At 31.1% G+C, this 72089-nt stretch overlaps 5 protein-coding genes, 1 long non-coding RNA gene and 1 pseudogene across 8 annotated transcripts; 3 read left to right on the top strand and 4 right to left on the bottom strand.

Moving 5' to 3' along the window:
* Nucleotides 1-674: 674 nt before the first annotated feature.
* LOC102667576 (cilia- and flagella-associated protein 20) lies at nucleotides 675-2179 on the bottom strand. The gene is made up of 3 exons (XM_006594299.4): nucleotides 1797-2179; nucleotides 956-1192; nucleotides 675-819 (listed from the first exon to the last, which is right to left on the bottom strand). The coding sequence occupies exons 1-3, from the start codon at nucleotides 1824-1826 to the stop codon at nucleotides 811-813; spliced, it is 276 nt and encodes a 91-aa protein (XP_006594362.1). The 5' UTR covers nucleotides 1827-2179; the 3' UTR covers nucleotides 675-810.
* Nucleotides 2180-8730: 6551 nt separating this feature from the next.
* On the bottom strand, nucleotides 8731-11633 carry LOC100805997 (mitochondrial inner membrane protease subunit 1). Of its 2 annotated transcripts, none has more exons than XM_003542745.4 (5): nucleotides 11482-11633; nucleotides 9869-10071; nucleotides 9524-9796; nucleotides 9164-9274; nucleotides 8731-9068 (listed from the first exon to the last, which is right to left on the bottom strand). In XM_003542745.4, exons 2-5 carry the CDS (start codon nucleotides 9980-9982, stop codon nucleotides 9027-9029), a joined length of 540 nt encoding a protein of 179 aa, XP_003542793.1. In that variant the 5' UTR covers nucleotides 9983-10071; nucleotides 11482-11633; the 3' UTR covers nucleotides 8731-9026. The 2 variants fall into 2 exon arrangements, with proteins under 2 accessions (XP_003542793.1, XP_040864157.1); XM_041008223.1 differs by having other exon boundaries at nucleotides 9869-9997; nucleotides 11482-11577.
* Nucleotides 11634-27654: 16021 nt separating this feature from the next.
* On the top strand, nucleotides 27655-31664 carry RPG1-B (NBS-LRR type disease resistance protein RPG1-B). The gene has a single exon (NM_001353616.2). It carries the CDS (start codon nucleotides 27830-27832, stop codon nucleotides 31481-31483), a length of 3654 nt encoding a protein of 1217 aa, NP_001340545.1. The 5' UTR covers nucleotides 27655-27829; the 3' UTR covers nucleotides 31484-31664.
* A 9356-nt stretch (nucleotides 31665-41020) lies between these two features.
* On the top strand, nucleotides 41021-48505 carry LOC100818432 (putative disease resistance protein At3g14460). Of its 2 annotated transcripts, XM_041008224.1 has the most exons (3): nucleotides 41021-43915; nucleotides 44150-47845; nucleotides 48249-48505. In XM_041008224.1, exons 1-2 carry the CDS (start codon nucleotides 41245-41247, stop codon nucleotides 47842-47844), a joined length of 6366 nt encoding a protein of 2121 aa, XP_040864158.1. In that variant the 5' UTR covers nucleotides 41021-41244; the 3' UTR covers nucleotide 47845; nucleotides 48249-48505. The 2 variants fall into 2 exon arrangements, with proteins under 2 accessions (XP_040864158.1, XP_006594359.1); XM_006594296.4 differs by having other exon boundaries at nucleotides 41022-47845.
* Nucleotides 48506-52728: 4223 nt separating this feature from the next.
* Nucleotides 52729-54912, bottom strand: LOC100807060 (mitochondrial inner membrane protease subunit 1-like; annotated as a pseudogene).
* On the bottom strand, nucleotides 52729-56720 carry LOC121173315 (uncharacterized). The gene is made up of 2 exons (XR_005887915.1): nucleotides 56690-56720; nucleotides 52729-53014 (listed from the first exon to the last, which is right to left on the bottom strand). It is a non-coding gene; the product is annotated as an uncharacterized lncRNA (long non-coding RNA).
* An 8651-nt stretch (nucleotides 56721-65371) lies between these two features.
* Nucleotides 65372-69214, top strand: LOC100499655 (disease resistance protein). Its single transcript, NM_001250906.1, has one exon. It carries the CDS (start codon nucleotides 65372-65374, stop codon nucleotides 69212-69214), a length of 3843 nt encoding a protein of 1280 aa, NP_001237835.1.
* Nucleotides 69215-72089: the final 2875 nt, after the last annotated feature.

Genomic DNA, 72089 nt, shown 5'->3' on the forward strand with positions numbered 1-72089 from the left:
TTTTTTTAGCCTTCACCCTGGAACTTAGAAACATCATTGTCTCTTGGCATTTATTTTCTGCACTTCCACCATTACATCCTGCACCTCGCATCGCATCCAAGAAGCCCATTACAAAATGCAATAATGATGAAAGTGCACAATACAAAAGTCTTAATTGGCTCTCTTGTTATGTATTTCTTTTTGTTTTGGCCCTTTACATAAATGATTAATATATAAAAAGAAAAACAACTTTCATGTAGCTTAAGTTTTAACAAAAATCAGCAAATTAACTATTTTACTTTTTTTTCATTTTTTTGTAAATAGTCTTTAATTTTTATTTTCTTAACTTCTATACTCTTAAAATGTAATAATTAGCTTTAATTTTTAAAAACATAAAATTGTTTTTATCCCAACTTCTCTTTAAAGAAGGAAAACTCAAAATAAGAACTTTGCAAAAACATTACATTAAGTTAAACAAGAACGTATTTTATATCTTGTTATTGATTCCCGCTACCCACTTATATTCAATGTTTATTCTATTTGAATTTTTTTTTTATTCTTAAGATAACCAGATATTAGGCATATCTATTATTAATGCAATCCTTTCTTTGGTTAGAAACTAACATCCAAAGACATGAATCATCATCAAAGTCAACTTCCAATATTAGAGACAAGCATCAGAACACAACTTAATGTTACTTGAACGAGCAATATTAATCTAGCACAACATAGATACAAAGTTTAGAATAAAGTCAACTAGTAGAACTATATGTAGTACGGATATAAAATCACATCAATTTCTCCAGGCTACAACTCCAAACTCCCATTTTTTCATGATTTCTGCATGATGATAAGCACAAGGTGAGATTTTACCCAAAAAAAAACAAAACAGAGAGACTCATAACATACACTTTACAATAAAAGATAAACATAAAAAGAACTAGTCTTCCAAATGAGGGCATCTCTAAAGTCTAACCTGCATTGGAAGGTACAATTTGAACTCTGGAGGGAGTTCCTCTTCAGAGTAGAGGCGGTCAGAGAAGTAAATCCTTCTCAGGCAACAGTTTGCATGTACCTGAACTCGCAGTGTCTCCACGTAATTAGTACCATATGCTCTCTTGGTGAAATCAGCCAGGTTAAACTGGATTTGATTCCACCCCTCATCCATTCTCAGTGGCATAGTGCACATGTAGGGCTTTACCCGAGTGACAGCCTATTATGACATGAAAATAAGAGAACATGAAATCATTTGTAATCCATATTTGACAGTAATTCAAAAAGAAATGGGATCCATGTATTTCAGAAAACATATCAAGATTGTTTTAGCAAAAATGTTTGTTATAATTTTCCTAATCTTTTTATTTTTATAAACATCACAGTATACCTAAAGAATGACATTGGATGATAATAAGAACTATTTTAACACTAATATTCCCCAGTCTTACGGTGATTTAAAAATGAAAGATTGTACTTAATCTCAATGCAATTCTGCACATACAAACTAATCGAATGTAGATGCAGTAAAAAAATGTGAATTTCATCAGACTCGAGGAACATAACCAAGATTCTTCTTCTAAGACTTTCTAACTAAAAAATACAATGATCCAAAAATAGAATCATGCCAAAGCATTACTATTTAGAAAATCAAAGTTCTCTATAATATTAGGTACAAGCAAGCAGTCATGCACAAAATACATATGGAAGAAATTAAAATTCTGCAAGTTGTGGGTAAACCAGAGGTCTCTACAAAGGTCTCTGCCACCTCTCCTCTCTCAAGAAATTGGTTCTTGAAGAGTGCCCCAGGCTCCAATGCTTACCAGAGGAGGGTCTGCCCAAATCCATTTCATCTTTGGTAATTTACCATTGTCCGTTGCTCGAAGAACGTTGCTGGGAACCCGAAGGCGAAGACTGGCCAAAGATTGCTCACTTTTGTCCGTTGCTCAATCAACGTTGCCGGGAACCCGGAGGCGAAGACTGGCCAAAGATTGCTGACATTGAAAACGTGTTATTTTTATAAGGTAGTGAGGTTGATCATAAAGAATTATGGTGAAAGATGTAGATGCTTCTCTATTGCCTGCAATTTACTAATTAATTGTTTTCTAAACTTATTTTTGCTTTCTGCTTGCTGGACGCCGCCGCTCTGTTATTTATTATTCGACTAAATAATTGTTTAATATAGTTTCAAGTGATTGATTCTGCTTGGATAAAATATTTCACTCTTGAATTTTACTACTAATTTTTTCGATAAATTATTATGTTATCCGCATTATATTTTTGACATATTGTTAATTAACTTGAAGAGTTTTAAGTTCTAGGTTTAATATAATTAAAGGTGATTTCAATTCCTACCTATTGAGTAATATGGAATTCAATTTATTACATTAGGTGTCATTTATATAAAAAAATTTCTTTTAAAAAAAGATCAAAATGGAAGTTTAAAAATAAATTAGAGAACTAAAATAGTAATTAAACTTATAATTTATTACTCTTACCCTGTAATAAGACTCTTTCTTTAACAAAATTGATTAATTTAGTTAGTAATATTAAATTTATTAGTAATTTATATTATTTTTTTAAATTATCTTTAAAATTATTGAGACTCATTATCAATTTTTTTTTCCACTTAATTACTTTCTAGCTAATTAATGAATATGTGTTAATCTTCTTCTTTGATCCTTATAAGAGGGAATATATTTATCTTTTTAATTGATATTTATTATAAAATAATTAAGAGTATTTTGATAAAAAAAAATAATAATTAATGTGAAAGAGAATCTATAAATAGTATTATAAAAAAGAAAAATATCTTATTGACGGAGGTAGTAATTGAAGCGTACATACAAATTTATGTTAAAATTAAAATAATACTTCAATCAATTACTATATAATCATTTATAAATAAAAAATAATTATAATATATATATATATATATATATATTTTTTTTTTCAAATTTTATTTTTAATTAATTTTATATAATTAATTAACATCTTTATAAAAAAAACTTAAAAAACACTATAATTAATTAATTACATAAAAAATAGTATATAATAATTATAAATAAAAATAAAACAATAAATTTTCAAAAAAAATGAAAATAATCTATTTTTTATTAAAATATATTAACTATTTCAAAACAACAATCTAAATAACATATTATAATTAAAAAATACAATAAATATTTAAAAGCATACATCAAAATAATCTATTTTTATTTAAAAAAACAAACAATAGCTATTTAAAAATAAAATAAAATAAATATATTTGCAATTGAAAAATAAATATTTAAAAACATAATTCAAAATAAACTGTTTTTATTTAAAAAAGAAACAATAGCTATTTAAACAATAAAATTAATATATTTACAATTAAAAAATATTAACTATTTAAAAACATAATTCAAAATAAAATATTTTTTATTTAAAAAAACAATAGCTATTTAAAAAATAAAATTAATATATTTAAAATTAAAATATTAACTATTTAAAAACATAATTCAAAATATACTATTTTTATTTTTTTAAAAAAAGAAAAAATAGATATTGAAAAACAAAAATAAAATTAATATATGTACAATTAAAAAATTAAATATTTAAAAACATAATTCAAAAAAAACTATTTTTATTTTAAAAAAAAAAAAAATATATATATATATATATATATATATTTAAAAACAAAAATAAAATTAAGATATTTACAATATAAAACATTAACTATTTAAAAACATAATTCAAAATAAAATATTCTTATTTTAAAAAAGAAACAATAAATATTTAAAAACAAAAATAAAATTAATATACTTACAATTAAAAAAATTACCATTTAAAAACATAATTCAAAATTATCTATTTTTATTTAAAAAGTAAACAATAACTATTTACAAACAGAAAACAAAATAATATATTTATATTTAATAAAAACAATAACAATTTAGAAACAAAAATCAAAATATTTTTATAAATAAAGAACATTTACTATCAAAAAAATTAATTTATTAATAACTAAAAAAACATACAAATTACATAAATACGAATTTATGTAATCCATGTGTTTTTTTTAATTATTAACCCATCCGGATTAGTTAATCTGTATAACTCATATGGATTACTTAATTCGTATGTGTTATACGGATTCCAAAGAAGACAAAGCAACCATTAAAGAAGGGAAGAAGAAACCTTACCTCGACGATGGAAACCTCCTCAAAGCTAGCAATGGAAGCAGTCATCGGCAGCAGCACAACACAAAACAAAGAAGAGGATGCAAGAAGACGAAGGAAGAAGTGGCGTACGGACGAAGAATAGGAGGGAAGGTTTTTAAAATTTAAGTGAAAGACATTTTTGTTACTTCACTTAAATTATTGATGCACAAGCAATATTACAGGGTGTATCTAGCAATATCGTTCCTGTATATAAGCAATTGAAAGGGGAAGAGGAGGGTTTGCCCAGAAACCAAACATCTAAGACTTGCCAAAGATTGCTCACATTGAATTCCTTGTAGATTTCACCATGGTAATGGTGTTGATTTTTTTAACCATGGTAATCCAATTAGCATTATTTAGGGGGGAAATGGGTTTGTCTGACCAAACTAATATTCAATACGGCAAAGTAAATTTTGCATTAGTTGAATTTTCCGTTTGCCATTTTTTTGTAATAAAACTGGTATATGATAATTGGTTATAAAAATGAGTCAAATTATTTCTTAACTTTAACATTCAAATAGAAAATTTTATGCTACATGACCATGCTGCGGTGAAGAACTCACTAGACTCATTCTAAATGAAGTGTTTATAAGTTGTATCCGATCAATATATTTTCAATCGATGTCATCGTATTGGTAGACATGACATAAGGGATAAAATGTTTGAAGTTTAGATTGGGCACATCAGAGTCATTATGATGAATTTAAAAGGAGATTGGATGTTCGGAGTGTAAGAGTCATTATGATGCCGTCATGTTATTGTTGTAGTTTGAGGTGGTTGAGGGAGCAAACAAGGTGCAATAGAGGAATTGCAAGATCTATTTGATGGTGACGATGAAGGTTGATGGTGGTTTGAAAATTTGTAAACAGGGTGGTTTGAAGACTTGCGAGATCTGCCTAGGGTTTGAAGATTTAGTGTCCATGGCCATGGATTTGACTTTACCCATTAAAAATTGAATCTTGGCTAAATTTGAAGAATGAAGCTTACCCGTTTCCATGAAATTTGAAGAATGAAGCTTACCTTTGAGTTTGTTGATCTGATTTGTGTTTCAATCTTAATTTGAAATTGTGCATAAGATGAATTTTGGTTTAGGCTAATCATTTTTGTGCTTGAATTAAAAATTGAGATATAGCAATTTGTGAAGACTTTTAGCTGCTAGAATATGTTCAAGACTTTTCAAATAAGTTATTCATGTCATTTTTGGCAATTTTTAGCCACCAAGAAATAAAATAAAATAATAATAAACGAATATTAGGACACCATTTAATGTCTAAAATAAATAGAAATGATGAAAACTGTGAATGTAATAAAAGTTGAAAGATTAAGAACAATTTTCAAAAAGTTTCAGGATGAAAGACAAAAATTTGAAAAAGTTAAAGGATGAAAAACATAGTTTGCTCTAGAAAAAAATTTATAAGAACCAAAATCAAAACATGCTCATTTTATAGAAACTAAAAATATAGTTAAGCCTAAGAGTATATATAAAAGAGTAATAGGTGAATGTGCCTACCATCAAACCACCATTTCATATATCAACAATGTGATGGACCTTTATAGAAGACCCTTCTTCAAAAGGACAAATGTTTTCAATAGGATTACACAAATTCTTCCATCTAACGGAAATTCTATGTTCCATTTCTAATCTGAGTAGATTTTTGTGATCATCTACTACTTTTCATTGATTTCATGCATAAAAGATAAACTGCTCTGTCAAAAAAAAGAAGATAAACTGCCCTTATAAGCAAAATGCACCTGTGTAGGGAGTAAACTACAGATAGGTAGGGTTTTGCCCTTCAAAATTAAACACATAAAGCCAAGTTGCAAAAGATTGTAGCTTCCATGACAGAATGCTTTGCTTCATATCATTTATTCCAGAAAGGTCCAAATTTTTTAAGTGGCTTTATCTACATGCAAAAATCAAAAGGTCAGGGGAAGTTGACAGAAGAAAAAAGGAGGGAAAAGGAAGCAGAGGCTTGGGTGGAGGTGAGTCATCATATCATATATACACAAACTTACGCTCCAGAACATCTTGCCATCAATAAGGTCAAAAGGAACAGGACCAAATTTTCTAAATAATTGTTTTCTAAACTTATTTTTGCTTTCCGCTGAGTTATTTATTATTGGACAAAATAATTGTTTAATATAGTTTAAACGCCGCGCTGAGTTATTTATTATTGGACAAAATAATTGTTTAATATAGTTTAAAGTGATTTTAGTCCCTGGATATTGTGTAATACGGAATTCTAGCCACATTGGTGCATGCTGCTGTGAATTAAGAGCAGCTAATGATTTGTAGGCATCCTGTTCAGCGTTTCACCTGTTTTGTAGACTTATATTATCATTGGTTGATGCTGTTCATGCTTTCTAGTATTTGTTACTTTTTTCATTAGTTATATTGTTTGTTATCGTCGTGAGTTCAAAGGATCAATCACAAATGGGATGAAATTTTAATTGGATTTATGAAATCTAATTTATGTAGTTACTACTTTTTTTTCTCCTTTTTATGATGCAGTGATTTATTTTTTATTTGATACCAACATAAATAACACCTTAAGCTCCCCGGTAATATCTCAAATATTTTTATAAGCTTCAATGGATCGACTATTGAGCTAATTCTTGGTCGGAGTAACACTATCTAATATTTTGAATTAGGACTTTATCTCTATATTATTATGAAGTATTCGTATGTTTAAGGCCAATGTCACAAATAATTTGTTAGCATGAGAAAATGTTTTCTATATGAAGATGGGATAGTTATAAAATCAACGCATTACTCCTCTAGATAATAAAGTCGAAGTAATATTTCTCTTAATGTAATTAAACATTATTTAGGGAAAAAATGAATTTATCTGGTCACACTAAATGAAATGTTTAAGTAATAAAGGTTTGTAAAATCTCTTTTCATATATCATGCTGTTATATCCTTTTGTTTGACATTTATTTCAGGCTATGACTCAGTTAGTTGCTAAATCATGTGAAGATGCCCGGCAAAAGGTTTGTTGTGGCTTTGGCTTTCCTTAACTTTTTTGTAAGGTTTCAGTTAGCAATTTAAGGGAATAATAATAGTGTAGTTGTGGAAAGAATGAAATTCTCCCTCGCTCTGTGAATAATATCCGCTTTTTTAACTTGAATTATTTTTATAGTATCCTAAAAGAATTGAAATTTATAGAGATGTAGAGTTTGATGTGAAAGTCAAAAGTCTTTAAGTGATCATAAAAATAAAAAAAAATATAACATAAAGGAACAATAAAAATTATAGAAAAATATATTCTTTTACTTTATTGTGAGTGAACACTGTTATCATCAATTTGATATATTTTAACTTATTAATATATACCGAAGTCATTTTGGAATATAGGTAAAAATTAACGTGATCAATGCAACTGCATCAATATTAACAAAGATAAATAAAATCAATTATGATCACTGTAAGTGGTAGTGACTTGTGTCTCTTAATTAAATGATTAATGATTTGAATTCTATTTGGCATTTAAGTATAAAATAAATTGTGTTGCGAGAATAGTATAACTTTTATATCTATAAATATTGTTGTTATAATATTAAAATAATGACTTCATTAATTCATTAATTTAAAACCTCCATGATGTTGGTGACAATGAGGTTTTGAATAATGATTTTTTTTTTTTTGCAAAGAAATCATCATGTTGCTATCGTAATTCAATTGTGATGAATCCCATGAATCATATGACCATGATAAGGAACTTGTAAAAGGTGATTGAGGGATCAAATTGATTGGAAAGAGGAATTGTGAGATCTATTTTGTGGTATTGATGAAGGTTAACAATGGTTTAAGAATCTACTTAGGATTTAAAGATTTCCTGTCCATGGTGGGTTTGACTTTAACCACTAAAAATTGAATGTTCATTAAATTTAAAGAATGAAGCTTAACTCTAAGTTTGTTGACCTAATTTATGTTTCCATCTTAATTTGAAATTGTGCATGTGATGAATTTGGATTTATGCTAATAATTTTTGTGCTTGAATTTAAAATTGGAATATAGCAATCTTTGACGGTTTTTAATGCAAGAATATGTCTAAGACTTTTTAAATAAATTATTCATGTAATTTATGGCAATTTTTAGTGGCTAGAAAACATACTAAAATAAAATAATAATCAAAGAAAATGGTCACGTCACCAATTAGCATCTAAAAAATAGATAAAAATGAAGAAAATCATGGACGAAATAAAAGTTGAAAGACTAAGATCAATCTTAAAAGGGTCAGAAACGAAAACTAGAAATTTGAAGAAGATAAAGGACGAAAACATAGTTTGCTCTAAAAATTTTTTACATGAACCAAAATCAAAACATGATCATCTTAGAGGAACTAAAAGCATATTTATCCCTACCAGTATATATAAGAAAAGAGCAATGGGTGAAAGTGTCCAACCAACAAACCAGCATTTCATATATCAGCAATGCAATGGGCCTTTATAGTCGAAGACCCTTCTTCAAAAGGCCATAGGTTTTCAATAGGATTACATAAATTCTTCCATCAAAGCCAATTGAACAACCATACAAGACATATTAGGGATGTGCTCAAACAACAGAAAATTCTATGTTCCATTTCTAATATCTGAGTAGATTCTTATGATCATCTACTACTTGTCATTTACTTCATGCATAAAAGATAAACTGCTTCGTCAAAAAAAAAACAAAAACAAAAACTGCCCTTATAACAAAATGTGGCAATTTCAATCTTTGGTGAGCAAAGTGCACCAGTCTAGGGAATTAACTACAGATAGGTAGGGTTTTGCCTTTCAAAATTAAACATACAACAAAGCCATGCTGCAAAAGATTGTAGCTTCCATGACAGAATTCTTTGCTTCAGATCATTTATTCCAGAAAGGTCCAAATTTTTTAAGTGGCGTTATCTACATCAAAAAATTAAAAGATCAGGGGATGTTCACAGAAGAAAAAAGGAAGCAGAGGCTTGTGTGGTGAGTCATCATATCACACACAAACTTACCCTCCAGAACATCTTGCCATCAATAAGGTCATAAGGAACAGGACCAAATTTTCTTGAATCATTGCTGTTATACTTGTTATCTCCCTCAACCCAAACGGCACCCTTTGGCACCTATAGAGGGAAGGCATACTTAGACAATGAAATCTCCAAAACACATTCAGCGATGGAAAAAATTAATTATTGTCAGAATTTTCTAGACCAAAGGCCATCGAATATCATGCCAATTCTTAATGTGAAGAAGCAAGGATGCTAGATACCAGTCATCCCAAAAATAACAATTAAAATACTGGCAAAGCAAAACCCATAATCAAAATGATCACAAAAAATGGGAATTTAATTTTCATAAGAATTTGACCATACCACAATCGTCTTAGACTTATCACCGTTATCAGGAGAGGAAATGTGTGTAAAACTATCACCCTCATATTCATAGGTCTCAGGATTGGAAATGTATGTAACGCTATCACCCTCCAATCCAACCACACGTTTGGTCATAAAGTGCCTAGGGTGTTGAGGATTGCGCAAGACTACAATATCTCCACAAGTAACTTTACCAAACCGGGGTGAGATCTTTTCCATTAAGAACACAGCTGTTTTCAAATCGATAGTAGGAAGCATGCTAGGACCATAGGTCTGCAGCAGCACTAGAAGTGGTTACTTGATAAAATAGAATTTAAGACAGGTTGACATAGAAATCATGCTTACCACAGCAGGGGCGATCAAATAGGTTTGGGTAACGTGTATAAAACAGTAGATCTTAGAAAACCTCCATCCTGCTTTAATAATAGGCACAAATGCCTCCAGGTTTCTCAATATCATCACTTCCGTTTTCCTCAGCAGGTACAAATCCCAAATACTGTTATCCTAAGTGGAAAAGAAAACAAGTGCTCTGCTCACCATTAGCAAACCTAAAACATGTCAGATGTGAGTGTTAGTATGAAGAAGGACGAATAGCAAGGGTTTTGCAGCAGATGAAGTTTGGGTCAGAGATAATGGTGGTGTAGGTGGATCAAAAGGTGTCAGATAAATAAGATGATGGGAGAAAAGAAAATTGAGAAAAAGAATAAATAAGAAAAAGCATGTATGCTTATTGTTAGCTCATTATATAACACAGAAGTAGCACTATCACATTATTTTCTACTTGACAAACCAAATTCAACTTTTTCTCAATTTTTATGACAATGTATCAATCAAACAGCATCAAGAAAGAAGTTGTATATCTCTTGGTGACGCAAAAGTTTATTCGCGGGTCAAGTATATAATATCAATGTACCTTTCCATAAAATCAACTCTCACGACTAATTTAATAACAACTACTATAGGCAAAAGTGAGATAAAAAGAAAATACAAACTGAAGTAGATTACAACAAAAGGAAGAAAAACTGCCTTCTACAAAACAACCCTGCAGCAAGTAATAACCCAATTGCCATTATAAGCATTTGATGCTAACAAATTTAGATGCCAGAGTTAAACAAATAGTAGTAAATCAAACACTGCAAAATTCATTCATCAAGTGTCTGTTTGGAAATTAGAATTCTTTAATTTTAGTCAAACAATCGAGAATTTTCAAATTCTCTCCTTTTAGTCAGAAATTAGACTTCCTTAATTTTAGTTAACTGAAATTTATGTTTAAAATTTCTTGAATTTTAAAATCTTCCAAATAAAATATTCAAACACCAAATTTTATCTTAAAGAATTTTAAATTCCTATTTAAATTATTTTCCCTGTTATAAATAGTTCATCCAAACAGTGTGCAATGGCTTTTTTTAAAAATTCTGCCTCAACAATGAACACCTCGTCCTTTTTCAAACTAAAAAAGTTATGAAACCTAGTAGAGATTAGAAGAATCATAAACAAACAGTAGATATTATCATTCTAATTATAAAATCTAGGGTTTTAAATATCAATAGCGGTCTCATTTCGGTTTTATTGTGTTCACTGATATCGCGGCAATTAAAATGCAACAGTTCATGATTGAGGTCATGAGCAATTAAATTTTTTTAACCTTTTTCTAAAACCTAACAGAGAAACAATGTAGAAAACCAATGCTTCGGCGTGGATATTTGCTTGCCATTGTCCCATTCCATGTAACCAATTTCAGTAAAAAAAAAAAAAAAAACTGTTGAGAACACAAACAAGTAAGCAACCACACACCACCATTTCGAGGATTTGCAATACAAATTTCTTTCTCCGCGACAGAAACGCAAACGCGAAGAACCGAAACAAACACGTTCACGCTAATAAAAACAAATATAAAGGGGAACAAAGAGTCCTCCAAAATAGAAGGCAAAGAGAGAGAGAGAGAGAGAGAGAGTTACCGGTTATTGCTATTCTCTCTCTGATTTTGCCACCCAAACACCAAAGAGTTGCAGAAGAAGGCTTCTTTTTGCAATGAAATGTGCACAAAAAATGATAGTGACGAAGCTCAGAGGCCCAAGAAGCCACTAGCAACATGGACTCCTACACCAAGCCCAACAGACAAATCATAACACCAGCCAAGTTCAAGGATTATATATAAAATATTAATAAATGTAGATTATTATAGTTGTGCCTTATATATTGTCCTCCAACTTTTATACAAGGGAGAAGAATTAATGAAAGTCATTATGTTGATATTATAACAACAATATTTGTAGATATAAAAGTTATATTTTGAAATTATAATAAATAATTTGAATTAGGCTAGAAAGTTTCTTTTAAATTGAAATTATATGATTAGTTATTTTTAAACAAATTTTGACACCAACATATTTTTTGACACCAATTTTTAAATTACACAAAACACGCAGTAATAACTTTTAGTTAATTATTAAGTTTTGTTTAGTGTACACAGTACACTAAAGTTATATTAGACCTTAATTGGATAATTGCTGAAATATAATAATAATAAATTTTATGTAAAAATAATTTAAAATTCAAAATTTATTTTTTTAATTTATTATATTTCTATAATTTTATTCACTATATTTTAAAATATAATATATAAAATTAAATTCTATTTTCCCATAGAATATGTATAAGTATGTAAGCTTTATTTTTATTTTATACATTATACATTATATTTTTATAAATTTATGTATTTTTATTTTATATATTATACATTACTTAAATTCTATATATATGATTTAATAACATTGTTTTCTATTTTTTATAATATTTATGTATGTTATTTATGGACAATTTTTTATCTATATTATAATAAATAACATAAATATATTAATATAGATGAAAAAATATTATCACTAAATCATAAACATTATTTTAAAAAATATATAATATATAAAATAAAAATAAAACTTATATAAATATACATATCCTAATGTATGTGAAAATAGAATTTAATCTTATATATTATATTTAAAAGATAATACATAAGATTATAAAATATAATAAATTAAAAAAGAAAAAAATTGAACTATTTTCACATAAAACTTATATTAATACTATATTTTACACCAAATATTCAAACGAGCACTTGCATGTAGTGTTGAATGAGTGTGTATCTCACTCCAAAGACCCTAGTTCTAATCCTTCATTAAATATTTTTAAATTTTGAAATATAGGGATACTAAGATAGTGAATTAAAAAATAAGGAGACCAATTTGATGAACATTGGGAACCATATTGAATTTAATATAAAGTCCAATTTGGGTCTGGCTTTTGTGTTATAGTCAAATTGGGTCTTTATCAATGTATAAATTCCATGTAAATCATATTGAACCTTAATGAATCATTTGTCACAATTATGCTTTATATTTTAAAATACTTAATTTTATAAAATTTGATTATAACATATTTTCATAATATAAAGGGTATTTATTTATTATCATTTTTATATAATTATATAAAATAAAAAATGAGTTTGTACAAAACAGAAATTAAAACACTAATGATAAGCATGATTTATTTATCTTAATCAAATAATTTTAAAATAGGTTTTTAATTTTATTAAAATTATCATAATATAATTATAAATGTTATATATTTATAAACAAATATTGTAAATATTGATTTTTCAATTTATGAATATTAATAATATATTCAGTTCAATATTTAGTATTAGATTCTAAATTATTTTTATAAAAATTAGAATTCAGTCGCTAATTCGGTTGCCAATCTCAAAATAGTATTGACTTATAGCCACCGAATAACTTTTGGTCGCTATCTTCATAATATAGTTACCAAATCATATTCGATCGCTATCTTCATAATATAGTTACCGAAACGTATTCGGTCGCTATCTTCAAGTCCGCCTCGGTCGCGAACTCGGTTGCTATTACACTTTTGTATGCACAGATTTATAGTGACCGACAGTTTCAGCGACACTATCTTTCGGTCGCTAAATCTGTTACTGACAATAGTTAGCCACCACGCTTAAGTTCGATCGCAAATTCAGTTGTAATAAGATACATAATATAATCGATCACTATTTTAGTCCCTAATAGCCACTGAATGGTTTCGGTCGCTAAATCACATTTTTCTAGTAGTGAATTACAAACCAAGTGACTTGACACAGATCAATTCATGCTAGACAGTGAAAATCCCTAATTGGAGAGAAAAACCATAGACAAAAAAAATTCTTGTGATCCAAAACCATTCATCAAAGATCGATTAAGCTACAAGTATTTACAGATCACAGAGCTCAGCATTCACAGATAAAATCCAACAAAGAACCTCTCTTGGTGTGCATCATGTGCACGTGTCCACGATTGAGAACATACATCAAACACACTTTGCAATCTAAATAAAACAACTAATTTACACAGCAAACAAAGTGATTATTACCAATAAAATCAAGAATAAACATCCAAATTGTCCCCAAAGAACAACAGACATAAGCAGTGTGAGTTCTTCTTAGTTAGGGCTTGCACATATAGCTAATTAATATATTATTATGAAGAAATTAATATATGCAAATGAATATTGCAGAGATAAATCTCAAATTGAAAATTCGATTGCGAAGGGACTTACTAAATAATAGTTGGTGCCCAATCGAACACAGTCGCAGGGTTGTGGTTCAATGTTCAACATCAGGAATATGTGATAATATACGTTTGTTCTCTTGGTTGGCAAACTTGCGCAAAAGATGCACAAGTTACACATTCCCAAGGGTGCTTGTAGACGTGATCCTGTGTATATGTTTTTACCATTATGCTATTTCTTCACTCAATTAAGTCAACACACCACACAAAAGTTTTGATTTAGGGTTTAGCCGCTAATAAAGGAGGAATTTCACTCAAGCAATTGAATCTGACAGGGGAAATAAATAATTAATTCATCAAGCTTGTTCAAATCAGAAGTTAATATCAAAGAAATTAAATTAACAGTTAAAGAATCAAGTCCAGGAAAAATAAGGAACGAATTAGCTACAAAAAATTAAATTATCGAGAGGTAGATCCTAAAGAAACGTGACTATGCGTCGAAAGCAGCTACCGCATAAATCGAATTCACAAAATCAATCGACAATGCACTAATAATAGAGAATCGAGGGTTCAAAAATACAAAGATATAATAAAAGATTAAAAGGAGTGTGTGTTAGAATTTATGTCTCATGTGAGAGGCATGTGACTTATGTAGGGACTAATAAGTAAATAATTAACGATTAAGGACTAAATTGTAATTGGGCTTAATAGGAGAAGTTTCTAGGGTTGACTGCTACTTGATGGGAGTAGTGGTTATAAAAGGGGTTTAATACCCACTAACGTGAAATAGGGTCCCCTTCCTGACCAGAAAAGTGTTTTCTCTCACTCATAGTCATCACTAACGGAGAGAGGCAGAAAAGAAAGGCCAAAGGAAGTGAAATCTTATTTCTCTCATTTTCCAAGGAGATCAAAGTGCACCGGAGAGAAGTTCCTATGGAGAAAGGTACAAGTCTTCCTATGGAGAAAGGTACACATCATTATCTATTGTTGTTTATTGATTGTTTGTGAGAACCATAGGTTTCAAGATCCTGTTGTTTCCTATCATTGATAGTCTAGGAAACCCCTTAAGAATTTTTACATGTGGTATCAGAGCATGTGTTATGAAATTTATGATTCTCCAAGAATGATTTAATTTCTCTTAATTATGCATGAACCCTAATTATGAAATTTAGGGATAATTTAATTTCTCTCAATTATGTATGAACCCTAATTATGAAATTTAGGGATAATTTAATTTCTCCCAATTATGCATAAATCCTAATTATGAAATTTAGGAATTTTATTTTCCGCTGCATGTATTGTTTTATTGGTAATATTTTATTATTGTTGAATACCAATTTTTGGAGAAAGTATAAATATTATGTAAATTTGGAGAAAACCATTGTGGCTGCCACTATCTATTTATAATGGAAAAAGAAAGCGTGAGTTGCAATTCCAATTCATGGAAAAGCTATGGCTGCTACAGTAGGTTAGTAAGTGAAGGAATTTTGAAAAGTTGCGCGCTGCGTAGGTATGTTTGTTCTTATAAGAAATTTTGGAAATTGCTATTTGCAACCTTATGTTTGCTATTTTCAATCCCACTTATTTTTATTTTTTATTTTTTTTCTTTCGAAAAAGTTATTGTTGAACGTGATTAAAGGATTGAAAGTTTATGTTCTGCAATTAAATTAATGTGAATATTTTACAATTATTGGTAGCAGTAAATATATGTATATGCTACATAGCTTGAACGTGTTTGAATGTAAAAACACAAATAAATGCAAATATTATTTTATGGTCTGGAATGAAATTAATAGAATGACTATGAATTGTTAATAGCAATAAGTATGTGCAGGCCATATATATTTGGTTGGAATTAAATGTATGTTGAATTTGTTAGTCACCAAAGTGGCCAAATTTGTAAGGTTATTTAATTCCAAATTAATGATTATTTCAATTATACTTGGTTGGAATTAAATGTATGTTGAATTTGTTAGTCACCAAAGTGGCCAAATTTGTAAGGTTATTTAATTCCAAAATTAATGATTATTTTGATTACTCATAGAATAATGGATGCTAAATTATATGGTTATTGGTTTATGGGTAATTGAAATTCATTGTTATAAGGCATTTATGAATCGCCCAAAGGTTGATTAGTTGTTCTTATAATTAGTGAATATAATTGTAGGCGATTTGTGTGTATCATTAGTTTTATTTATATGCCCAAAGGAAATAGATACTACTAATTGGTGCATATTTAATTGCCAAATAATGTTAAAATTTTATTAGCATCATTATGTTTGTATGTTGTGTGTTGATGTATCACCCAAAGGAGAACATCAATATACATTGACTGTTATCTGAATGAATCATATGTATGACATGTATTTTATGTCTCAAAACACTTATGTGAATTTTATTATGTAATACATGTTTTGAATTCATTGGATTCATATGTATCATCTGAGCCAATTTTAATGGGCTTAACTTCTCTGACAGAAATGAGCAAGTTCAATTTCACCTTAGTGTTTTGGATCATGATCTTGCTATGTTGGAAGAGAAGTTTGTTACTATTATTGATGTTAGTAGCAGTGAAGAGAAAGTTCATTATAAAACTTGGGAAAGATCTAACAGACTCAGCCTAATGTTGATGAGAATGACTGTTGCAGAAAGTATTAAGACAACTCTCCCTAAAATCGAAAGTGCTAAAAAGTTTATGGGATTAGTAGGAGAGTATTCTCAAACAGCTGATAAGTCTGTTGTTGGGACATTAATGAGTACATTGACCACCATGAAGTTTAATGGTTCACGTACTATGTATGAACATGTCATTGAGATGACAAACATTGCAGCAAGACTTAAGACCTTGGGAATATAATGGTTGTAAATGAGAACTTTCTTGTTCAGTTTATTCTAAACTCATTACCGTCTGAGTTTGGCTCGTTCTAAATGAACTATAATACCATGAAAGATACATGGAATGTGCATGAATTGCACAGTATGTTAGATCAGAAAGAAACGAGGCTTAAGAATCAAGGAAGTCACTTAGTCCATTATGTTAGCCACCAAGGGAATCAAGGAGCTTGAAAAAAAATTTATGAAGAAGCATGATAAAGGCAAAGGGTCATTAAAGAATAATGACGACTCTTTGCAAATTCAGAGGAAAGGTATCAAAGGGCAATAATTGTCAATTTTGTGAAATTAAGACATTTCCAAAAGGATTGTCTAAAATGTAAGTCTTGGTTCGAAAAGAATGGTGAGCTTAATACTCATGTATGTTTTGAATCAAACTTAACTGTAGTTTCCCATGATACATGATGGATTAATTCTGGATGTATGACTCATGTTTCTAACATTATGCAGAGATTCCTTACAATCCAAACCATAAGCCCAAATGAGAAGTTCATTTTCATAGGGAATGAAGTGAAAGCTCTAGTGGAAATAGTTGAAACTTATTATTTAAAACGCAACACTGGACATCGTTTAGATTTACTGGAAACTCCTTATGTACCTAGTTTATCTAGGAATTTAGTTTCATTATCTAAACTTGAAGTTACTGCATACTCTTTTAATTTTGGTAATGGATGTTTCAATTTATTTAAGCATAATCATCTCATTGGTACTGGTATTCTTGTGATGGTTTATATAAATTGGAAATAGACAGTTTGTATGCTGAAACTGTTTTAACTCTGCATCATAATGTTGGCACTAAACATAGTTTAGTGAATGAACGATATGCTTTCTTGTGGCATAAACGTTTAGGTCACATTTCTAGAGAAATGATGGAAAGATTAATAAAGAATGAAATTCTTCCTTATCTAGATTTTACGGATCTAAATATTTGTGTGAGTTGTATTAAGGGAAAACAAGCAAAACATACAAAGAAAGGAGCTACAAGAAGCACTCAGCTTCTTGAAATTGTGCATACTGATATTTGTGAACCTTTTGATATTAGTTCTTTCGGAAAGAAAAGATACTTTATCACCATTATTGATAATTATTCACATTATGGTTATGTCTACTTACTGCCTGAGATTTCTCAGGCAATGAATGCCATAGAAATTTACTAGAATGAAGTAAAAAGGCAATTAGACAGAAATGTGAAAATTATTAGATATGATAGAGGTGATGAGTATTACGGAAGATATGATGAAACTGGGCAACACCCTGGTCCATTTGCTAAGCTTGTTCAGAAACGTGCATTTGTGTGTAATACACAATTCCCGGTACACCACAACAAAATGGTGTATCAGAAAGGCGGAATAGAACTTTAATGGATATAGTTAGGAGTATGTTAATCAATTAGACTTTATCCGTATCCTTGTGGATGTATACCTTGAAAACTGCCATGTAGTTGTTGAACAGGGTTCCTAGTAAGGTAGTTCCAAAGACACCTTTTGAGCTGTAGACAAATAGGATACCTAGTATAAGGCACCTGCATGTTTGGGGTTGCCAGGCAGAAATAAGGATTTATAATCCGCAAGAAAGAAAATTGGATGCAAGAACAATCAGTGGATATTTCATTGGTTATCCAGAAAAGTTAAAAGGGTGTATGTTTTATTGTTTTAATCATAGTATGAGAATTGTCAAAACTGAAAATGCAAGGTTCATTGGAAATGATGAAATCAGTGGGAGTACAGTTTCACGAGAAATGGAAATTAAAGAAGTTAGAGTGTAAGTCCTTTTAGCTTATGCCTCTAACAGTAAGGTGATTGCTCCTTCAGTTATTACTACAAAATTAATGAAGAGGAGCAACACAATAATGAACCCATGATGCATAATGAACCTATTATGGAAGAACCACAAGAAGTAACATTAAAGAGGTCTCAAAGAGAAAGGAGACCAGCTATTTCGAATGATTATGTGGTATTCCTACATGAAACAAAAACAAACTTAAGCATTAATGATAATGATCCAGTTTTGTTTTCACAAGCTATAAGTTGTGATAATTTTGAGAAGTGGTTAAATGTCATGAAAGAAGAGATAAATTCCATGGAACATAATAGAGTTTGGGACCTTGTAGGATTATCAAAGGGTTGTAAGAGAGTTGGTTGTAAGTGGGTCTTCAAGACTAAACGTGACTCTCATGGCAACCTTGAACGTTACAAGGCTAGACTTGTTGCCAAGGAATTTACTCAGAAAGATGACATTGATTATAAAGAGACATTTTACCGGTCTCACGAAATGATTCTTTCAGGATTATTATGGCATTAGTAGCCCATTATGACTTGGAGCTACATCAGATGGATGTGAAAACTGCCTTTCTTAATGGAGATTTAGAGGAGAATGTTTGTATGGACCAACCAATGGGGTTCTCAGTTGAAGGAAAGGAACACATAGTGTGCAAACTAAAGAAATCAATATACAGTCTTAAAGTAAGCTTCCCGCCAATGGTATTTGAGGTTTAATGATACCATTGTTTCCTTTAAATTTAAGGCAAATACTGTTTATCAGTGTATGTATCTGAAGGTCAGTGGGAGTAAGGTTATTTTTCTAATTCTGTATATTGGTGATATCTTGCTTGCAACTAACGATCTTGGTCTTCTTCATGAGACTAAGAAATTTCTCTCTAGAAACTTTGAAGTGAAAGATATGGGTGAGGTAAGCTATGTGATAGGGATAGAAATATTCCATAATAGATCACAAGGATTGTCAGACTTATCTCAGAAAGTATATATATCGATAAAGTACTAGAGAGATTCAAGATGGAAAGGTATTTAACATCACCTATTCTAATTTAGAAGGGAGACTAATTTAGTCTCGCAGAATGTCCTAGAAATGATATGGAACGAAAATAAATGAAAGCTATTTTGTATGCATCAGTTGTTGTTGCATCTGAAAGCTGAATTTGTAGTATATTTTGAGGCTACAGTTCAGATTAATTGGTTGCGGAACTTTATTTCAGGGCTTGGAATTATCGACAGTATTGCTAGGCCGCTGAAAATGTATTGTGATAACTCCGCAACAATATTTTTTTGTAAGAACGACAAGTACTCTAAGGGTGCTAAGCATATAAAATTGAGGTACTTTGTCGTGAAGGAAGGAGTTCAGAAACAAAGAGTGTCAATAGAACATATTAGCACAAACCTTATGATAGTTGACCCTTTGAATAAAGGATTATTGCCCAAGACATTATAGAACATGTTGAAAGTATGGGCATTATTGTTATTGATGATCATTAAGTGTAATTTACCTTATGTAATTTTGCTGACACTCTGAGCTCAATTATGATATGTTTCTGATTACCTGTTTTCTATGTTTGCATGCATGTTTGTGTTAGAGTAATGTTAACAGGTTTTGTCTTGAAAGAAGACATTATGTTGGACCAATTATGTACTCCTAACTTATGGTCATATTAAGGAGAAGACTAATTTGTAGTACATGGAAGGGACTATGTCGATTAGATGATGTACAACCGCCATGACTCAAATTGGTTCCTATTCTTAATCATGAAATTATGATGTACCCAATGTATAGAACAATTTAGTCAATTTTAATGCGCATTATGTTAGTTAATCTATTTATTTATTTAGTCCATAATGTTTATTAATGTCACATGAGCCAAGTGGGAGAATGTTAGAATTTATGTCTCATGTGAGAGGCATGTGACTTATGTAGGGACTAATAAGTAAATAATTAACGATTAAGGACTAAATTGTAATTGGGCTTAATAGGAGAAGTTTCTAGGGTTGACTGCTACTTGATGGGAGTAGTGGTTATAAAAGGGGTTTAATACCCACTAACGTGAAATAGGGTCCCCTTCCTGACCAGAAAAGTGTTTTCTCTCACTCATAGTAATCACTAACGGAGAGAGACAGAAAAGAAAGGCCAAAGGAAGTGAAATCTTATTTCTCTCATTTTCCAAGGAGATCAAAGTGCACCGGAGAGAAGTTCCTACACTCAGATTTCGCATTTTGGTCAAAGTCCCATTACGCCGTTCAGCAAGATCTAAAACTTTAACCTAATTGGGCTGGGCTAAGTAATGTTTTCAAGGTGTTGCTAAGTGCACCAAGCATATTGCTTGTGCACCCAGAATAGAAAATGAAATTCCCAAAATGCCATTCATATAACACAACGTTCTAACCATCTGAGCTAATAAGCCAATTATATTATAAAATAAATAATGTTGCTATATATAATAATAAAATTTCTAATTTATATTTAATGCACATGTAAATTTAAATAATAAGTTTTGTAACAATTAAGTTGATATAACTCATACGATTAACATTAAATACACATTAGAAATTTTACTGTTATATATAGCAACATTATTTATTTTATAACATAATTGACCTATTAGCTCAGTTGGTTAGAACATCGTGCTAATAATGCAAAAGTCACAAGTTTGACTATTGTTTAGGCCATTAATTTTAAATTAATTCATAAAACATATTTTTAAAATTTTTAAAAAAAAACTTACGGATCATGTTTTCAGTCTACAGGACTGGCTTTTACTTCCTTCATATTCCATTTTGCTTCTTCACCTTCTAGTTTTAAAATATCCCTAGATTAAAACCTTCCAAGTCTTGGGCTTTCCTTGTACACCCCATAATTGCTAGTACACCCCACAATTTAATTATTTGTGGAGACTAGAAATTCATATAAGACTACAGATTGTCAATCTGTATAGGCCATATGGATTACCAATCGTTATTGTTTATAAGGATTATTAATTTGTATAATTATTTTTTAATTATAATTAATTAATTAATAATTTAGTCGTTAAAAAATTTATTTAATAAATAAAAAATAAATATTATTGCATATTTTTAATATTTAATTAATTAATTAATTTTTTAAAGTTAGTTTGTAATAAATATTTAATTCAATAAATTTTTGTTATTTTTTATGCAAATTAATTATATTTGAAAGTTGAAATAGTTATTTGTAATATTTTTATCATAAATTTATCTTTACTAGAATATGGGAAGTGTAGTCTACAAATATTTTTAAAAAAATGTATATTGATTTATGAATATATAAAAGTTTTAAAAAAAATAAATAATATATTGGTGAATATATTTTTATGAAAGTGAAATATTATTTGAAGAATGACATTAATTTTTATGTCTATTTTAATGTGCACCATAGTGGATTGGAGTCTATAGAGAATATTTGTTCAAACAACGTATAAATAACATGAAACACCTTTATTCCACACAACATACTTTCACAAACCAAATTTAATCTCAATACTATGGTATTTTTGGGATAGACAAACGGTCAAACCATGACTAACTCGAAATTAGTTTTTATTTTTTCAAATGAATCAATCATTTACAATCAAATTGGTGTTTATTTTCAAAGTTCTATTGCAATACCAATGTGAGTTCCTAATGAATATTCTTTTGAGACATTCGATGTTGCTCTATTTTTTCTACAAAGTAGTTATTTAGAATAAAATTTATAATATTTTAACTACATCATTCAAAGAATTAGAATAAACTAAAATTTTTGTTGTTGTTGAATGTTACAAAATGTGTATAATAAAATAAAATAAAAAAGCTCATTTTATCTTATGTTGAACTTTACAAAATCAAAATTATCTAGGTTGATATAGATCCTTGTACTTGAAGTTGAGTTGATTAAATACTCATCTGAAAAATAATTATTAAAATATAATTATTTATAAATTAAAATTATTATAGTAAATAAAATATAAAAAATTGATTGTAAGCAAAAAGTATGTAAGAATTTGAGTTAAAATAATTTATTTATTAAATAAGTTGAATTGAAAACAATTGTCTAAAGGGATTTGTCATTCCCACTATTATGAGTTATTGTTAACAATGGTGTTAATTACTCGAGGTATTATAGTCTTATGAGTTTATCTCATAACTAGTTTTTAATTATGTGAATCACTTTGAGAAAGTTTATCTCATTTACAATTGGCCTCGATCTTTAGATATTTTATCTCTTTGGCGGTCAATTAGTATAATTAAATCACTAATTATAACTTAAGAATTATATCCAAATATCACTACTACAAAATACACACTTTCTACATATTGATTTTAAAGGCCTTTTTATATCAGTTATTGAACTGGTGTATAGATTCAATCATGCTACAATTTTCGGAAGGCATTTTCCCTAATCCTCCCCACTTACCTACAATTTTTTTTTGTTATTTTTAAATTATTTGTTTTCTTTTCATATCTATTGACGAAATTTTTCTTTCTTTTTGGCTCTTTTAGATAAGTTTATAGAATAAGTTCTTCCGTACCAGTTTTTTTCAATTTTTTAAAAAATATTTGTGATAAATACTCAATTTGTGACTTTCATATTATTAGCACAATGCTCTAACCAATTAAATAATGTTGTTATATCTAACACTAAAATTTCTAATGTATATTTAATGCACATATAAATTTGAATAATAAATTTTGTGACAATTAATTTTGATATAAATCATATATAGATTTAATATATATTAAAAATATATTGATTAAATAATTCGTATGATTTATATCAAAATTAATTATCACAAAATTTATTATTTAAATTTATATGTGCATTAAATATATATATTAAAAATTTTAGTGTTATATATAGTAACATTATTTATTTTATAACGTAATAGTGCTAATAATCAAAGGCTTAGGCCATTAATTTGTCACAAATATTTTTTTAAAAAAAAAAATTGTTACCGAAGAAACTTCTTCTAGAGGAAGAACTTAATTAGGTATGTCTTGAAAAATCCTCAAACCTAAGTTTGGCATACTAGACTCAAGTTTTAGACTCTCGGAGCTAAAATTTGAATATTGTTGTACAATTTTTCTTAAAAAAGCTAATATAGCCTTGGAATTATGAAATTGGTAATTATCTAATACCAAAACAAAGTAACTTATTAAAATATGAGAAACTTTTCAAATTGGGATTAGATATAATATTTGAACTAGAAATATAAGAAATATCATTTTCCAAATACAAGCAAATTCTCAAATTAAAGAAATAAATTATGTTTTTATTTAACCTGATCTACTAAAAAGCCCAAGTCCACATCCCTTGAGCATTATAAATATGAGTCTCTTCCCAGGAAGTGGTGTGCACCAAACAAAAAGAAGAAAATCTCAAAAGGAATTTAGTATCCAAGTTTAGAAAAAATAGCGAAGAAAAATTAGCCTATAACTTGGATCAATGGTGCGTATGTGTCTAAAGTGAGAAAGAGATAGTGCATAGAGTTCTAAAGTGATTTGTTTTTCCCACTATTACAAGTTTTTGTTAACAAAGTTGTTACTCTAGATATTATAGCCTTAAGAGTTTATCTCACAACTAGTATTGATTAATGTGGATCACTTTGAAAAAGTTTATGTCATTTACAGTTGACTGCTTTAGGTCTAAACGAATATCGAAGGAATTTGATTATCTCATTAATATAATTAAATCACCAATTATAACTTAAGAATTATATGTAAATACCACTGCTACAAAATACACTGTCTATATATTGGTTGTAGAGGCCTTTTTATATCAATTTATTGAATTGATGTAGAATCAACCATTGTAGAAATTGAGATTTTTCTTCAATTCTCTTAAACATCTTTTTCAATCCTCCGCACTTACCTACAAAATTTATATATGTTTTTCTTAAATCATTTGTTTTCTTTTCATATCTACTGATGATTTTTCTTTTTTTCTTTTTCCTTTTTGTCTATTTTAGATCATATGCTAGACTTAGTTGTTTTAATGTATCGCTTTTTTTTACTTGTTTTGTAAATATGCAGTTACTTGGAGTTTCTTTTTTTTTTTTTTGTACTGTTAATTATTGGAGTATGATAGTGATAATCAAGAATTAAAAAATTTATTCTACTATATTTATCTGAGTAATTTTTATGGGTTTTTAGTCATTATTATTAGTTATTATTGTATTTTTTATAAAACTACTATAAAATGAAGAGACGATATAAGAAATAAAAATATATTAATTTTTGCTTTCATAATTTTCAAATTAGCGATTTTAGTCTTTTTATTTTTTAATTCAAATATTTTATCACTCACTTTTAAAAATGATTTCAATAGTTCAAATGATTTTAACTCTTCAAAAAATGATAAAAAAATGTAAAACTTAATATTTATAAATTAATAAAAAAATTAAAATATTTTTTTCTAAAACATTTTAAAAAAATCTGTTAAGAAAAAAATAATTTATTAATTGAGTTTTTAAAAAAATTCAAAAAAAATATGTTTAGAAATTATTTTTGGAGGAACCAATTTCAAAGCATTAAATAATTTGCTGATAAAAAAAACCAACTTTTCACCATATACAATGAAGTGTATCATTTAGGTAAATGATAATTTGCTTGTATTATTTACGTAAATAATTGATTAATTTGTATTTTTAATGTAAAGACTCCCAAATCAATAGAAAATTCTGAACATGAAATATGTGTATGAAAGATTTTATGGTGGTTAAAAATATGTTTAAAATAATATAAGTGAAATCAAGGCTGATCTTATAAGTATGTATTTGAGGTTGAATTAAATCCAAATTCTAACAACATTTAAAGTTAACGAAGTGATATTTTAATTTTAATTTGAGAATAATGCCTTCAGTACTTAAAGAAGTGAACCTAACTTTTGTTCATTTGGTAATAACCAAGCTCTATTTCCTTTGATTTTTTTTTATTCATTTTTAAGTGTTCTGATTTTGATTTTCTGGTATGAATGAATTTTCCTGGAGCTATTAAGTGTTTTTTGTGGGAACGTAAAGCCTGAATTTCAAACACTAAACAAAAATTCTAGGTTGCATTAAGTTGAGAAATACTCTGGGAGTTCTTAAAGTTGAACGATAATTCTGAAAGATGAAGATTAAGAGAAATTTGGGACAACTTCTTGAGTTTCCCAAAAGCTTTTGATGAATCAGATGCATGTGAGTTTTCTAGAATGGTTGTTTGGTGGAATTTTCTTATTGAATTGAGTTTAACTGCAACCTTTGAAAATGAAACGTTTAAGTAATAAGGATTTGTAAAGTTTATGAGGCATGCACTTCTCTTTACTGGTAGGACATTGCAATCAGCTAACTTGAAGGATCAAGCTGCTAGATTTTAAAGTTGGTATGGGATATTTTGATTGAACCATGTTGATACTTGACAACTAGCTTGAACAATTTTCTTTGTTGAATTATTGTAGTGCGCAGAACTTTTAATAATGTATAACTATTATTATCACTAGGCATTATAGAGGATGAAGGGGGTGTCGGTACAATTAAAGTTCTATCAAACTTTGGTCTTACTGTTAATGAAATTCTTTTTTTAAGGGTATATTTGATAAAATTAGTTAAAATATTAACAAATAATTAAAAGTTAAAAATTAATTTATTAAATTAGAAATGTTTAATAATATTAGTTATTGAAATAATAAAAAAATATAAAATAACAGAAAAATAATAAAATCTAGATTCATTTAAAAAACATAACGACAAAAATAAGTAAATATATCAAAGATAAAAATAAAAAATTATAAAAAGTTAAAAGTAAGCAATTTAAAAAATACTAGTTAAGCAACATGTCTAAAAATATTAAAAATTATTAAAAAAAACTCATTTATCAATCCATTAAATAAATTTTTTAATTAATAAAAAAAATTAAAAATTAATTAAAATATCTTACTAAACATAACTTAACTTAAATTATTTTTGATCAATTAATACTATCTTTTATATATGCTTAAGCATTCCTATGAGTTCTCAAATTTTCAAATATCTCATCATTATCTCTTTATATATATATATATATATATATACTTGTTATATTATATCGTCAATTTTATTCATCTTTTATATTCATCTCTTTTTATTATTTCTCTCCAGCTGTTTATGCTTTGGGTGTCCAAACATAATTTTCCTTTTTAGTTAATATTTGTATTTAAAATTAATTTGTTACTAATTTAAAAATGTGATCCATAACTAACAACACTTGATTCAGTTATTAAAAATCAAACTTATATTTCAGAAAAATGTAAGTACTTTATAAATATTTTTATAAACATTCAATGAGCCATAAAATATGTTTTGATGTCAGTAAACTCTCAAGATCTACCTCGTTTAAATTTTAGTAATAAGAAAAAATATATGATGCATGAAATGAAAAAATGAGAGTTATATATTAGATGGGGTTTATTTATATAGTATTATATAAATTTCATTTAATATAAAAGGTTCTCTGCCGCCACATTTGAATGTGTACACATATTACCATTTTATTAAAACAACAGGGGGAGGGGTCCTCATCTCATGCCTGTGAAGTTTCTTTAAGAACAAGTGGAGAAAAGTCCAAACTTATTACGTAAAATTGAATTTTTTTTAAAATTATTTGCAATATTTTATGATATGAGAGGCATTGAATTCCAGAACCACATCACACGCTTCCAAGCACGCTTTCCAGTATTATACTAAATTATTTTTTAACAATTAATTTATTCATTCAATTCCTTAAGATAATTTCTTCCTTTATAATTATTTAAATATCTAATTTTTAATAAATAATATTTTTTTATACTATTTTTACTCATAAAATTAAAACAAACAAGTGTTGGTTAATATCCCAAGAGGTACCCTCAGCAGAATCATAGCCACGCATTAATTCATGAAATACAGCTGTTAAAGTTTGTCTTGTTGGGAACACTCAACAGTTATTGGTTGACTCAATCTTAATTAAAGCCATCCTTCATAAAATTGCCTATCACTGATTTGATCAGTTCATGAACCCTGCACTGCACTTCAAATTACTCATTTTCATTCATCCACTCAACTCCCTTTCCTACCATGGCACTAGAATTGGTTGGTGGTGCTCTTCTTTCTGCTTTCCTTCAGGTTGCGTTTGAGAAGCTTGCTTCTCCTCAAGTTCTGGACTTCTTTCGTGGAAGAAAGCTTGATCAAAAGCTGCTCAACAACTTGGAAATCAAGCTGAACTCCATACAGGCTCTGGCTAATGATGCAGAACTAAAGCAGTTCAGAGATCCACTTGTCAGAAACTGGCTTCTTAAGGTCAAAGATGCTGTGTTTGACGCAGAGGATATCTTGGATGAAATACAACATGAGATCTCCAAATGCCAGGTCGAAGCTGAAGCTGAAGCTGAGTCTCAAACCTGCACTTGCAAGGTACCAAATTTCTTCAAATCTTCTCCTGCTAGTTCCTTTAACAGGGAAATTAAATCCAGGATGGAAGAAATCCTTGATAGATTAGATCTTCTCTCAAGCCAAAAGGATGATCTAGGCTTGAAAAATTCTAGTGGTGTTGGCGTTGGATCAGAATTGGGTAGTGCAGTACCACAGATATCACAATCAACATCTTCAGTTGTTGAAAGTGATATTTATGGCAGAGATAAAGACAAAAAAATGATTTTTGATTGGCTGACATCTGACAATGGCAATCCTAACCAGCCATCGATACTTTCTATTGTGGGCATGGGTGGGATGGGTAAGACCACACTTGCTCAACATGTATTCAATGACCCTAGGATCGAGGAGGCTAGATTTGATGTCAAAGCTTGGGTCTGTGTTTCAGATGATTTTGATGCTTTCAGGGTAACAAGAACAATTCTTGAGGCCATCACTAAATCGACTGATGATAGTAGAGACCTAGAGATGGTTCACGGAAGATTGAAAGAAAAATTGACGGGGAAGAGATTTCTTCTTGTTTTGGATGACGTTTGGAACGAAAACCGACTTAAATGGGAAGCTGTGCTAAAACATCTTGGTTTTGGGGCTCAGGGGAGTAGAATTATTGCCACCACACGTAGTAAGGAAGTTGCTTCTACCATGAGGTCAAAAGAACACCTCCTGGAGCAATTACAAGAAGATCATTGCTGGAAGTTGTTTGCTAAACATGCATTCCAAGATGATAATATTCAACCAAATCCAGATTGCAAGGAGATTGGTATGAAGATAGTTGAAAAATGTAAAGGACTTCCTCTGGCCTTGAAAACAATGGGAAGTCTATTACACAACAAGTCATCTGTTACGGAATGGAAAAGCATATTGCAGAGCGAGATATGGGAATTTTCAACAGAGCGTAGTGATATTGTACCTGCTTTAGCACTAAGCTATCACCATCTTCCTTCTCATCTCAAGAGATGTTTTGCTTATTGTGCCTTATTCCCCAAAGATTATGAGTTTGATAAGGAGTGCTTAATACAATTGTGGATGGCTGAAAAATTTCTACAATGTTCTCAACAGGGTAAGAGTCCAGGAGAAGTTGGTGAACAATACTTCAATGATCTATTATCAAGGTGCTTCTTTCAACAATCAAGCAACACAGAGAGAACAGATTTTGTCATGCATGACCTTCTCAACGATTTGGCAAGATTTATTTGTGGGGACATTTGTTTCAGATTGGATGGGAATCAAACAAAAGGTACACCAAAAGCAACCCGTCATTTTTTAATTGACGTTAAATGTTTTGATGGGTTTGGAACTCTATGTGACACAAAAAAGTTACGTACTTATATGCCAACAAGTTACAAATATTGGGATTGCGAGATGTCAATACACGAATTGTTCTCCAAGTTTAATTACTTACGTGTCTTATCTCTGTTTGATTGTCATGACCTAAGAGAGGTGCCTGACTCTGTGGGTAATCTCAAATATCTCCGTTCGTTAGACTTATCCAATACTAAAATAGAAAAACTACCTGAATCAATATGTTCACTCTACAACTTGCAAATACTGAAGCTAAATGGTTGTAGACATTTGAAGGAGCTGCCCTCAAATTTGCATAAACTCACTGATTTGCATCGGCTTGAATTAATAGAAACTGGAGTGAGAAAGGTACCAGCACATTTGGGAAAACTGGAGTATCTTCAAGTATTAATGAGTTCGTTTAATGTTGGCAAAAGTAGGGAGTTCAGTATCCAGCAGTTAGGAGAACTCAATCTTCATGGAAGTCTATCAATAAGGCAACTGCAGAATGTTGAGAATCCATCAGATGCATTAGCGGTGGATTTAAAAAATAAAACACACCTTGTCGAGGTAGAGTTAGAATGGGATTCAGACTGGAACCCTGATGATTCAACAAAAGAAAGGGATGTAATCGAGAATCTACAGCCTTCCAAACACTTGGAGAAGTTGAGGATGAGGAACTATGGGGGTACTCAATTTCCAAGGTGGTTATTCAACAATTCATCATGTAGTGTGGTGTCCTTAACCTTGAAGAACTGTAAATATTGCCTATGTTTGCCTCCCCTTGGACTTTTGCCATCTCTGAAGGAACTTTCAATTAAAGGGCTTGATGGGATCGTGAGTATCAATGCTGATTTTTTCGGGAGTAGCTCTTGTTCATTTACATCCTTGAAATCTTTGGAGTTCTACCATATGAAGGAATGGGAAGAATGGGAATGTAAAGGTGTGACAGGTGCTTTTCCACGTCTTCAACGTCTTTCTATAGAGCGTTGTCCCAAGCTGAAAGGGCACTTGCCAGAGCAACTATGTCATTTAAATTCTCTAAAGATTTCTGGGTGTGAACAACTTGTACCTTCTGCTCTCAGTGCCCCTGATATTCATAAATTATACCTAGGAGACTGTGGAGAGCTGCAAATTGATCATGGGACAACTTTGAAAGAGCTTACCATTGAAGGTCACAACGTGGAGGCAGCCTTATTCGAAGAGATTGGGCGCAATTACTCTTGTTCAAATAACAATATTCCCATGCACAGTTGCTATGATTTCCTTGTAAGCTTGCGCATCAAAGGTGGCTGCGACTCTTTAACGACCTTTCCGCTAGATATGTTCACAATACTCAGGGAACTTTGTATCTGGAAGTGTCCTAATCTACGGAGGATTTCACAAGGGCAGGCTCATAATCATCTCCAGACTCTGGATATCAAAGAGTGCCCCCAATTAGAATCATTGCCTGAAGGAATGCATGTCCTCCTTCCATCTCTTGATTCTCTGTGCATAGATGATTGTCCAAAAGTTGAAATGTTTCCCGAAGGAGGTTTGCCATCAAATTTAAAAGAAATGGGTCTCTTTGGTGGTAGTTACAAACTTATCTCCTTATTGAAAAGTGCCTTGGGAGGCAATCACTCTCTAGAACGGTTAGTTATTGGAAAAGTGGATTTTGAGTGTCTTCCTGAGGAAGGTGTACTGCCACACTCTCTTGTTTCTCTACAGATCAATAGCTGTGGAGATCTTAAAAGACTGGACTACAAAGGTATCTGCCACCTCTCCTCTCTCAAGGAATTGAGTCTTGAAGACTGCCCCAGGCTCCAATGCTTACCAGAGGAGGGTCTGCCCAAATCCATTTCAACTTTGTGGATTTGGGGGGACTGTCAGTTGCTCAAACAACGTTGCCGGGAACCCGAAGGCGAAGACTGGCCAAAGATTGCTCACTTTTGCCCGTTGCTCAATCAACGTTGCCGGGAACCCGGAGGCGAAGACTGGCCAAAGATTGCTGACATTGAAAACGTGTATATAAGGTAGTGAGGTTGATTATAAAGAATAATGGTGAAAGATGTAGATGCTTCTCTATTGCCTGCAATTTACTAAATAATTGTTTTCTAAACTTATTTTTGCTTTCTGCTTGCTGGACGCCGCCGCTCAGTTATTTATTATTCGACAAAATAATTGTTTAATATAGTTTCAAGTGATTGATTCTGCTTGGATAAAATATTTCACTCTTGAATTTTACTACTAATTTTTTCGATAAATTATTATGTTATCCACATTATATTTTTGACATATTGTTAATTAACTTGAAGAGTTTTAAGTTCTAAAGAGATGATAGGTTTAATATAATTAAAGGTGATTTTAATTCCTACCTGTTGAGTAATATGGAATTCAATTTATTACATTAGGTGTCATTTATATAAAAAAAATTCTTTTAAAAAAACATCAAAATGGAAGTTTAAAAATAAACTAGAGAACTAAAATAGTAATTAAACCTATAATTTATTACTCTTACCCTGTAATAAGACTCTTTTAATTCATCCATATTCTTTAACAAAATTGATTAATTTAGTTAGTAATATTTAATTTATTAGTAATTTATATTATTTTTTTAAATTATCTTTAAAATTATTGAGACTCATCATCAATTTTTTTTTCACTTAATTACTTTCTAGCTAATTAATAAATATGTGTTAATCTTCTTCTTTGATCCTTATAAGAGGGAATGTATTTATCTTTTTAATTGATATTTATTATAAAATAATTAAGAGTATTTTGATAAAAGAAAATAATTAATGTGAAAGAGAATCTATAAATAATATTATAAAAAAGAAAAATATCTTATTGACGGAGGTAGTAATTGAAGCCTACATACAAATTTATGTTAAAATTAAAATAATACTTCAATCAATTACTATATAATCATTTATAAATAAAAAATAATTATAATATATATATATATATATATATATATATATTTTCAAATTTTATTTTTAATTAATTTTATATAATTAATTAACTTCTTTATAAAAAAAACTTAAAAAACACTATAATTAATTAATTACATAAAAAATAATATATAATAATTATAAATAAAAATAAAACAATAAATTTTCAAAAAAAATGAAAATAATCTATTTTTTTATTAAAATATATTAACTATTTCAAAACAACATTCTAAATAACATATTATAATTAAAAAATACAATAAATATTTAAAAGCATACATCAAAATAATCTATTTTTATTTAAAAAAAAACAATAGCTATTTAAAAATAAAATAAAATAAATATATTTGCAATTGAAAAATAACTATTTAAAAACATAATTCAAAATAAACTGTTTTTATTTAAAAAAGAAACAATAGCTATTTAAAAAATAAAATTAATATATTTACAATTAAAAAAGATTAACTATTTAAAAAAATAATTCAAAATAAAATATTTTTTATTTAAAAAAACAATAGCTATTTAAAAAATAAAATTAATATATTTACAATTAAAAAATTAACTATTTAAAAACATAATTCAAAATATACTATTTTTATTTTTTTAAAAAAAGAAAAAATAGATATTGAAAAACAAAAATAAAATTAATATATGTACAATTAAAAAATTAAATATTTAAAAACATAATTCAAAATAAACTATTTTTATTTTAAAATATATATATATATATATATATATATATATATATATATTTAAAAACAAAAATAAAATTAAGATATTTACAATATAAAAAATTAACTATTTAAAAACATAATTCAAAATAAAATATTCTTATTTTAAAAAAGAAACAATAAATATTTAAAAACAAAAATAAAATTAATATACTTACAATTAAAAAAATTACCATTTAAAAACATAATTCAAAATTATCTATTTTTATTTAAAAAGTAAACAATAACTATTTACAAACAGAAAACAAAATAATATATTTATATTTAATAAAAACAATAACAATTTAGAAACAAAAATCAAAATAACATTTTTATAAATAAAGAACATTTACTATCAAAAAAATTAATTTATTAATAATTAAAAAAACATACAAATTACATAAAATATGAATTTATGTAATCCATGTATTTTTTTTAATTATTAATCCATCTGGATTAGTTAATCTGTATAACTCATATGGATTACTTAATCCGTATGTGTTATACGGATTCCAAAGAAGACAAAGCAACCATTAAAGAAGGGAAGAAGAAACCTTACCTCGACGATGGAAACGTCCTCAAAGCTAGCAATGGAAGCAGTCAACGATGGCAGCACAACACAAAACAAAGAAGAGGATGCAAGAAGACGAAGAAAGAAGAAGTGGCGTACGGACAAAGAATAGGAGGGAAGCTTTTTAAAATTTAAGTGAAAGACATTTTTGTTACTTCACTTAAATTATTAATGCACAAGCAATATTACAGGGTGTATCTAGCAATATCGTTCCTGTATATAAGCAATTGAAAGGGGAAGATGAGGGGTTGCCCAGAAACCAAACATCTAAGACTTGCCAAAGATTGCTCACATTGAATTTCTTGGAGATTTCACCATGGTAATGGTGTTGATTTTTTTAACCATGGTAATCCAATTAGCATTATTTAGGGGGGAAATGGGTTTGTCTGACCAAACTAATATTCAATACGGCAAAGTAAATTTTTGTATTAGTTGAATTTTCCGTTTGCCATTTTTTTGTAATAGAACTGGTATATGATAATTGGTTATAAAAATGAGTCAAATTATTTCTTAACTTTAACGTTCAAATAGAAAATTTTATGCTATATGACCATGCTGCGGTGAAGAACTCACTAAACTCATTCTAAATGAAGTGTTTATAAGTTGTATCCGATCAATATATTTTCAATCGATGTCATCGTATTGGTAGACATGACATAAGGGATAAAATGTTTGAAGTTTAGATTGGGCACATTAGAGTCATTATGATGAATTTAAAAGGAGATTGGATGTTCGGAGTGTAAGAATTTAGGACTCTTGGATTTTATGGTTTGGATGATAAAAGTATTTTTAGTCTTTACTATTAACTTCTTAGCAAAAGGTCAAGGGTAACACTCACTAGTATCTATGGTATAATATTACTATATGATGCTTAATTTTTTTTTCTAAATTTCTAAAATAAATGCTATTTATCTACTTCAAAATTAACTTTTAAGATAAAAAATAAGAATTCTAGATTTTAGAAACAACAACAAAATCTTATATCATGAGATGAAGTCAGTTACATGAATCACATAACCTTATTTGACACAATTGAAAATTGAAATTTCAGAAATTAATACATTATTAAATCTTATGTCTCCCTTGATGAGTTACTCTAATGTTTTTTTCAATTTCTCTTTTTCTTAAGCTAAAAATCATAACATCTACTATTCTAACTGATACCTCTTGTCGTCTTTTTTGTAAATGCCCAAAGATTTTGAAAATGTTAGAAGAAAAATATTTGAGAGATATTTTTTTTACTCATTTTAAAGGAATGGTAAATAATTAATTTTAAATTTTAGAGGGATGATAAATAATGAAAAAGAGCAAACTATATTTTTTGTACTTTAACTTTTTAAAAAAATTTATTTTTTTCCCTGAACTTTTTGAAGACTAATCATAGTCCTCCAACTTGTATTCCGTTTATGATTTTTGTCTTTTTGGATGTTAACTAATTAATGAGTGACACTTGATTTATTATTATTATTGTTGTTGTTTTATTTTATTACATTTCCTGACAACTAAAAACCATCAGAAATTATTATTATTTTCTTTATTTTCCAAATTTGTCTCTTGTCTTTCTTCTCCCTCATGTATAATTCTTCCCCAGCGCACTCCCACTGTCACTACTACCCCTTCCACCTCCACCCACCATCATCGCTACTTCCCTGAAAATGCTCTGTCAATCCAACAAGTTTCTTGAGTAAGAATATTTATGGATCCAGGTCTATCCTTGACCCAACCCGATCCAATTCTGTTGGGTTGGTTTTTTTAAGTGTTTATGTTGAATATGACCCAACTCAATTAAGTCTTGATTATATACAAATTGGATAACAAGATCTATTTTTTAACTTAATTCAACTATACCTAACTCATATCATATAATTAAATTTATTATTATATATAAATTACTTATTAAATACAAAACACATTAATTTTTAGTTCACATAATTTATTAAATTAAATCACCCATGAATTTTTTCTTTAAGTAAATATTTTTATAATTGTCTTGATTTTGTTTATGTTTGTCATGCTAATACAATATTTTATTTATATCTAAAATAAAAATATCGTATTAGAGTTGAAATAGTTAACTCTATTAGTCAAATATTGTCTCTTTTGAATGCATTTAGTCATTATATACTTACAAAGTTTTAGAAAAAACAAATTATTATTCTAAAAAAATTTAGTTTTTGCTTTTGTATTTTTTTGTGGTTTTGTTCTTTTGGTCAATTGTCGAAGTGGGTGTTGGCAACAACGGGGTTTTAGATAATGAGTTTTATTTATTTATTTTGTGCGTGTGTGCAAAGGGATTTTAGATAATGAGTTTTATTTATTTATTTTGTGCGTGTGTGGAAAAGAGCCGTCATGTTATTGTTGTAGTTTGAGGTGGTTGAGGGAGCAAACAAGGTGCAATAGAGGAATTGCAAGATCTATTTGATGGTAACGATGAAGGTTGATGGTGGTTTGAAAATTTGTAAACAGGGTGGTTTGAAGACTTGCGAGATCTGCGTAGGGTTTGAAGATTTAGTGTCCATGGCCATGGATTTGACTTTACCCATTAAAAATTGAATCTTGGCTAAATTTGAAGAATGAAGCTTACCCGTTTCCATGAAATTTGAAGAATGAAGCTTACCTTTGAGTTTGTTGATCTGATTTGTGTTTCAATCTTAATTTGAAATTGTGCATAAGATGAATTTTGATTTAGGCTAATCATTTTTGTGCTTGAATTAAAAATTGAGATATAGCAATTTGTGAAGGCTTTTAGCTGCTAGAATATGTTCAAGACTTTTCAAATAAGTTATTCATGTAACTTTTGGCAATTTTTAGCCACCAAGAAATAAAATAAAATAATAATAAACGAATATTAGGACACCATTTAATGTCTAAAATAAATAGAAATGATGAAAACTGTGAATGTAATAAAAGTTGAAAGATTAAGAACAGTTTTCAAAAAGTTTCAGGATGAAAGACAAAATTTTGAAAAAGTCAAAGGATGAAGAACATAGTTTGCTCTAGAAAAAAATTTATAAGAACCAAAATCAAAACATGCTCATTTTATAGAAACTAAAAATATAGTTAAGCCTAAGAGTATATATAAAAGAGTAATAGGTGAATGTGCCAACCATCAAACCACCATTTCATATATCAACAATGTGATGGACCTTTATAGAAGACCCTTCTTCAAAAGGACAAATGTTTTCAATAGGATTACACAAATTCTTCCATCTAACGGAAATTCTATGTTGCATTTCTAATCTGAGTAGATTTTTGTGATCATCTACTACTTTTCATTGACTTCATGCATAAAAGATAAACTGCTCTGTCAAAAAAAAAAAAAAAAGAAGATAAACTGCCCTTATAAGAAAAATGCACTTGTGTAGGGAGTAAACTACAGATAGGTAAGGTTTTGCCGTTCAAAATTAAACACATAAAGCCAAGTTGCAAAAGATTGTAGCTTCCATGACAGAATGCTTTGCTTCATATCATTTATTCCAGAAAGGTCCAAATTTTTTAAGTGGCATTATCTACATGCAAAAATTAAAAGGTCAGGGGAAGTTGACAGAAGAAAAAAGAAGGGAAAAGGAAGCAGAGGCTTGGGTGGTGGTGAGTCATCATATCATATATACACAAACTTACTCTCCAGAACATCTTGCCATCAATAAGGTCAAAAGGAACAGGACCAAATTTTCTAAATAATTGTTTTCTAAATTTATTTTTGCTTTCCGCTGAATTATTTATTATTGGACAAAATAATTGTTTAATATAGTTTAAACGCCGCGCTGAGTTATTTATTATTGGACAAAATAATTGTTTAATATAGTTTAAAGTGATTTTAGTCCCTGGATATTGTGTAATACGGAATTCTAGCCACATTGGTGCATGCTGCTGTGAATTAAGAGCAGCTAATGATTTGCATGCCACAGGAATATACTAGCAAGTGCCAGTGCTGACAAGCGAGTGAAGATTTGGGATGTGGTTGTCGGGAAGTGTGATATTACAATGGAGCATCACTCGGACAAGGTTCAAGCAGTTGCTTGGAATCATCATGCACCACAGGTTCTTCTTAGTGGTTCATTTGATCATACTGTTGTCTTGAAGGATGGAAGGATGCCATCACATTCTGGCTATAAGTGGTCAGTCACAGCTGATGTAGAGAGCTTGGCATGGGATCTACATACTGAGCACTCGTTTGTGGTGAGTCTTGAAGAATCCTGCCTAGGTAGCTTTGCTATTCTTAGCCGGTCCCAAGCCCGGATAAAAGGAGAGGGTTGTGTTAGGCTTTCGACAGCCAACGTAAAACTTTGTCGAATCTCTATGACATGGATCAATTACGTAATAATGTGAATGCTAGGTCGTTGCCCGGAAGCAACGTGCTGTATGGCTCGAGTACAGTGTCAAAAGAGCAAGGGCCGCTGCATCGCCGCCCGGATGTAGTGAAAAGTAAGCAAGGGTTCCCACATTTTCGTGAACGGGTGTGGGTAAAGAAGCTAGTTCATGACAGGAGGATTCGCTTTGGTACATGGAATATAGGCACACTTACTGGAAAATCTATGGAAATAGTGGATGTTATGGTGAGGAGGAAGATCAATTTTATGTGCCTACAAGAAACTAAGTGGACAAGTGAAAAAGCGAAATAATTAGACAACTCGGGTTTTAAGCTGTGGTATACGGGAAAAATCAGATCAAGAAATGGGGTAGGGATTATTGTGGACAAGGAGTGGAAGAAGGATGTCGTGGATGTAAGAAGAGCAGGAGATCGTATCATAGCCTTAAAATTGGTAGTGGGACAGGACACCTTTAATATTATTAGTGGGTACGCACCTCAGGTTGGGTTAGCAGAACACTTTAAGGTAAAATTTTGGGAGGATCTAGAAGGGGTACTTCAGGATATACCCCAAGGAGATAAAGTTTTCCTAGGAGGGGATCTTAATGGACATGTAGGTAGCGTGGCTAGAGGTTTTGAGAGGGTGCATGGGGGTTTTGGCCTAGGGGAGATGAATGGGGAGGGTAAATCCATCTTGGAGTTTTCGGAGGCTTTGGATCTTTCTATAGCCAATACATGGTTTAAGAAAAGAGAGGAACATCTTATCACTTACAAAAGTGGAGGGACATGTTCTCAGATAGATTTCTTCCTTATCAGGAGCCTGATAGGAAGTATTGCTTGAACTGTAAAGTTATCCCGGGAGAGAGCTTGACTACCCAACATAGAATTTTGGTTATGGATGTAAGAATTAGAGATAGGGTAAAGAGAAGAAGTCCTATGGTAGCACCAAGGATCAAATGGTGGCACTTGAAGGGTGAGAAACAAGGAATCTTCCAACAAAAGATATGGGAGGGATGGTGTGGACAATCACAAGGAAGTGCAAATGATATGTGGAACAAGATGTCCCAAGAGATTATTAAAGTGGCTAAAGAGACGTTGGGTGAATCTAGAGGTTTTGGACCTAGGGGTAAAGAATCGTGGTGGTGGAATGAAAGTGTTCAGAGCAAAGTTAGAGTAAAAAATGAGTGTTTCAAGGAGTGGTCTAGGTGTAGAAATTCTGAAACTTGGGATAAGTATAAGATAGCTAGAAATGAAACCAAAAAGGCGGTGAGTGAGGCAAGAGCCCAAGCTTTTGACGGACTATACCAAGCTCTAGGAACCAGGGACGGAGAAAGATCTATATATAGGCTTGCTAAGGGTAGAGAGAGGAAGACTAGAGATTTGGATCAAGTAAAGTGAGTTTAACTGCAACCTTTGAAAATGAAACGTTTAAGTAATAAGGATTTGTAAAGTTTATGAGGCATGCACTTCTCTTTACTGGTAGGACATTGCAATCAGCTAACTTGAAGGATCAAGCTGCTAGATTTTAAAGTTGGTATGGGATATTTTGATTGAACCATGTTGATACTTGACAACTAGCTTGAACAATTTTCTTTGTTGAATTATTGTAGTGCGCAGAACTTTTAATAATGTATAACTATTATTATTACTAGGCATTATAGAGGATGAAGGGGGTGTCGGTACAATTAAAGTTCTATCAAACTTTGGTCTTACTGTTAATGAAATTCTTTTTTTAAGGGTATATTTGATAAAATTAGTTAAAATATTAACAAATAATTAAAAGCTAAAAACTAATTTATTAAATTAGAAATGTTTAATAATATTAATTATTAAAATAATAAAAAAATATAAAATAATAGAAAAATAATAAAATTCAGATTCATTTAAAAAACATAACGACAAAAATAAGTAAATATATCAAAAATAAAAATTAAAAATTATAAAAAGTTAAAAGTAAGCAATTTAAAAAATACTAGTTAAGCAACATGTCTAAAAATATTAAAAATTATTAAAAAAAACTCATTTATCAATCCATTAAATAAATTTTTTAATTAATAAAAAAATTAAAAATTAATTAAAATATCTTACCAAACATAACTTAACTTAAATTATTTTTGATCAATTAATACTATCTTTTATATATGCTTAAGCATTCCTATGAGTTCTCAAATTTTCAAATATCTCATCATTATATATATATATATATATATATATATATATATATATATATATATATATATATATACTTGTTATATTATATCATCAATTTTATTCATCTTTTATATTCATCTCTTTTTATTATTTCTCTTATACTTTGGGTGTCCAAACATAATTTTCCTTTTTAGTTAATATTTGTATTTAAAATTAATTTGTTACTAATTTAAAAATGTGATCCATAATTAACAACACTTGATTCAGTTATTAAAAATCAAACTTATATTTCAGAAAAATGTAAGTACTTTATAAATATTTTTATAAACATTCAATGAGCCATAAAATATGTTTTGATGTCAGTAAACTCTCAAGATCTACCTCGTTTAAATTTTAGTAATAAGAAAAAATATATGATGCATGAAATGAAAAAATGAGAGTTATATATTAGATGGGGTTTATTTATATAGTATTATATAAATTTCATTTAATATAAAAGGTTCTCTGCCGCCACATTTGAATGTGTACACATATTACCATTTTATTAAAACAACAGGGGGAGGGGTCCTCATCTCATGCCTGTGAAGTTTCTTTAAGAACAAGTGGAGAAAAGTCCAAACTTATTACGTAAAATTGAATTTTTTTTAAAATTATTTGCAATATTTTATGATATGAGAGGCATTGAATTCCAGAACCACATCACACGCTTCCAAGCACGCTTTCCAGTATTATACTAAATTATTTTTTAACAATTAATTTATTCATTCAATTCCTTAAGATAATTTCTTCCTTTATAATTATTTAAATATCTAATTTTTAATAAATAATATTTTTTTATACTATTTTTACTCATAAAATTAAAACAAACAAGTGTTGGTTAATATCCCAAGAGGTACCCTCAGCAGAATCATAGCCACGCATTAATTCATGAAATACAGCTGTTAAAGTTTGTCTTGTTGGGAACACTCAACAGTTATTGGTTGACTCAATCTTAATTAAAGCCATCCTTCATAAAATTGCCTATCACTGATTTGATCAGTTCATGAACCCTGCACTTCACTTCAAATCACTCAATTTCATTCATCCACTCAACTCCCTTTCCTACCATGGCACTAGAATTGGTTGGTGGTGCTCTTCTTTCTGCTTTCCTTCAGGTTGCGTTTGAGAAGCTTGCTTCTCCTCAAGTTCGGGACTTCTTTCGTGGAAGAAAGCTTGATGAAAAGCTGCTCAACAACTTGGAAATCAAGCTGAACTCCATACAGGCTCTGGCTGATGATGCAGAACTAAAGCAGTTCAGAGATCCACGTGTCAGGAACTGGCTTCTTAAGGTCAAAGATGCTGTGTTTGACGCAGAGGATCTCTTGGATGAAATACAACATGAGATCTCCAAATGCCAGGTCGAAGCTGAAGCTGAAGCTGAGTCTCAAACCTGCACTTGCAAGGTACCAAATTTCTTCAAATCTTCTCCTGTTGGTTCCTTTAACAAGGAAATTAAATCAAGGATGGAACAGGTCCTTGAGGACCTTGAAAATCTTGCTAGCCAAAGTGGCTATCTAGGTTTGCAAAATGCAAGTGGTGTTGGATCAGGATTTGGTGGTGCAGTATCACAGCAATCACAATCAACATCTTTGCTTGTTGAAAGTGTTATTTATGGCAGAGATGATGACAAAGAAATGATCTTTAATTGGCTCACATCTGACATTGACAATTGTAACAAACTATCAATACTTTCTATTGTGGGCATGGGTGGGTTGGGTAAGACCACACTTGCCCAACATGTATTCAATGACCCAAGGATAGAAAATAAATTTGATATCAAAGCTTGGGTCTGTGTTTCAGATGAATTTGATGTTTTCAATGTAACAAGAACAATTCTTGAGGCAGTCACTAAATCAACTGATGATAGTAGAAACCGAGAAATGGTTCAGGGAAGGTTGAGAGAAAAATTGACAGGAAAGAGATTTTTTCTTGTTTTGGATGATGTTTGGAACAGAAAACAAAAGGAATGGAAAGATTTGCAAACTCCTCTTAATGATGGGGCTTCAGGGAGTAAAATTGTTGTCACTACACGTGACAAAAAAGTTGCTTCAATAGTGGGTTCAAATAAAATACATTCCTTAGAGCTGTTGCAAGATGATCATTGCTGGCGATTGTTCACTAAGCATGCATTCCAAGATGATAGTCATCAACCAAATCCAGACTTCAAGGAGATTGGTGTGAAGATAGTAAAAAAATGTAAAGGACTGCCTCTGGCCTTGACAACGATTGGAAGTCTATTACACCAAAAATCATCTATTTCAGAATGGGAAGGCATATTGAAAAGCGAGATATGGGAATTTTCAGAAGAGGATATCTCTATTGTCCCTGCTTTAGCACTAAGCTATCACCACCTCCCTTCCCATCTCAAGAGATGTTTTGCTTATTGCGCCTTATTCCCCAAAGATTACAGGTTTCACAAGGAGGGTTTAATTCAGCTGTGGATGGCGGAAAACTTTTTACAATGTCATCAACAGAGTAGGAGTCCAGAAGAAGTCGGTGAACAATACTTCAATGATCTTTTGTCAAGGTCCTTCTTTCAACAATCAAGCAACATAAAGGGAACACCTTTTGTCATGCATGACCTTCTAAATGATTTGGCAAAATATGTTTGTGGGGACATCTGCTTCAGGTTGGAAGATGATCAAGTAACAAATATACCAAAGACAACCCGTCATTTTTCAGTTGCTAGCAATCACGTTAAATGCTTTGATGGGTTTCGAACTTTATACAATGCTGAAAGGTTACGCACATTTATGCCATCAAGTGAGGAAATGAGTTTTCATAACTACAATTGGTGGCACTGCATGATGTCAACAGATGAATTGTTCTCCAAGTTTAAGTTCTTACGTGTCTTATCTCTGTCAGGTTATTCTAACCTAACAGAGGCTCTTGACTCTGTAGGTAATCTTAAATATCTCCATTCATTAGACCTCTCAAATACTGACATCAAAAAATTACCTGAATCAACATGTTCACTCTACAACTTGCAAATACTGAAGCTAAATGGTTGTAGACATTTGAAGGAGCTGCCCTCAAATTTGCATAAACTCACTGATTTGCATCGCCTTGAATTAATAAATACTGGAGTGAGAAAGGTACCAGCACATTTGGGAAAACTGAAGTATCTTCAAGTATTAATGAGTTCGTTTAATGTTGGCAAAAGTAGGGAGTTCAGTATCCAGCAGCTAGGAGAACTCAATCTTCATGGAAGTCTATCAATAAGGCAACTGCAGAATGTTGAGAATCCCTCAGATGCATTAGCGGTGGATTTAAAAAATAAAACACATCTTGTCGAGGTAGAGTTAGAATGGGATTCAGACAGGAACCCTGATGATTCAACAAAAGAAAGGGATGAAATTGTAATCGAGAATCTACAGCCTTCCAAACACTTGGAGAAGTTGAGGATGAGGAACTATGGGGGTACTCAATTTCCTAGTTGGTTATCGGATAATTCATCATGTAATGTGGTGTCCTTAACCTTGGACAACTGTCAATCTTGCCAACGTTTGCCTCCCCTTGGACTTTTGCCATTTCTGAAGGAGCTTTCAATTGGAGGGCTTGATGGGATCGTGAGTATTAATGATGATTTTTTCGGGAGTAGCTCTTCTTCATTTACATCCTTGGAATCTTTGAAGTTCTTCGATATGAAGGAATGGGAAGAATGGGAATGTAAAGGTGTGACAGGTGCTTTTCCACGTCTTCAACGTCTTTCTATATTGCATTGTCCCAAGCTGAAAGGTTTGCCTCCCCTTGGACTTTTGCCATTTCTGAAGGAGCTTTCAATTGGAGGGCTTGATGGGATTGTGAGTATTAATGCTGATTTTTTCGGGAGTAGCTCTTCTTCATTTGCATCCTTGGAAATACTGGAGTTCTCCCGGATGAAGGAATGGGAAGAATGGGAATGTAAAGGTGTGACGGGTGCTTTTCCACGTCTTCAACGTCTTTCCATAAAGGATTGTCCCAAGCTGAAAGGGCACTTGCCAGAGCAACTATGTCATTTAAATGATCTAAAGATTTCTGGGTGCGAACAACTTGTACCTTCTGCTCTCAGTGCCCCAGATATTCATGAATTGGTTGGTGGTTCTCTTCTTTCTGCTTTCCTTCAGGTTGCATTTGAGAAGCTTGCTTCTCTTCAAGTTCGGGGCTTCTTTCGTGGAAGAAAGCTTGATGAAAAGCTGCTCAACAACTTGGAAATCAAGCTGAACTCCATACAGGCTCTGGCTGATGATGCAGAACTAAAGCAGTTCAGAGATCCACTTGTCAGAAACTGGCTTCTTAAGGTCAAAGATGCTGTGTTTGACGCAGAGGATATCTTGGATGAAATACAACATGAGATCTCCAAATGCCAGGTCGAAGTTGAAGCTGAAGCTGAGTCTCAAACCTGCACTTGCAACGTACCAAATTTCTTCAAATCTTCTCCTGCTAGTTCCTTTAACAGGGAAATTAAATCAAGGATAGAACAGGTCCTTGAGAACCTTGAAAATCTTGCTAGGCAAAGTGGCTATCTAGGTTTGAAAAATGCAAGTGGTGTTGGATCAGGATTTGGTGGTGCAGTATCACAGCAATCACAATCAACATCTTTGCTTGTTGAAAGTGTTATTTATGGCAGAGATGATGACAAAGAAATGATCGTTAATTGGCTCACATCTGACATTGACAATTGTAGCGAACTATCAATACTTTCTATTGTGGGCATGGGTGGGTTGGGTAAGACCAAACTTGCCCAACATGTATTCAATGACCCAAGGATAGAAAATAAATTTGATATCAAAGCTTGGGTCTGTGTTTCAGATGAATTTGATGTTTTCAATGTAACAAGAACAATTCTTGTGGAAGTCACTAAATCAACTGATGATAGTAGAAACCGAGAAATGGTTCAGGAAAGGTTGAGATTAAAATTGACAGGAAAGAGATTTTTTCTTGTTTTGGATGATGTTTGGAACAGAAATCAAGAGAAATGGAAAGATTTGCTAACTCCTCTTAATGATGGGGCTCCAGGGAGTAAAATTGTTGTCACTACACGTGACAAGAAAGTTGCTTCAATAGTGGGTTCAAATAAAATACATTCCTTAGAGCTGTTGCAAGATGATCATTGCTGGCGATTGTTCGCTAAACATGCATTCCAAGATGATAGTCATCAACCAAATCCAGACTTCAAGGAGATTGGTGCGAAGATAGTAGAAAAATGTAAAGGACTGCCTCTGGCCTTGACAACGATTGGAAGTCTATTACACCAAAAATCATCTATTTCAGAATGGGAAGGCATATTGAGAAGCGAGATATGGGAATTTTCAGAAGAGGATAGCTCTATTGTCCCTGCTTTAGCACTAAGCTATCACCACCTCCCTTCCCATCTCAAGAGATGTTTTGCTTATTTCGCCTTATTCCCCAAAGATTACAGGTTTCACAAGGAGGGTTTAATTCAGCTGTGGATGGCGGAAAACTTTTTACAATGTCATCAACAGAGTAGGAGTCCAGAAGAAGTCGGTGAACAATACTTCAATGATCTTTTGTCAAGGTCCTTCTTTCAACAATCAAGCAACATAAAGGGAACACCTTTTGTCATGCATGACCTTCTAAATGATTTGGCAAAATATGTTTGTGGGGACATCTGCTTCAGGTTGGAAGATGATCAAGTAACAAATATACCGAAGACAACCCGTCATTTTTCAGTTGCTAGCAATTACGTTAAATGCTTTGATGGGTTTCGAACTTTATACAATGCTGAAAGGTTACGCACATTTATGTCATCAAGTGAGGAAATGAGTTTTCATTACTACAATCGTTGGCAGTGCAAGATGTCAACAGATGAATTGTTCTCCAAGTTTAAGTTCTTACGTGTCTTATCTCTGTCTGGTTATTCTAACCTAACAGAGGCTCCTGACTCTGTAGGTAATCTTAAATATCTCCATTCATTAGACCTCTCAAATACTGACATAGAAAAATTACCCGAATCAACATGTTCACTCTACAACTTGCTAATACTGAAGCTAAATGGTTGTAAACATTTGAAGGAGCTGCCCTCAAATTTGCATAAACTCACTAATTTGCATAGCCTTGAATTAATAAATACTGGAGTGAGAAAGGTACCAGCACATTTGGGAAAACTGAAGTATCTTCAGGTATCAATGAGTCCGTTTAAGGTTGGCAAAAGTAGGGAGTTCAGTATCCAGCAGCTAGGAGAACTCAATCTTCATGGAAGTCTATCAATTCAGAACCTGCAGAATGTGGAGAATCCCTCAGATGCATTAGCGGTGGATTTAAAAAATAAAACACACCTTGTCGAGGTAGAGTTGAGATGGGATTTTTTCTGGAACCCTGATGATTCAACGAAAGAAAGGGATGAAATTGTAATTGAGAATCTACAGCCTTCCAAACACTTGGAGAAGTTGACGATGAGGCATTATGGGGGTAAACAATTTCCGAGGTGGTTATTCAACAATTCATTATTGAATGTGGTGTCCTTAACCTTGGAGAACTGTCAATCTTGCCAACGTTTGCCTCCCCTTGGACTTTTGCCATTTCTGAAGGAGCTTTCAATTGAAGGGCTTGATGGGATTGTGAGTATTAATGCTGATTTTTTCGGGAGTAGCTCTTGTTCATTTACATCCTTGGAATCTTTGAAGTTCTTCGATATGGAGGAATGGGAAGAATGGGAATATAAAGGTGTGACAGGTGCTTTTCCACGTCTTCAACGTCTTTATATAGAGGATTGTCCCAAGCTTAAAGGGCACTTGCCAGAGCAACTATGTCATTTAAATGATCTAAAGATTTCTGGGTGCGAACAACTTGTACCTTCTGCTCTCAGTGCCCCTGATATTCATAAATTATACCTAAGAGACTGTGGAAAGCTGCAAATTGATCATGGGTTTACTTTGAAAGAGCTTACCATTACAGGTCACACCGTGGAGGCAGCCTTACTGGAACAGATTGGACGCAATTACTCTTGTTCAAATAACAATATTCCCATGCACAGTTGCTATGATTTCCTTCTAAGGTTGGAAATCAGTAGTGGCTGCGACTCTCTAATGACCATTCAGCTAGATATCTTCCCAATGCTCAGGCGGCTTGATATCAGGAAGTGTCCTAATCTACAGAGGATTTCACAGGGGCAGGCTCATAATCATCTCCAGTGTCTGAGGATCGTAGAGTGCCCCCAATTAGAATCATTGCCTGAAGGAATGCATGTCCTCCTTCCATCTCTTAATTATCTGTACATAGGTGATTGTCCAAAAGTTCAAATGTTTCCCGAAGGAGGTGTGCCATCAAATTTAAAAAGAATGGGTCTTTATGGTAGTTCCAAACTTATCTCATTGAAAAGTGCCTTGGGAGGCAATCACTCTCTAGAAAGCTTAGAGATTGGAAAAGTGGATCTTGAGTCTCTTCTTGACGAAGGTGTACTGCCACACTCTCTTGTTACTCTATGGATCAGGGAGTGTGGAGATCTAAAAAGACTGGACTACAAAGGTCTCTGCCACCTCTCCTCTCTCGAGACATTGATTCTTTATGACTGCCCCAGGCTCGAATGCTTACCAGAGGAGGGTCTGCCCAAATCCATTTCAACTTTGCACATTGACAATTGTCCGTTGCTCCAACAACGTTGCCGGGAACCCGAAGGGGAAGACTGGCCAAAGATTGCTCACATTGAACATGTGTATTGTAAATAAGGTAGTGAGGTTGATTATAAAGAATTATGGTGAAACTTGTACATGCTTCTCTATTGCCTCCAATTTACTAAATAATTGTTTTCTAAACTTATTTTTGCTTTCTGCTTGTTAGATGCCGCCGCTGAGTTATTTATTATTGGACAAAATAATTGTTTAATATAGTTTAAAGTGATTTTAGTTCCTGGATATTGTGTAATACGGAATTCTATTTATTGCATTATGTCATTTACATAACTGTTTTTTCTTTTCTAAAAAAAGACAACTCTTATAACTGGTTAGTTGTAAATATATAGTTTCCATCTTTTTAGTCTTGAATTCCAGATGTGCTAAATCTTATATGGATTCAATCATACATCGATTGGTGAATGTTGGTGAGTTCTCAATTGTTCGCTTTTTTGTTGCAGTTGAATACTTGAATCGGATTCCTTGATTCTCAAGAAGCTTCTCTGGGACTCAAATCTTTATCTTAAGAAAAATTGTTAACTCTCAAAGGATTCACTGCTGGGTTTCTCCTTTTAATTTGCCAAAGCCTGAAATTTGTCTGGTCTTAGCCACATTGGTGCATGCTGCTGTGAATTAAGAGCAGCTAATGATTTGTAGGCATCCTGTTCAGCGTTTCACCTGTTTTGTAGACTTTATATTATCATTGGTTGATGTTGTTCATGCTTTCTAGTATTTGTTGCTTTTTTCATTAGTTATAATGTTTATTATCGTCATGAGTTCAAAGGATCGATGACAAATGTGATGAAATTTTAATTGGATTTATGAAATCTAATTTATGTAGTTACTACTTTTTTTCTTCCTTTTTATGATGTAGTTATTTATTTATTTTTTATTTAATACCACCATAATTAACACCTTAAGCTTCCCGGTAATATCACAAGTATTTCCATAAATTTCAATGGATCGATTATTGAGCTAATTCTTGATCGGAGTAACACTATCTAATATTTTGAATTGGGTCTTTATCTCTATATTATTATGAAGTATCCGTATGTTTAAAGTCAATGTCACAAATAATTTGTTAGCATGAGAAAATGTTTTTTATATGAAGATGAGATAGTGATAAAATCAACGCGTCACTCCTCTTGAAAATAAAATCAAAGTGATATTTCTCTTAATGCAATTAAATATTATTTAGGAAAAAAAATGGATTTGTTTGGTCATACTAAATGAAATGTTTAAGTAATAAAGGTTCGTAAAATTTGATGATTGTAAGTACAAATCTATGAGATATGCAATTCTCTTTAGTGGTTGCAAATTACTATACGGTAACTACAAGGCTCAAGCTGCTAGATTTTGAAGTCTTTTTTTTTTTTTTTTCTGATTGAAACAAGTTGATACTCAATAACTTCCCAGAACAATTTTTCTTTGTTGAATTTTGCAGTGTGCAGAACTTTATAGTCTATTATTATGCATTATAAATGTTATTTGATTTTAATGGTCAACTGGTCATTGGTTTATTTATTTTAGAGGATGAACGGGTTGCCTTTTTAGTCTATTATTATTGTTTACCCTTTAAAACATTTCTTTTCATATATCATGCTGTTATATCCTTTTGTTTGACATTTATTAAAGGCTATGACTCAGTTAGTTGCTAAATCATGTGAAGATGCTCGGCAAAAGGTTTGTTGTGGCTTTGGCTTTCCTTAACTTTTTTTGTAAGGTTTCAGTTAGCAATTTAAGTAAGGGAATAAGAATAGTGTAGTTGTGGAAAGAATGAAATTCTCCCTCGCTCTGTGAATATTATTCGCTTTTTTAACTTGAATTATTTTGATAGTTATCCTAAAAGAATTGAAATTTATAGAGATACTTTAGAGTTTCATGTGAAAGTCAAAAGCCTTTAAGTAATTATAAAAATAAAAAAATATAACATAAAGGAACAATAAACACTATAGAAAAATATTTTTTTTTTACTTTATTGTGAGTCTGTTATCATCAATTTGATATATTTCAACTTATTAATATATATCCAAGTCATTTAGGAATATAAGTGAAAATTAATATGATCAATGCAACTGCATCCATACTAACAAAGATAAATAAAACTAATAATGATTAGTGTGAACCAATAATAATTTGAATTCTAGTTGACATTTGGATATGAAATAAATTGTGTTGTGAGAAAAATATTGATATTATGTGCACTCACAATCTCTAATGAAGATAAGTCACCACTTCCCGTGAGACTACTCCATTCTAATATCATGATCAACAAAAATAAAGCTCAAGAAGTATAAAATAAGAGTAAAACTATTTTTTGTCTATCTTGCTCGAGATGGGTCACACTAGTACATTTAAAAATATTGAACTGAACTGTGACAAAATAATATAAAACGTGATTAATAAAAACTACACAGTTTTACATAAAAAATATTTTTTTTTTACTTGATTGTGAGTCAATACTGTTATCATCAATTTGACATATTTTAACCTATTAATATATACCCAAGTTATTTAGGAATATAGGTGAAAATCAATGTGATCAATGTAACTGCTTCGATACTAACAAAGATAAATAAAATCAATAATGATTAGTATAAGTGATAGTGACTTGTGTCTCTTAATTAAATGATTAATGATTTAAATTCTATTTGACATTTGAGTATGAAATAAATTGTGTTGTAAGAAAAATATTCATATTGTGTGTGCCCCAAATCTCTAATGAAAATAAGTCACCACTTTCACTGGACTACTCCATTTTAATATCATGGTCGATAAAACAAAAAAAAAACTCAAAAAGTATGAATTAAGAGTAAAGCTTTTTTTTTTTGTCTATCTTGTTTGAGATGGATCACACTGGAATGTTTAAAAATATTGATCTGAACTGAACTAGTGACAAAATAATATAAAAATGTGATTAAAAAAACTACACGGTTTTGCATAAAAAAATTGAACTTAATTGTTCTATAATTCAGTTTTTTAAAATTGAAACTGCTCTAAAATCAAATTGTTTGAACTAAATTGAACTGTAACATGAGATAAAAAAAATGTAAAAAACGTTTTTTAAAATAAGATGTTTGTTGAGAATAATTCAAACAATTCCAAGCACTTCAAAAACAATTCGATCAAGTACATTTCAGAACCGTTCAAAGTAGTTTAAAACTGTGTAGTTCAGTTCGTTCAAACTATTTGAGTTCTTTAGCAGTTCAGTTCAATTAATCTATTTTGTCCACTCCTAAGACTACTTTTATGACAAAGAAGAGTAATGATATTTTCTCCTTATGAAACAAATCATTTTTTCCACCAAGTTCAAAGTGACATATGTAACTTATTTACTTTAAAATATTAATTTATTTTAACTTTTAAAGTTGTTGTTTTTTCAAACTTACCTCTTTCATCCACTAGAGTGGAAACCAAAAAGACATTTTTATATTTTATTTTCTCTCAAAATATTCAGTGTGAACAAATTTATTAAACATGTTGAAAAAAAGAGTGTGAACTAATTTTAGAGAGATGATAAATAAAAAGAAAGAATAAATTATGTTTTTCATTCTTTAACTTGTACAAATTTATTGTTTTCATCCTTGAATTTTTTGAAAATTGGTTTTAGTTCTAAAACTTTTATTTTATCCATGATATTCATCTATTAAGACGTCAAGTGATGACTTAACACTTGTTTTATTATCATTTTATTTTATTTTGTTTTCTAATGATTTACTTTATATTTTTCTCTTTTTTTCTTTATATTCAAGTTTTGTCCTTCCTACTTCTTCTCCCTTATCAACAATTCTTCCCCAAGACAACCCTGCCGTTACTACTACCCTTTCTCCTCCCCTCTCCTCTACAATCGTGGTCGTGGCTGCTTCACTAAAAACACTCCCTCAACATGACAAGCTTTTTGAGAGTTATTACTAATGTCATGTCTCCCTTATTGTTAACGTCGTCCTCATCTTTGCTTCCTACCTCATGAAACTCGTTTTTTTTTTTATCTTTCTCTTTAATTTCTCCCACTTTCCACCAAAATGGTAGGGATCTGGAGCAAGTTTAGTTTTTGTAGTTTGTTCTTCTAGGTTGTTGGCAACAACAGGTAGCAAGTGCCCTCCATGATTTTGGTGACAACGAGGTTTTGAATATTGGGTTTTTTGTGTGCAAGGAATTGTCGTGTTGCTATCGTAATTCAATTGTGATGAATCCCATGAATCATATGACCGTGATAGGGAACTTGTGAGAGGTGGTTGAGGGATCAAATGGGTTTGAAAACAGAAATTGTGAGTTCTATTTCGTGATAATGATGAAGGTTGACGACGGTTTAAAGATCTGCTTAGGATTTAAAGATTCACTATCCATGGTCATGGGTTTGACTTTACCCACTAAAAATTAAATTTTTGTTAAATTTGAAGAATGAAACTTCCCTCCGTTTCCATTAAATTTGAAGAATGAAGCTTAACTCCAAGTTTGTTGACCTAATTTGTATTTCCATCTTAATTTGAAATTGTGCATATGATGAATTTGGATTTAGGCTAATAAGTTTTGTGCTTGAATTTAAAATTGGAATATAGCAATCTTTGACGGTTTTTAATGCAAGAATATGTTTAATAATTTTTAAATCAATTATTCATGTAATTTATGGCAATTTTAGTGGCTAGTAAACCTAATAAAATAAAATAAAATAAAAATCAAATAAAATAGTCATGTCACCAATTAGCATCTAAAATAGTAAAAATGAAAAAAACCATGGATAAAATAAAAGTTGAAGGACTAAGATCAATTTCAAAAGGGTCAAGGATGAAAACTAAAAATTTGAAAAAGATAAAGGACAAAAACATAGTTTGCACTAAAGAAAAATTTATATGAACCAAAATCAAAACATGATCATCTTAGAGGAACTAAAAGCATATTTATATTTATGCCTACCAGCATATATAAGAAAAGAGCAATGGGTGAAAGTGTCCAACCATCAAACCAGCATTTCATATATCAGCAATGCAATGGGCCTTTATAGTCGAAGACCCTTCTTCAAAAGGCCGAAGGTTTTCAATAGGGATTACATAAATTCTTCCATCAAAGCCAATTGAACAACCATACTAGATATATTAAGGATGTGCTCAAACAACAGAAAATTCTATGTTCCATTTCTAATATCTGAGTAGATTCTTATGATCATCTACTACTTGTCATTTACTTCATGCATAGAAGATAAACTGCTTCGTCAAAAAAAAAAAAAAAACTGCACTTATAACAAAATGTGGCAATTTCAATCTTTGGTGAGCAAAGTGCACCAGTCTAGGGAATTAACTACAGATAGGTAGGGTTTTGCCTTTCAAAATTAAACATACAAAGCCATGCTGCAAAAGATTGTAGCTTCCAGAAAGAATGCTTTGCTTCGGATCATTTATTCCAGAAAGGTCCAAATTTTTTAAGTGGCGTTACCTACATCCAAAAATTAAAAGATCAGGGGAAGTTCACAGAAGAAAAAAGGAAGCAGAGGCTTGTGTGGTGAGTCATCATATCATACACAAACTTACCCTCCAGAACATCTTGCCATCAATAAGGTCATAAGGAACAGGACCAAATTTTCTTGAATCATTGCGGTTATACTTGTTATCTCCCTCCAACCCAAACGGCACCCTTTGGCACCTATAGAGGGAAGCCATACTTAGACAATGAAATCTCCCAAACACATTCAGCAATGGAAAAAATTAATTATTGTCAAAATTCTCTAGACCAAAGGCCATCAAATATCAAGCCAATTTCTTAATGTGAAGAAGCAAGGATGCCAGATAACAGTCATCCCAAAAATAACAAACGAAATACTAGCAAAGCAAAACCCATACTCAAAATGATCACAAAAAATGAGAATTTAATTTTCATAAGAAATTGACCATACCACAATCGTCTTAGACTTATCACCGTTATCAGGAGAGGAAATGCGTGTAAAACTATCACCCTCATATTCATAGGTCTCAGGATTGGAAATGTATGTAACGCTATCACCCTCCAATCCAACCACACGTTTGGTCATAAAGTGCCTAGGGTGTTGAGGATTGAGCAAGACTACAATATCTCCACAAGCAACTTTACCAAAACGGGGTGAGATCTTTTCCATTAAGAACACACCTGTTTTCAAATCGATTGAATGAAGCATGCTAGGACCTTAGGTCTGCAGCAGCACTAGAAGTGGTTACTTGATAAAATAGAATTTAAGACAGGTTGACATAGAAATCATGCTTACCACATCAGGGGCGATCAGATAGGTTTTGGTAACGTGTATAAAACAGTAGAACTTAGAAAACCTCCATCCTGCTTTAATAATAGGCTCAAATGCCTCCAGGTTTCTCAATATCATCACTGCCGTTTTCCTCTGCAGATACAAATCCTAAGTGGAAAAGAAAACAAGTGCTCTGATCACCATTAGCAAACCAAAAACATGTCAGATGTGAGTGTTAGTATGAAGAAGGAGGAATAGCAAGGGTTTTGCAGAAGATGAAGTGTGGGTCAGAGATAACAGTGGTGTAGGTGGATCAAATGGTGTCAGATGACTAAGATGATGGGAGAAAAGAAAATTGAGAAAAAGAATAAAAAATAAAAAAAGCATGTATGTTTATTGTTAGCTCATTATATAACACAGAAGCAGCACTATCACATTATTTTCTACCTGACAAACCAAATTCAACTTTTTCTCAATTTTTATGGCAATGTATCAATCAAACAGCATCAAGAAAGAAGTTATATTTTACACCTTTTCCAAATTCCAATCAGACACAAGCAACATATCCTAGTACAGGGAACTTTCAATTTACAAATGAGCATAGAAAATTATAAACCAAGTGACTTGACACAGATCAATTCATGCTAGACAGTGAAAATCCCTAATTGGAAAGCAAAACCACAGACAAAAACAAATTCTTGTGATCCAAAACCATTCATCAAAGATCGATTAAGCTACAAGTATTTACAGGTCACAAAGCTCAGCATTCACAGATAAAATCCAACAAAGAACCTCTCTGTGTGTTCGTCGTGTGCACGTGTCCACGATTGAGAACATACATCAAACACAGTCTGCAATCTAAATCAAACAACCAATTTACACAGCAAACAAAGTGATTATTACCAATAAAATCACGAATAAACATCCAAATTGTCCCCAAAGAACAACAGACATAAGCAGCGTGAGTTCTTCTTAGTTAGGGCTTGCATATATAGCTAATTAATACATTGTTATGAAAAAAATTAATATATGCAAATGAATATTGCATAGATAAATCTCAAATTGCAAATTTGATTGCGAGGGGACTTACTAAATAATCACCACAGGGCTGTGGTTCAATGTGTCAACATCAGGAATATGTGATAATGTACGTTTGTTCTCTTGGTCAGCAAACTTGCGTCAAAAGATGCACAAGTTACACGTTCCCAAGGGTGCTTGTAGACGTGATCCTGTGTATATGCTTTCACCATTATGTTATTTCTTCACTCAATTAAGTCAACACACCACACAAAAGTTTTGATTTAGGGTTTAGCCGCTAATAAAGGAGGAATTTCACTCGAGCAATTGAATCTGACATGGGAAATGAATAATTAATTCATCAAGCTTGTTCAAATCAGAAGTTAATATCAAAGAAATTAAAGTAACAAGTTAAAGAATCAAGTCCAGGAAAAAAAGGAACGAATTAGCTACAAAAGATAAAATTATCGAGAGGTAGATCCTAAAGAAACGTGACTATGCGTTGAAAGTAGCTACCGCAGAAATTGAATTCACATAATCAATCGACAATGCACTAATAATAGATATGAGCTATATAAGAAGAAAAAAAATACCGAATGTAGGAATATAGTTGAAAATTAATGTGATCAATGATTAGTATAAAGCTAATAATGATTAGTATAAGTGGTAGTGATTTGTGTTTCTTAATTAAATAAAATTGAAAAGAGGAATTGTGAAATCTATTTCGTGTTAATGATGAAGGTTGAGGGTGATTTAAAGATCTGCTTAAGATTTAAAGATTCATTGTCTATGGTCATGGGTTTGACTTTATCCACTAAAAATTAAATCTTCCTTAAATTTGAAGAATGAAGCTTATCTCCGTTTCCATGGAATTTGAAGAATGAAGTTTAACTCTAAGTTTGTAGACCTAATTTGTGTTTCCATCTTAATTTGAAATTGTGCATATGATGAATTTGGATTTAGGTTAATAATTTTTGTGCTTGAATTTAAAATTGAAATATAGCAATCTTTGATGGTTTTTAATACAAGAATATGTTTAAGACTTTTTAAATAAATTATTCATGTAATTTATGACAATTTTTAGTGGCTAGAAAACATAATAAAATAAAATAATAATCAAAGAAAATGGTCATGTCATCAATTAGCATCTAAAATAGACAAAAATAAAGAAAATCATGATCGAAACAAAAGTCGAAGGACTAAGATCAGGGACCATAATTAGAAATTTGAAGAAGATAACGGATGAAAACATATTTTGTTTTAAAGAAAAATTTATATGAACCAAAATCAAAACATGATCATCTTAGAGGTCCTAAAAGCATATTTATATTTATGCCTACCAGTATATATAAGAAAAGAGCAATGGATGAAAGTGTCCAACCATCAAACCAGCATTTCATATATCAGCAAACCAGCATTTCATATATCAACAATGCAATGGGCCTTTATAGTCGAAGACCCTTCTTCAAAAGGCCGAAGGTTTTCAATAGGGATTACATAAATTCTTCCATCAAAGCCAATTGAACAACCATACTAGATATATTAATTAAGGATGTGCTCAAAGAACAGAAAATTCTATGTTCCATTTCTAATATCTGAGTAGATTCTTATGATCATCTACTACTTGTCATTTACTTTATACATAAAAGATAAACTGCTTCGTCAAAAAAAAGAAACAAAAACAAAACTGCCCTTATTATAACAAAATGTGGCAATTTCAATCTTTGGTGAGCAAAGTGCACCAATCTAGGGAATTAAGTACAGATAGGTAGGGTTTTTGCCTTTCAAAACTGCCATTATTTTTTTTTCTTTTTATGATGCAGTTACTTATTTATTTTTTATTTGATACCATCATATTTTCTGCTTCCCCTGTTCTTCATTCATACCAAACAAACTAATCAAAAAAACCAAATCTAGGACGTGAAGAGTTAAAATCACATAAATTATGGTCCATTATACCAAGTACACAACACGAGTACAATTGCAATATGCAAGCTAAAAGAGTAATGTTATATTTTTTCATATAAAAATCTTCCTATTAATGGACCATTTTTAAACTTGAGTTTCTCAACTCACTAGGTTTAAAATTGAGTTTTCAATGTTCTTAATCCATTTTTGTGTAAAAGCATTGTTTGGTGGGTTTTCTGTTGACGTACCTAGATTGATTATTTAAGACCTAGATGGATCATTGATGCTAGTCCTAATGATACTGAGAAGTTTACAAGACATACCTAAGACAATACTTTTTGTTCTTTAATATTCAATTTTGAGCCTTGACTTCTTAACATCTTTCTTCTATTAATTTTTGGCTTTGGTTTGAATTATGTTGAGAATGTCTTAATTGTTGGCTTTGTCTTCATCAAAATTCACCATTAGAATTTTGAATAAATAATCAATTTCGTCCTTATTTTTATAGTTATTTTACAAATTAATTTTTATCTTATTGAAATGTAAAAAATAGTTATTTTCTTTAGATTTACAAATAAGTCTCTAAAAAAAATTCAATTTTGATTATTAGTCATGCATCAATATGACAAGTCTCATGTAAGCAAACTCATGTGTTGATGTAAACAAACGCGTGTAAGAAGTCTTTGTACTGAATTGAAAGCCCCTTTTCTTTTACATCTCTTCTCTCTCCCCCACTTCTTCTATCTGCCCCCACCGTGTACCACCATATCTCCACCGCACGCAACCGCGCCGTGTTGCCGCCACCACCTATCCACTATGCTGCTGCCACTGACCAAGGCTTCTGCATTTCCATCCATCTCCGCACTGGTTTCTGAGACCAACGAACTGAGGAGAACGCGTGGTGTGAAGGTCGCAGCGACGATCCTCGAAGACGGCGAGCACTGAGACTTGTTGGTGCGGAGAAGCCGTGGAAAACTCTATTTATTGAGTCATTTATTTTGTTAGACAGGAGATCGAAAGACAAAAATCCTAACAACATGGAGGTGCCGTGATTGGCTCCTGGAGGAAGCGGAGGAAGCGGAGAAGGCGTGACAGTGAGGGTTTTGCAAGTGCGAACGTGATGATGATGTCGAGGCTCCCTATGAGTGTAGCGGAGAGGTTTGTTGCAAGCTTGAGTGCAGCGGCATCGAGATTCCCTCCGGGCGTGAACACGATGGCGTTGAGGCTCCTGCAAGCGCGGCGGCTAAATGTCGTGCCGTCGTTTCGCTACTGAGAAACGAATAGATATTTTTTTTATTTGTTCGATTTGGATTTGTTTTCTGAATCTGATTAGTTCTCCAATTTTTTTTATCTGCTATATAATTTTTTTTTGGATCTGCCATGGTTTGTTCTTTGGGGTCTGCTATGTAATTGATTTTCGGGTCCTCTTTTTTTTTGGATCCTCTGTGTAATTGATTTTCACTTCTGCCAATGTTGTTCTTTTGGATCCACTTTTTTGGTCTGCTTTATAGTGCATTGTTTTTAAACTGCCATTGTTGTTCTTAAAATTAGAAGAATGCATTTGAAGAAGGTTGTTCTTTGGTAGTGGAGGAAGAATTGCAGTGGTCTGCCGGTATCCTGCATGTTTGGAAGCGGTGGAGGTGTTGCTGTTGACGGCGACCATGTCGACGGAAGTTGGAAGAATGAAATGAGGGAGGAATACCTAAACTTTAGTGTCACGTTGGTAACAATACAATACATCTCACTAATGTGTTATTTTCAAATTTAACAATAAGAATTATTTTACAACATTTATAAATTATAAAGATAGAGATTATTTTTTATATTTTAATAGAATAGAGACTAATTTGCAAATGACCAGATGCCTAGAATTTCCTTGGATAATCTTCTTGAGTGTTGGGATGTTCTACAGTTAGGGAGTCATTTTTTTTTTGTTTCTTTTTTATGCTTACACCCGTGATAGTGCTTCCGGGGCGTTTAAGTGCTACTCTAAAGCCCAGGTGAAATTTGTTGCAGCTGATGCTTTTGGGCCTTCCTCGTATGATTGACCTCCTGCTCTCACATTTGTATTCTATCACATGGACGTTTCATTTTCACAGGGATAACGAGAGCTAACAAAGAATCTAATTAATGATGAATCAAGTCCTTAAAATTTTAAGGTGTGTTTTCTCTTTTATGTTCTATCGTACCTTGGACATCAAGTACAACATTTCTTTGCCATATTTTTTCATGGGTGGATTTTTAACTTGTTATTGGTGAATTGTTATCTATGGTATAATAATAATAATAATACAAAAACAATTAATGTAAACCATAACAAATAATATAATAGAATAATGGTTGTATCACTATCCGTTCTCTCACTTTTTGCGTGGATGACTCTGCTCTGCTATCCTAGATTGACAATTATACTTCTAGCATTCGGAATCAATGTTATGAATGATTAGGAATACTAAGGAAGCTGCCCATAGAAGACCTCTAACCTAGCCCAGCATGGTAGAGTAACTTAATTGGTAGGTATCCTCACTGGTCACTGTTTATTTATCATCATCATTGTTGTTTTGATCATTTCATAATCATAATCAATCTAAAACAGATCCAAAATTCCTTTCAATTAACCACACGCACTAAAATCTTAACTATAGTTGACTACTTCTTGTAGGTGCGGGTGCGTATGACACTATAGAGAAGAGTAGGTGCTTCAACTCTATAATAGTAGCACTTATGTTGAGCTGCAAGTGCAAAAGGTACGGTCATTGCCTTTAAGATCTGAAATCTCATACCTTCTTGAATGCGGTTTAAACAATGTTATGTTGTTTTCCATATTCAAAATTATTTAAATTAATTTAATTTCACATAATTAACGTAGAATGAGAAAAATAAGTCCCCAGCTGGGTAAATAATTAAAATAAATTTTGATCAATGTGTTTTTGATTGAAAGTAAATTAATGATGGTAATCTTTATAAACACAAGCAAATTAGTATATTTTCAGTTGAAAATTAATTTATCAACATATACTTGATGTTTTTTTATTAATAATACAAATATATCGAAGTAGAAGCCGACGTGCCGTTGACAGTGAGACCCAGATCGGATCTTACTTTATTTTTAATCAAGAAATTCATACTGTCCGTTTGTGACTAATTTATCAAATTTAATGTGTTCCATCATATAATAGCTAGCCGGCTAGAGCTCCACATGGCACTAATCCCTCTTTTGACATATATATACTAGCAAATTATTAAATTCCTTTTTTCGTTTGCAACACTAAGCATCGTTCGAACACAAGAAATAGAATCTACAAAAGTGGAACAAGGTAGTGTGAGGGAATTAGATAGGAACATTAATTAGAAGGGTAACATTATAATTAATTGTTATTATTAGAAGCATTAGAGATTAGAGAATATGGCAATTAGTGTTATGAAGCAGGGCAACATGATAGGGCGTATGGAACGAGATGAGGACCTAACTCTATTCAGGGAATTGAGGAAGCACCAGAATGAACGTGTCTCTAGTCTCTTCTATTGTGTTAATTCTGAAGAGTTCGAATGTGGCACTAATACTCATAGTGGTAGGTTACTTACTCATGAATCATAGGCTTTCTTAGATTTGGTATTAATTACAATCGTGTGTTTATGTTTTGCTTAATAGAGATTTCACATGAGTTTAAAGTCTTTCGGCTTTTAATTAGCTAGGATTATTTTAAATCCTCCTACAGTATTTATTTGTCAACTTTTGGTTGCATGTGTAGTACTAAATATTGAATGCATATTGTATATTTTTAAGATATTATATTAATTTACTTTTTTATCTCATGTTCTTTGTAAAATAATAGGAAGATTTTTTTATGGGAAAATATAGCATTACTCTTTTAGCTTGGATATTGCAATGGTACTCATGTTGTGTACTTGGTATAATGGACCATAATTTATATGATTTTAACTCTTTACATCCTAGATTTGGAGTTTTTGATTAGTTTGTTTGGTATGAATGAAGAACAGGGGAAGCAGAAAATATTTCCCCCCAAATAATCCATTATTGATTTTCACATATGTATTTTTAATATTCATTTGTTCAGACTTATTAAATTTGAATATTCTTACTTAAAAGTAATTTAATTTTTTATTATGTTTTCTCTAAAATAATATTAAGTAAATTTAACTTTTATTTTAATTAAATTTTAAGTTTAAATTATCTTATTATAATCAAATTAAGTACATTATCTTTTTCAACTTAAACATGTTCTTTTTATTTATTTATTTTCTGTACAAAGTACATGATATTCACTAATTTAATAATATTTTGTTCCATTTAGATCCAAGGTATTTTTTTATTTCTAATTTTCAATGCAGTAATATAACTTTCATTTTCCCCTACAATTTTGCTCAGGGTTACTGCTTAATTAGAACTAACGGAAGAAAAAAAAAATTCAGGAAAATTTTCACTCTATTGAATTCCGTCAGGGAAGAAAGAATATGGGCTAGAGTTTCTGGAAACAAACAAAAATGATTATGATTGGTATGTTTGGTACATATACTTTATTGAATGAGCATGATTATTTGATTTATCAAATACATGCATGGAAAATAACTTAGTCATTGCATCATGCATGGGCTAAAAAGGTTGAAAACACCACCAGCAACTTCTCTCTTGAAGTGGAACCCAGTCCTCAACTTGTCCTTCAAAAGGAGTTACCAATCCCTCAGGCCATCTCAAGAGTGCGTCACTGAACTTTTATGTTAATTTCCAAATAATGAGTACAGAAATTATGTGAATTATGTAATATAATATGCAAATCTTATTGCTACATTATACTCCAAAATAAATGTATCATTAAATTCTAATGGAATCATATTCAGTACTTTATATTAATATTAAACAATAGAGGATACACCATTACTTTAGATGCAAACTTACTTTTAAGAACTTTATTTATGAACTAAACATAAATTATTATCTGTCCAAAGTTTTGAAAAAGAAATTTACTTTAAAAAATAAGTTTTTCTTGAACCAAAAAAAAAAAAAACTATAAGACATATAAGCATTTCTGCATCTGCTCGTAGAATATTTTAGAAAAACCAACTGTCGTCACATTTTGGATAGAGCTTAGCGTGGGTCCCACCCATCTTATTTTTACCCTCAAATGGACTTGGTGCCTTCAGTTATGCAGAGAAAGTCATAATGACCAAAAAATAGAGAGGAAGAGGAGTCACATGGACAAAAAAAAAAAAAAAAAGAATTCCAGACACCCTAAAAAAAATTTCTATTTATCAAAACATTATTTTTTTTATTATTATGATAATCTTCATAATTAATTGTAGCTTTTGGATTTTGTTTGTACCTAAGCAAGACTATTCTAGCTTGTTTGTTCCTCTAAAGTTCAAATCAATGACATAAAGTTGGTTTTGCCACACATGCAGTGATGGAAAGACAAATACCAAATCAACTAAAGCAAAACTTCCAACAAGATCAATGACTCAAGGTCACAACAAGCAAAGACCAAGCATCATCAAGAACACAAATGAACAACAACAAACAAGCCCTACCCCTCCTACCATTATTAACAACAAAGGCAGTAATGCAAAAATTGAACATGATGCAGCCAACAACACTAGATCCACTCCCCAAAAGCAAACCAACAATGCTCATTTCCTTGCTTTGAATATCAAGAAAAGCATAGAAACAAATGAATCAGAAAGAAAGCCAAGATCATCTAGAGGTGTTTCTCTATCAGTGAAGTCAAGGGTTGTAAATCTAAGTAGCATTGTAGAACTCTCAAATGAGACACCACCAAATCTAAGCACGGATCAGAGGTCGAGTTCCACGACACGGGGACGAAGCACAACTTGATCTTCTACTATTCTAGGATTTCAAAATCGTGATCCTACTCCGCGAACTTGTAGACAGTCAAGATCACCATCGCCAAGCATGGCTAATGGTGGCTTGAACCAGTTAGATAGAACCCCCCAAAAATTGAGGGAACAAAAAGAAACATACACTCTAGCAGCAGGCACTAATGAAAATAGAGCACATTTTAAGGGAAGTAAGATGGTAGAGAAAGTAGTGAATGCTAGAAAATCAGGTGTGAATCAAATGGACAGAGAAACCAAAGCAAAAGCTTTCAAATATAGGGTATGATTCTTTCTTTCCTTTTTAATTGTCTAAGTTAAATTCTAGGAAATAGAAGCTACTTATTCACTAGCTAATGAAAGTTAAACCAAACTTTAATTCTTTTATGTATTGTTTCATGTTATGACACAGGAAAAATGAATCAAGAAAGCGTTGCACAAGGGTATACTCCAGCAATGTTCAAACTGAAGGACTTTGGTGCTGCAAAGTGTTTCTATAATGACAAAAGAGTTAGTAGACTAGTAGTGGCAAGGGATTTTTCTATTTCTAATATATAAAAGTCCATAAGTTAATTAAAATGTCATTGTTGTAACAAAATGAGACATCATGAAAACTATTACGTAGAGAACATTGGGAATATAATGAAGTAGCTTATATCCTGTATTATAAAAAATTAACAACAAATGCAAATTAATTTTTTCATATAAAAATTAATATTTATAAATTAATTAAAAAAATTAAAATAAAAAACATTTTTAAAAAATCTGTTAAGAAAAAAATGATTTATTAATTTAGTTTTTTAAAAAATATGTTTAGAAATTAGTTATGGAGGAACCAATTTCTAAAAGTTTTTTAAAAATATAAAAAAGCATTAAATAATTTGCTGATGCAGAAATTAAAAAAAAAAAAAAAAAAGTTGTGCTTAGGTGAGAAATCGGTTTTTGGGAAACCAACTTTTCACCATGTACAGTGAAGTGTATCATTTAGGTAAATGATAATTTGCATGTATTATTTACGTAAATAATTGATTAATTTGTATTTTTAATGTAAAGACTCCCAAATCAATAGACAATTCACAACATAAAATATGTGTGGAAGATTTTATGGTTATTAAAAATATGTTTAAAATAATATAAATGGGATCAACTCTGATCTCTGATCTCATAAATATGTGTTTGAAGTTAAGTCAGATTTAAATCCAAATTTTAACAACATTTAATTTTAATTTGAAAATAATGCCTTGAGTACTTAAAGAATTGCACCTAACTTTTGTCCATTTGATAATAAGCAAGCTCTATTCCCTTTGAATTTTTTTTATTCATTTTTAAGTTTTCTGATTTTGATTTTCTGGTGTGAATGAATTTTGTTGGAGCTACCACGTGTTTTTTGTGGGAATGTAGTCTGAATTTCAAACTCTAAACAAAAATTCTAGGTTGCATTAAGTTAAGAAATACTCTGACAGTTTATAAATTTGAACGATAATTCTGAAAGATGAAGATTAAGAAAAATTTGGGACAACTTCTTGAATTTTCTAGAAGCTTTTGGTGAATCAGATGCATGTGAGTTTTCTAGAATGGTTGTTTGGTGGAATTTTCTTATTGAAATGAGTTTAATTGCAGCCTTTGAAAATGAAATGTTTAACTAATAAGGGTTTGTAAAGTTGATGAGGCATGCAATTCTCTTTACTGGTTGGAAATTGCAATCAGCTAACTTCAAGGATCAAGCTGCTACATTTTAAAGTTGGTATGGGATATTTTGATTGAACCATGTTGATACTTGATAGCTAGCTTGAACAATTTTCTTTGTTGAATTATTGTAATGCGCAGAACTTTTAATAATGTCTAACTATTATTATTATGCATTAGAGAGATGAAGGGGTGTCGGTACAATTAATGTTCCACCAAACTTTGGTCCTACAAATTCTTTCACGCTCTAAATATTATTAATTTTTTTAAGGGTATATTTAATAAAATTAATTAAAATGTTAGTTGATAATTAGAAATTAAAAAATTAATTTATTAAATTAAAAGTGTTAAGTAATATTAAATATTGAATAAAAATATAAAATAACACAAAAACAATAAAATTAAGATTTGTTTAAAAAATATAATAAGAGAAATAAGTAAATATATCAAAGATAAAAATAAAAAAATATAACAAAAATTAAAAGTTAGAATTAAACGTTTTAAAAAATAAACAATATGTCTAAAAATATTAAAAATTACTAAGAAACTATTAAAAATACTAGTTAAACAATTTATAGTGCCTTAAGATAATTTCTTCCTTTATAATTATTTAAATATCTAATTTTTAATAAATAATATTTTTTTATACTATTTTTACTCATAAAATTAAAACAAACAAGTGTTGGTTAATATCCCACGAGCTACCCTCAGCAGAATCATAGCCACGCATTAATTCATGGGATACAGCTGTTAAAGTTTGTCTTGTCGGGAAGACTCAACAGTTATTGGTTGACTCAATCTTAATTAAAGCCATCCTTCATAAAATTGCCTATCACTGATTTGATCAGTTCATGAACCCTGCACTTCACTTCAAATTACTCATTTCCATTCATCCACTCAACTCCCTTTCCTACCATGGCACTAGAATTGGTCGGTGGTGCTCTTCTTTCTGCTTTCCTTCAGGCTGCGTTTCAGAAGCTTGCTTCTCATCAAATTCGGGACTTCTTTCGTGGAAGAAAGCTTGATCAAAAGCTGCTCAACAACTTGGAAATCAAGCTGAACTCCATACAGGCTCTGGCTGATGATGCAGAACTAAAGCAGTTCAGAGATCCACGTGTCAGGAACTGGCTTCTTAAGGTCAAAGATGCTGTGTTTGACGCAGAGGATCTCTTGGATGAAATACAACATGAGATCTCCAAATGCCAGGTCGACGCTGAAGCTGAAGCTGAGTCTCAAACCTGCACTTGCAAGGTACCAAATTTCTTCAAATCTTCTCCTGTTAGTTCCTTTTACAAGGAAATTAAGTCAAGGATGGAACAGGTCCTTGAGGACCTTGAAAATCTTGCTAGCCAAAGTGGCTATCTAGGTTTGAAAAATGCAAGTGGTGTTGGATCAGGATTTGGTGGTGCAGTATCACAGCAATCACAATCAACATCTTTGCTTGTTGAACGTGTTATTTATGGCAGAGATGATGACAAAGAAATGATCTTTAATTGGCTCACATCTGACATTGACAATTGTAACAAACCATCAATATTTTCTATTGTGGGCATGGGTGGGTTGGGTAAGACCACACTTGCCCAACATGTATTCAATGACCCAAGGATAGAAAATAAATTTGATATCAAAGCTTGGGTCTGTGTTTCAGATGAATTTGATGTTTTCAATGTAACAAGAACAATTCTTGAGGCAGTCACTAAGTCCACTGATGATAGTAGAAACCGAGAAATGGTTCAGGGAAGGTTGAAAGAAAAATTGACAGGAAAGAGATTTTTTCTTGTTTTGGATGATGTTTGGAACAGAAATCAAAAGGAATGGGAAGCTTTGCAAACTCCTCTTAATGATGGGGCTCCAGGGAGTAAAATTGTTGTCACTACACGTGACAAGAAAGTTGCTTCAATAGTGGGATCAAATAAAACACATTGCTTAGAGCTGTTGCAAGATGATCATTGCTGGCAATTGTTGGCTAAACATGCATTCCAAGATGATAGTCATCAACCAAATGCAGACTTCAAGGAGATTGGTACGAAGATAGTAGCAAAATGTAAAGGACTGCCTCTGGCTTTGACAACAATTGGAAGTCTATTACACCAAAAATCATCTATTTCAGAATGGGAAGGCATATTGAAAAGCGAGATATGGGAATTTTCAGAAGAGGATAGCTCTATTGTCCCTGCTTTAGCACTAAGCTATCACCACCTCCCTTCCCGTCTCAAGAGATGTTTTGCTTATTGCGCCTTATTCCCCAAAGATTACAGGTTTGGCAAGGAGGGTTTAATTCAGTTGTGGATGGCGGAAAACTTTTTACAATGTCATCAACAGAGTAGGAGTCCAGAAGAAGTCGGTGAACAATACTTCAACGATCTTTTGTCAAGGTCCTTCTTTCAACAATCAAGCAACATAGAGGGAAAACCTTTTGTCATGCATGACCTTCTCAATGATTTGGCAAAATATGTTTGTGGGGACTTCTGCTTCAGGTTGGAAGATGATCAACCAAAACATATACCAAAGACAACCCGTCATTTTTCAGTTGCAAGCAATCACGTTAAATGCTTTGATGGGTTTGGAACTTTATACAATGCTGAAAGGTTACGCACATTTATGTCATTAAGTGAGGAAACGAGTTTTCATAACTACAGTCGTTGGTATTGCAAGATGTCAACACGTGAATTATTCTCCAAGTTTAAGTTCTTACGTGTCTTATCTGTGTCTGATTATTCTAACCTAACAGAGTTGCCTGACTCCGTAGGTAATCTTAAATATCTCCATTCCTTAGACCTCTCAAATACTGGCATAGAAAAACTACCTGAATCAACATGTTCACTCTACAACTTGCAAATACTGAAGCTAAATGGTTGTAAACATTTGAAGGAGCTGCCCTCAAATTTGCATAAACTCACTGATTTGCATCGCCTTGAATTAATGTATACTGGAGTGAGAAAGGTACCAGCACATTTGGGAAAACTGGAGTATCTTCAAGTATTAATGAGTTCGTTTAATGTTGGCAAAAGTAGGGAGTTCAGTATCCAGCAGCTAGGAGAACTCAATCTTCATGGAAGTCTATCAATTGAGAACCTGCAGAATGTTGAGAATCCCTCTGATGCATTGGCTGTGGATTTAAAAAATAAAACACACCTTGTCGAGCTAGAGTTAGAATGGGATTCAGACTGGAACCCCGATGATTCAACAAAAGAAAGGGATGAAATTGTAATCGAGAATCTACAGCCTTCCAAACACTTGGAGAAGTTGACGATGAGGAACTATGGGGGTAAACAATTTCCTAGTTGGTTATCGGATAATTCATCATTGAATGTGGTGTCCTTAAGCTTGAGGAACTGTCAATCTTGCCAACGTTTGCCTCCCCTTGGACTTTTGCCATTTCTGAAGGAGCTTTCAATTGAAGGGCTTGATGGGATTGTGAGTATTAATGCTGATTTTTTCGGGAGTAGCTCTTGTTCATTTACATCCTTGGAATCTTTGAGGTTCTCCAATATGAAGGAATGGGAAGAATGGGAATGTAAAGGTGTGACAGGTGCTTTTCCACGTCTTCAACGTCTTTCTATAGGGTATTGTCCCAAGCTGAAAGGTTTGCCTCCCCTTGGACTTTTGCCATTTCTGAAGGAGCTTTCAATTGAAGGGCTTGATGGGATTGTGAGTATTAATGCTGATTTTTTCGGGAGTAGCTCTTGTTCATTTACATCCTTGGAATCTTTGAAGTTCTCCGATATGAAGGAATGGGAAGAATGGGAATGTAAAGGTGTGACAGGTGCTTTTCCACGTCTTCAACGTCTTTCTATAAGGTATTGTCCCAAGCTGAAAGGTTTGCCTCCCCTTGGACTTTTGCCATTTCTGAAGGAGCTTTCAATTCAAAGGCTTGATGGGATTGTGAGTATTAATGCTGATTTTTTCGGGAGTAGCTCTTGTTCATTTACATCCTTGGAATCTTTGGATTTCTACGATATGAAGGAATGGGAAGAATGGGAATGTAAAGGTGTGACAGGTGCTTTTCCACGTCTTCAACGTCTTTCTATATATAATTGTCCCAAGCTGAAATGGCACTTGCCAGAGCAACTATCTCATTTAAATCGTCTAGGGATTTCTGGATGGGACTCTCTAACGACCATTCCGCTAGATATCTTCCCAATACTCAGGGAGCTTGATATCAGGGAGTGTCTTAATCTACAGGGGATTTCACAGGGGCAGACTCATAATCATCTCCAGCGTCTGAGTATGAGAGAGTGCCCCCAATTAGAATCATTGCCTGAAGGAATGCATGTCCTCCTTCCATCTCTTGATTATCTGGGCATAATTCGTTGTCCAAAAGTTGAAATGTTTCCCGAAGGAGGTTTGCCATCAAATTTAAAAAATATGCATCTCTATGGTAGTTACAAACTTATGTCCTCATTGAAAAGTGCCTTGGGAGGCAATCACTCTCTAGAAACCTTACGGATTGGAGGAGTGGATGTTGAGTGTCTTCCTGAGGAAGGTGTACTGCCACACTCTCTTGTTACTCTAGACATCAGTCATTGTGAAGATCTAAAAAGACTGGACTACAAAGGTCTCTGCCACCTCTCCTCTCTCAAGGAATTGACTCTTTGGAACTGCCGCAGGCTCCAATGCTTACCAGAGGAGGGTCTGCCCAAATCCATTTCAACTTTGACAATTCGGAGGTGTGGGTTTCTCAAACAACGTTGCCGGGAACCCCAAGGCGAAGACTGGCCAAAGATTGCTCACATTGAAGACGTGGATATAAGGTAGTGAGGTTGATTATAAAGAATAATGGTGAAAGATGTAGATGCTTCTCTATTGCCTGCAATTTACTAATTAATTGTTTTCTAAACTTATTTTTGCTTTCTGCTTGCTGGACGCCGCCGCTCTGTTATTTATTATTCGACTAAATAATTGTTTAATACAGTTTCAAGTGATTGATTCTGCTTGGATAAAATATTTCACTCTTGAATTTTACTACTAATTTATTCGATAAATTATTATGTTATCCACATTATATTTTTGACATATTGTTTATTAACTTGAAGAGTTTTAAGTTCTAAAGAGATGATAGGCTTAATATAATTAAAGGTAATTTCAATCCCTACATGTTGAGTAATATGGAATTTAATTTATTACATTACGTGTCATTTATATAAAAAAATTTCTTTTAAAAAAAAAGATCAAAATTGAACTTTAAAAATAAATTAGAGAACTAAAATAATAATTAAACTTATAATTTATTACTCTTACCATGTAATAAGACTCTTTCAATTCATCCATATTCTTTAATAAAATTGATTAATTTAAGTTAGTAATATTAAATTTATTAGTAACTTATATTATTTTTTAAAATTATCTTTAAAATTATTGAGACTCATCATCAATCTTTTTTTCACTTAATTACTTTCTAGCTAATTAATGAATATGTGTTAATCTTTTTCTTTGATCCTTATAAGAGAGAATGTATTTATCTTTTTAATTGATATTTATTATAAAATAATTAAGAGTATTCTGATAAAAAAAATAATTAATGTGAAAGAGAACCTAAAAATAATATTATAAAAAAGAAAAATATCTTATTGATGGAGGTAGTAATTGAAGCGTACATATAAATTTATATTAAAATTCAAATAATACTTCAATCAATTACTATATAATCATTTATAAATAAAAAATAATTATAATATATATATATATATATCAAATTTTATTTTTAATTAATTTTATATAATTAATTAACTTCTTTATCAAAAAAACAACTTAAAAAAACACTATAATTAATTAAATACATAAAAAACAAATATATAATAATTATAAATAAAAATAAAACAATAAATTTTCAAAACAAAAATGAAAATAATCTATTTTTTTATTAAAAATATATTAACTATTTCAGAAAAACATTCTAAATAACATATTATAATTAAAAAAATACAATAAATATTTAAAAACATACATCAAAATAATCTATTTTTATTTAAAAAACAAACAATAGCTATTTAAAAATAAAATAAAATAAATATATTTGCTATTGAAAAATAACTATTTAAAAACATAATTCAAAATAAACTATTTTTATTTAAAAAAAGAAACAATAGCTATTTAAAAAATAAAATTAATATATTTACAATTAAAGAAGATTAACTATTTAAAAACATAATTCAAAATATAATTTTTTTATTTAAAAAAAATGGCTATTTAAAAAATAAAATTAATATATTTACAATTAAAAAATTAACTATTTAAAAACATAATTCAAAATAAACTATTTTTATTTATAAAAAAAAATAAAAAATGGATATTGAAAAACAAAAATAAAATTAATATATGTACAATTAAAAAAATTAAATATTTAAAAACATAATTCAAAATAAACTATTTTTATTTTAAAAAAACAATATATATTTAAAAACAAAAATAAAATTAAGATATTTACAATATAAAAAATTAACTATTTAAAAACGTAATTCAAAATAAAATATTTTTATTTTAAAAAAGAAACAATAAATATTTAAAAACAAAAATAATATTAATATACTTACAATTAAAAAAATTACCATTTAAAAGCATAATTCAAAATTATCTATTTTTATTTAAAAAGTAAACAATAACTATTTACAAACAGAAAACAAAATAATATATTCATATTTAATAAAAACAATAACAATTTAGAAACAAAAATCAAAATAGTACTTTTTATAAATAAAAAATATTTACTATTAAAAAAATAAATTAATTTATTAATAATTTAAAAACATACAAATTACATAAATACGAATTTATGTAATCCATGTGTTTTTTTAATTATTAAACCATCCGGATTAGTTAATCTGTATAACTCATATGGATTACTTAATCCGTATGTGTTATACGGATTCCAAAGAAGACAAAGCAACCATTAAAGAAGGGAAGAAGAAACCTTACCTCGACGATGGAAATGTCCTCAAAGCTAGCAATGGAAGTAGTCAACGGCGGTAGCACAACACAAAACAAAGAAGAGGATGCAAGAAGACGAAGGAAGAAGAAGTGGCGTACGGACGAAGAATAGGAGGGAAGGTTTTTAAAATTTAAGTGAAAGACATTTTTGTTACTTCACTTAAATTATTGATACACAAGCAATATTACAGGGTGTATCTAGCAATATCGTTCCTATATATAAGCAATTGAAAGGGGAAGAGGAGGGTTTGCCCAGAAACCAAACAACAAAGACTTGCCAAAGATTGCTCACATTGAATTCCTTGGAGATTTCACCATGGTAATGGTGTTGATTTTTTTAACCATGGTAATCCAATTAGCAGTATTTAGGGGGGAAATGAGTTTGTCTGACCATACTAATATTCAATACGACAAAGTACATTTTTGCATTAGTTGAATTTTCCGTTTGCCATTTTTTTGTAATAAAACTGGTATATGATAATTGGTTATAAAAATGAGTCAAATTATTTCTTAACTTTAACGTTCAAATGGAAAATTTTATGCTATATGACCATGCTGCGGTGAAGAACTCACTAAACTCATTCTAAATGAAGTGCTTATAAGTTGTATCCGATCGATATATTTTCAATTGATGTCATCGTATTGGTCGACATGACATAAGGGATAAAATGTTTGAAGTTTAGATTAGGCACATCAGAGTCATTAT

The sequence above is a fragment of the Glycine max genome, chromosome 13, assembly GCF_000004515.6.
Source record: "Glycine max cultivar Williams 82 chromosome 13, Glycine_max_v4.0, whole genome shotgun sequence".
In the NCBI taxonomy this organism is placed as follows: domain Eukaryota; kingdom Viridiplantae; phylum Streptophyta; class Magnoliopsida; order Fabales; family Fabaceae; genus Glycine; species Glycine max.

Coding starts and splice junctions, on each gene's coding strand:
- LOC100818432 (XM_006594296.4), top strand. CDS start 41,245: ATGGCACTAGAATTGGTTGGTGGTGCTCTTCTTTCTGCTTTCCTTCAG.
- RPG1-B (NM_001353616.2), top strand. CDS start 27,830: ATGGCACTAGAATTGGTTGGTGGTGCTCTTCTTTCTGCTTTCCTTCAG.
- LOC100805997 (XM_003542745.4), bottom strand. CDS start 9,982: ATGATATTGAGAAACCTGGAGGCATTTGTGCCTATTATTAAAGCAGGA. Junction 9,797..9,868: donor ATTTGATCGCCCCTGCTGTG/GTAAGCATGATT, acceptor GTGCTGCTGCAG/ACCTATGGTCCTAGCATGCT. Junction 9,275..9,523: donor ATAAGTCTAAGACGATTGTG/GTATGGTCAAAT, acceptor TTCCCTCTATAG/GTGCCAAAGGGTGCCGTTTG.
- LOC100499655 (NM_001250906.1), top strand. CDS start 65,372: ATGGCACTAGAATTGGTCGGTGGTGCTCTTCTTTCTGCTTTCCTTCAG.
- LOC102667576 (XM_006594299.4), bottom strand. CDS start 1,826: ATGAAATGGATTTGGGCAGACCCTCCTCTG. Junction 1,193..1,796: donor TTTGGGCAGACCCTCCTCTG/GTAAGCATTGGA, acceptor ATGTCATAATAG/GCTGTCACTCGGGTAAAGCC.